This window comes from Pan troglodytes, chromosome 3 (assembly GCF_028858775.2).
Source record: "Pan troglodytes isolate AG18354 chromosome 3, NHGRI_mPanTro3-v2.0_pri, whole genome shotgun sequence".
NCBI lineage: Eukaryota > Metazoa > Chordata > Mammalia > Primates > Hominidae > Pan > Pan troglodytes.
In genome coordinates this window covers 69,281,200-69,353,288 of record NC_072401.2, presented here as the reverse complement: position 1 = coordinate 69,353,288, position 72,089 = coordinate 69,281,200, and positions in this window count along the sequence as shown.

Genomic DNA, 72,089 nt, shown 5'->3' with positions numbered 1-72,089 from the left:
GGATAAAGAATTATGTCCCTCTACCCCCAAGAAATTTGAAGAACTTCATCTATGACCAAATACTTCGGACTAAGGCCTAACTTGAAGGACAATATCTCTGATTACTATGAAAGCACATTCATGTTCTAACAATACATATACCCGGCCCTTCACACACACAGGCACACATACACATATACATACAACATACTAAAACCTTATACAATAGTAAGAGGATGATAATTATGAAAGATAGGTTTCTTTTTTTTTTTTTTTTGAAACAGTCTCTCTCTGTCACCCAGACTGGAGTGCAGTGGCGCGATCTCGGCTCACTGCAACCACCACCTTCCGGGTTCAAGCAATTCTCTGCTTCAGCTTGCCAAGTAGCTGGGATTACAGGCACCCACCACCAGGCCTGGCTAATTTTTGTATTTTTGGTAGAGACGGGGTTTCACTATCTTGGCCAGGCTGGTCTTGAACTCCTGATCTCATGATCCACCCACCTCGGCCTCCCAAATTGCTGGGATTACAGACGTGAGCCACCACTCCAGTCCTCATTTTTTTAATGACCAATTTTTCCACTAGCTGTTACAGATTCTGAAAAACCTGATCTATAAACATATCTGTAAAATGGAGTGCTGCATAAGTCTAACAAAACATTGAATTGCAGTTAAGATCGTCACTTTGGCATACAAATGACAAGTAAGATAATATCACTAAATGGACTTGCTTGAAGCTGAAATGACCAAGGAACAGAAGGCAAAAGTACTTAATACCACACAGCATATGAAAGAATTGTGAACCGTTTGAGTCTATTTCACTTATTAATGTTAAATTTAAAGAAAGATCTAATAATATAGTTGTTCTGTAATATATAAAATGGTTGCTGATTATCACACAAATATAATATTTAGGCATTGTGCTAATCTTTCCCGTGTTATAGATGTGGAAAACAGAATAAAATACATACAATAATTTGGTCATGTTAAAGACATTAAATACCATGAATGGGATTCAGAAAACTGTGTAAAGCGTAAATCCCTACCACAACTCACCTGCCTTCACTATGGATCCTGTTTGAGTATAATACATAAAATAACTTTTCTAGATATTTCACAGATCATTGTTTTTCACATTGAGGTAGTGTTCACACTGACAGTAATTTATTATTTTATTCAAAATATTGTCCCTGTGCTATTTAACACGAGGTGTAAAGCCAAAAATCATGGGACTTGTCCATATAGAACATTTCTTGTTTGATTGGCTTTTGTTTTTTCACGAAACAAATAGTTGTCAATCGAATAATTGAATAGATATACAAATGGTGTAAGCAGCATAAAGGAAAAGAGTAGGTTAACTGGAGAGTGAATAACAGGAAAACTTTAATTCAGATTGAGAACCCAGGGAAAGTCACATTTTAACAAAGTGGCATTTAATAAATTGTCCAATGAAAAGCAGGGAATGAGACAAGGGAACAGTGAATAAAAGGAGGCTAGAGAGAGGAAAAAGTGGCTGTGAAATCTGAGTTTGAAAAAAAAATGGCCTATTCAACAAAATAAACACATTTAAAAGAAGAAGAAACAGAACCAGACATTAGATCATACTGATGGGAAGAGTTTATCAAGTAATGAGGTTGAATGTATTGGGGGAGAGAAACAAGAGTAATTATGACTGCAGGTGAGAAACTTAAATATAGCAACCATTCATAAGGAAGATGGTGGAAGAGAGGACAGGAAGGATGAAATAAGAGACACACAGGTTTTTTGGTATTCGAGCCACATTGACAAGAGAAGACCATCAGATTAATTTTGGTTAGCAGTCACACTCTTTCACAATGGGCATTTAAAAATTCAAAGGCTATTGTCATACTAAGGACCCTTAAATCAAGCATGTGCTGTCAATAAGCACTTTCAGTAGAAATTGATTTTAAGCAAGACAAAGTGCATTGGCTAGAACTATTTTAATGGAGGATATAATCAAAATGTTTAGTGTTTAGTTGCATATGTTGACTTACTCTTTCCTAATGCTCATGAATGTAGTTATACTGAGAGAAAGTGAATCAAATAATATGATTAAAAATATCTCAAAATGCCAGGCAGGGTGTCTGACACCTGTAATGCCAGCACTTTGGGAGGGTGAGACAGGAGGATCACTTGAGTCAGGAGTTCGAGACCAGCCTGGGCAAAATAGGGAAACCCTGTCTCTAAAAAAAATTTTTAAAAATTAGCTGGGCATAGTGGTGTGCTCCTATATTCCCAGCTACTTGGATGGCTGAGGTGGAAGGTTTGCTTGAGTCCGGGAGGTCAAGGCTACAGTGAGCCATGATCACGCTACTGCACTCCAACCTGGATGACCGAGTAAGACCCTGTTTCAAACATATACATATATATATATATATATATATATATATATATATATATATATATATGACAAAGTGTTCATTCAGGAAATAATATGGTCCTAAAATAACATGTGGATAACAAGTGCATTTTGGGTAACAATTATTATTTATATCATTTACAGTCTAACTAAAGGTAGATTCAGATATGTAAAGGCAAACAGAGAAAATACAATATATGATATTTAAAACCTCTACAACGTATTCAAAATGTATTGGCCAAAAGAAAAGACACTACTATTTGGTGTACCTAAAAATAAATACTGCACTCAGTAAAAAAGATATTGTGTTAAGTAGAAATATCAGAAATAACTATGCAGATAACAATTCATGCTTTTGGTAGATAAAGTAAAGTAAGTGTAAAAATTTAACAAAATTAAACAATGAGCATCTTAATCTCTGGAAGATGATGTAATGACTGAGACCTTTATTTTGTGTTTGTATGAATTCAGAAAGCTCTATATCGAGGAAACTATCATCTAACTGAAAAATGCCTATTTTAGCATAGATTAATTACATAGGAATGCCAAGTAAAACTCATGCAAGTTTCTTTGTGAAAACCAAATATATCTCAGCTATAAGTCATCACAAACATTCTGATGTTCCGCAATCAATCTCAGGAGAAGATTTTTGAAATAATGTTTTCCTTTCAAATGCTAAAAAATCTAATTAAATGGATATAAATTTTTATGTTTATTTATTATAATCTCTTACAACATGGCACGTACTTTTTTAGATTTGTATTTGTGAGTCCCAATTTGTCAAAACATGACTTCTTTAGTTTTACGGCCTTTAGCAATTTCACTTATAACACATTCATAGTGTGATTCTCCTTGAGCCCTCATGAATCTTGATTTTACAGCATAAGCACAAATGCAATAGAACATGGTTCTCATTTAAATTATGTGAAATTGATATTGTGCTGCATTCAGATGTCATAAGAAAGAATGTATCTGGTCATGGCAGGGCTGCCAGAGACAATGGAGACTGAAGCCCTTAAGAGAGAATGCTCTGTACTTTACCTTCGCATGAACTTCAGAATCCTTTCCAGAGAGAATTCTGATACTGTCACGGTACTTCTAACACTGGATTTTATTACAAGCCATAATGCAGCCTTCATAATGTAAATTCACATACCCTATTGAAAGTACAGATGTTTTTAAATAATCTATTCTTGCTAGAGATCAAGAGTTTATTTTACATGAGAGTGGCATTAAACTACTTTCTTCTGGGTCTTAGAAAACCATTTGCTTCCTACTTATTCCCTGATGACATTAATATATCTATCATTTCACAAGATAGAGAATCAAACTGTGTAAATGTGAACAGTTTTCCAGAGATTAACAATTTGTATAGTTAATTCAGGGGTGGGGGGAAGCCTGTCAAAATCGTCCTTTGAAGTCATTCAAAATGCTGCAAAAGAGTTGGATTCTATATTGCTGTTTCTCTTCTGTTCTCAGAAAGTGATAATTAGTTAGAAATACTGTTCATTTAGAAGAACAGGATTTGGGATTTCTAAGACTAAGGCCAAAAATTTACTCTGAAGTGTCTTCTAGTAATTTCTTCTTTAAGTCCATCCTCAATCCTATTATATCTAGTTCTTAATATGTTAACCATATTACTTTACTGATGGTTAACCCATCAGTAAAGTAATATGGTTAACATATTAAAAAATTGGATGTATTTTCAGTTCTGGTTATAAGCAGAGTAACCCATCCAAAACTGCTTACAATGTGGTTAAAAAAAAAAAGTAGGAATCACTAGAATCTAAATAAGCTTTACTATCAGGATTAAAATATAACTGAAATATCAACTATATTGTTATACAATAACAATATAAGTGCCGATGTCTGTACAATATATTTATAACTGAAGAGTATTTATTTGTCAGGTACAAAATAGTGCTCTGTGAAATACCAAATAAATTGTTTTATGGACATTATTCCTAGTAAGGACAACTGAGCTATAGGGATTTAAATTTTAAGCAAGTGTCTGAATCCTAGTTATGGTAGTTAATATCTAGATAAGTAACAATGATCAAGTTATTTAATACACTTCATTCCAAATCTCTCATTTATAAAACAGGGAAAATAGAGAATCAATAAAAAGGAACTAAAACAGTTCCCAAAATAAAATGTGTATTTAATATTTGATAGCTACAAATACTGTATTACAACAAAACTATACCATTACAACTTTCTCTGTTTCTAGGAAAGTGAAATAGGCTTATGAGGTTTATCTAATACTGCTCAAGGAAGGCGGACCTGACTATCTTCCACGTTTGAGAATTACTGTACTAGAAGGGCATATTGTCTAGCACGGTAGGGAAATTCTTCCAGCTCCATGGCATGGAAGAACTATCTCTCGAAACATGTAGTTCTCAAAATGCATGTTAGAATCACCTGAGGATTTTTTGTTCAAGCTTCACATGCTTCTTAGTGTATATTATTTAAAAAAACTATATTTAGATTTGGGTGAGAATGAAGCACACGTATTATCTCTCCAGGTGAATCTGAAGTTTGATCCATTCCCAAATCAATTCCATTTGCTACCCTTGGCTCACAGCGTCTGTATCCCTTTACTCTAGTGCTGTGTTTGGACAGATTCTGATTATGAATTCGTTTCTCTGTGATCTTGATAACATAAAGGGTTGTGGGAGACAGAAGAACATGAATATTCTGGGCAAATATATATCCCCCTCAATGAATTAAGTAATTGAAATCTGCTTTATGAGTCATTATCTTGTTCATTAATCAGCATGATTCGGTCTCCTCAGACCAAATCCATTCTGGCTATATCTGTAAACCCGGTTTCAACCCTGAAACACTGTGGACCAGATCTTGGCTAGTGATGATTGCAGTGTTATCCCATATTATTAGGCTTTGTTCAAGTTGAAATCTCACTTGTTTGTTCTCCCTGATTTTTCTGCTATTTCCGCATGTAATAAAGTTAAGAATGGATTAGTTAGATGGGGGTTCCAAGTCATTTTCAAGATATGGTGATTTTCCAGTAAAGACAAAACAACTGAGCTTTAAAATTCATTTGACATAAGTGTTTAGGGTGGGTAACATTTTTTTTGAAGGGTGTATATGCCTATTTTGGCCTTAAGGTATTTAGATCTCAGACATAGTGAAGACCATAGAAGACTATTTATTTATGTATGCATTTACTCATTTAGTAGTTCATTGCAGTTTTACTATCAGTACTGAAATGTAGTTTTAACCCAAATATGAGTATTCTAAAGATTTTACTTTTAATCTAATTTTGCACAGTATTTTTTTAAAATAAGGGCAGTTAAAAGTTACTAAAAGAGAAGAGAGTCCATTGTCAAATTTAGTCAAGATTCCATCAATCCATTTAACCAGCACACTAAAAGTGTTTTTCTACATTTCACATATAATTGGGCACATTAAATTTATGTTCAATATTTATGCCAATTTAGTCACAGTAATACAGAAAATGCTTTTAAAAGCTACAATATTGCATAGTAGGTAGACTTCTCCAACACAGAATTTCTACAGATTGTATATTATGAATAAAGTTTTACAGAATCAGTTTGGTATTGAGTAGTAGTATACAAAAGCTGTCTTAACCTTGCTAACTTTGGAGAACAATGTATTTAAAATCAGTATCAAAGCAGAATTAATATCATTTTTATTTTTTCTTCAGTCTATTAATCCCTTCATATATTTTATGAACATTTATAACATTGAGGATTTTAGTCATTTCCCTTACAGTTTTGAATGTAGTGTCAGGCACGGAAAATATCCAGCTCTCCCCTCATTCTGCAATTCTGAGCTGAGAGCTTATATTAGGTTTCTCATTTCTCTTTCACACCTTTTGTCAGTAGACGGCACTCACGTTAGGATGGCAATATTTAAAAGTGGTACTGAGCATGAAATACTGGCGTCAATGTTCAACTCTGCTTTTATTACTGAGTAAACTTGAATATGTGATTATATCACTCCATGCTTCCATTTCCTCATCTGAAAAGAAAGCAGATTGTAACAAAGGACAATATTTTTGAGTACTTACCGTAGGCTAACATAGTGTTAAGCAATTCATGTAGGAATTGGTTTCCATTTAATTCACCCCAATTAATACAGGGGATGGGTAATATCTTTTTTTAAAGAAAAGGAAACAAGGATTCTGAGACATTAATAAACTTATCAGAAATAGTACCACTAGATAGTAGCAATGTTGATTTCAAATAAATCTTCTTAAATTCTAAATTCATACAGTTCTACTAATAATATCTACCTCAGTGATATTATTAATGATTATAAAAATTATTTTATAAAATATAAAGCAATATAAAAGTGGTAGAAATTATTGCCATTGATAGTACCCTTAACCCCTCAAGACTCATGTATGTGAACCAGATATTTATCAACACTCAAATTTAAAGTAAGATAAAAATTCTCTACCCAAGATGTAGTGCCTTTAGAAGGGCTGGAAATCAATTTGAATTATTTCTAGCAATAAGTAGAAAATTTGGACAACATTTAAGTTAGGTAGAAAGATGTTATAAACGGTTAAGATTATGTATTTTAAATCATATAAAATTAAAGTACCTATGATATATATTTTTACTGTTTCTTATCCAAACATTAAGAGAACAGTTGTATGAATGCTGTATATACACTACATATGTATGTGTTTTAAAAAAGCAAGATACAAATTATAGATACTCTGTATCTACAACACAGACTACAGATACTCTGTATCTACAACACAGACTACAGATACTCTGTATCTGCAACACAGACTACAGATACTCTGTATCTGCAACACAGACTACAGATACTCTGTATCTACAACACAGACTACAGATACTCTGTAACTACGACACAGACTATAGATACTCTGTATCTACGACACAGACTATAGACACTCTGTATCTATAATACAGATTATAGATACTCCATAATACAAATTGGAGTATTATATACAATATATATAATAAAAATTATAGATACAGATATAGATATCTATATCTATAATACAAATTATAGATACTCTGTATCTATAATACAAATTATAGATACTCTGTATCTATAATACAAATTATAGATACTCTGTATCTATAATACAAATTATAGATACTCTGTATCTATAATACAAATTATAGATACTCTGTATCTATAATACAAATTATAGATACTCTGTATCTATAATACAAATTATAGATACTCTGTATCTATAATACAAATTATAGATACTCTGTATCTATAATACAAATTATAGATACTCTGTATCTATAATACAAATTATAGATACTCTGTATCTATAATACAAATTATAGATACTCTGTATCTATAATACAAATTATAGATACTCTGTATCTATAATACAAATTATAGATACTCTGTATCTATAATACAAATTATAGATACTCTGTATCTATAATACAAATTATAGATACTCTATATGATAGGTTTTGTGAGATATATGTTTGTGCCTGTTTCTTATGCATATATATGTTGATATGGTTTGGCTGTGTCCCCATCCAAATCTCATTTTGAATTGTAGTTCCCTTAATCCCCACGTGTCCTGGGAGGGACCCAGTGGGAGGTAACTGAATCATAGGAGCAGTTAACCCCATGCTGCTATTCTCGTGATACTGGTGATAGTGGGTGAGTTTTCAGCACATCTAATGATTTTATAAGGGCCTTTTACCCCTTTGATGGTTCCCATTCTTCTCTCTCCTGCCACCATGTGAAGAAGGATGTGTTTACTTCCCCTTCAGCCATGATTATAAGTTTCCTGAGGCTTCCCCAGCCATGAGGAATTGTGAGGCAATTAAACCTCTTTTCTTTATAATTTACCTAGTCTCGGGTATTTCTTCATAGCAGCATGGGAATGGACTAATATATATGTATATTACATATTTTATATAATTGATCTATCAGTCTATATATGTTATAAGCATGGGCAAGAAACGAGAAGAATCCACTCTAAATAGATGATTCTTCTTGGATATTGATATGTTAGGACACTTTCATTTCCTCTTTATGAGTATATCTCAGTCTCCTGTGCATTTCAAATCCAGCATAATTACTCATTAAATAGGAAAATACTCTAAATATTTTTAGTAAAAAGTTATCTAGTACAAAATTTTTTACCCTTATTATAAGCAGGATAACAGTTGGCATTCACTTAATGAAAATGAGCCTTTTTAATTTAACATAATAATGTAATTTACAGTAGCTTAAATAACAAGAATATACATTTCCTATTTTTGTTCATTTACTATTTAGCTTTTATATTGGTCTTATGTTAGAAATTTTGGTAAATATAGGATTTTGTTTTAATTCTAAAGAAAGGTAAAGAGATTGCTTCATTGATTACTAATCATGGCATTAGTTTAGTTAAATACGAAATGGTCTTTCAAAAACATTTTCTAAAATGATGGATTTAGATAACACATGATGTTATCAGAATACTCAGAAAAGATAAATAATTGCATTGCCAACCTCCAATAAGAGTTTGTAAATATGAAATTATGAGTGTACTAGATGGACAGAGACAGCAAACACTTCAAAAATATTTTACATACTGTAGACTGAAATAGAAGTTTGAGCATTATAGGGAACTTTGTAACTACTGACTACAATAGAATTTGGGGAATCAATCCTTTTGGTGTCAAATTATTTTCATACCAGATTTAAAGAATAGCATTCTGTGAATTCTTTTAAATTAATTTTGCTTATATTTTTTGTGCTTTAATTTTATTTCTACCTGTGTTTTTATTTACATATGGTGTGATAATTGCTCTCACACCAAATTGTTTAACTGAAATTAATATAAACACTGAGAGGTGGGACATGCCATTATATTCCCTCCATTAAAGGAGGGGGCTGAGGAGGCTATTTACATTTTCTTTGTCATCCAGTGCTCTCAAGTAAACATTTCAGATATTCCATGTTTAGCCTGATTAAATCCTTTTAATTTTGACAGTTTGAAACAAATGCTTTTAATAAAATGCACATCTTCCAGGGTATGTGTTAATGATTATGGTTAGCTATTCAGACAAAGAGAAACAGGGAAGGTAACTGAGATTAATTTCCTAAGGAGGGATAAGAAAGTTTTCTTAGGAAATCCTAAATGTGAGCTCATAGTACCTCAACCTGAAAATTTAGTTTAAAATTATTAAAAGCCTGTGCAACATAGAGAAGGCCTGTCTTTACTAAAAAATACAAAAAATTAGCTGGACATGGTGGCATGCACCTGTAGTCCCAGCTACTGAGGAGGCTGAGGTAGGAAGATCACTTGAGCCTGGGAGGTGAAGGTTGCAGTGAGCTGAGATCACACCACTGCACTCCAGCCTGGGCAACAGAGCAAGACTTTGTCTCAAATATAAATAAATAGACAAGTAAGTGCATAAATAAATAAAATGATTAAAATATGGTAATGCTCCCATATGCCTTTTAAAAATAAATACAATTTTCTTTTCTTCTTCTTTTGGAAGGCTCTCATGTTTCATAACAGCTTCCAGAAATTTCCAGAGATAAAGCTCCAAGAAAAATAAGATCTCAGTGACTAAAACAAAGGAAACAAAAACAGCAAGCAAACAAAATACAGGCTCCCATGAATGACAGAAGAAAAAAACAAAAAAGGCTCAGATGCACAAAGGTTTCAGATGCTGAAGGGATCAAACATAATGTTAAAAATGTTTAAAGTAATAAGGAACTGAAATTATTAATAAAGGGCAAGGGACTAAACATTGGCAAATACTATAGACAGAACATAAATGCATATAAAATCTTAGAAATTAGCAATATAGTATTTAGATTCAAATTTAATTGATGTGTTTAATAGTGGAGTAGGCACAGCTGAAGAGAGACCTGAAAACATGATGGAAAGGAGTTATCAAAAATACAACACACAAATATCCAAAGAGGTTGAAAATATGAAAACACTGATTAGAGACCTAAATAGCAGAATTCTAATATCAAATATAGATCCAGTTGGGAATCCAGAAGGGAATGAGAAAGAAAATAAAAGAGACACATATTCAACAAGAAATGGATGAAAATTTTGTGTAAATGAATATGACATTCCACAAATTTAAGAAGTCTGTATGATCACCCCCTCAAAAGGTAAAGATAAATACCTAGACAAAACAAATTTAAATATTTAGAAAACTGAAGACAAAAAGAAAATTCTAAAAGCAATTAGAAAGAAAAAAGATGGTTAATTTCAACAAAATTATAATTAAAGTAACTCCTGAATTTCTTAATATAAATCATAGAAGCCAGAATACAGTGGAATGACATCTTCAATGCACCAAGAGAAAATGAATGTCAACCTCAGATGTTATATGAAGACAAAATACCTTTCAACTATTAAGACAATATAAAGTTGTAAACAAACAACATTTAAAAACTAACAAAAATTAAGGGAATAAAATTCTAAAGGATAGATATGAAGGCATAAGGGAATTTACCCCAAATGAAAAGTCTGAACTACATCAAGGAATACAGTGCTTTGCAATGAAAGTTTTAGATCTGACAATTAATCCAAGCTCCTATGTATCTTCCTTTTTTACAAATACTATTACCCTTTGGTAAGACTTAAAAACAAAGACAGAAAAAAAGTGATGGTTTAGAAATATCATGGATTTGTTTTTAGACCTGTTGTGCATTGGGTATCTTTGGAAGATTCATGTGTAAATGCCAGGTACACATTTGTATCCAGGGATCCAAAACTTATGGGAGATGTCTGGGTTGAAGATGAAATACATAATCAATATGCATATAAATGTTTACTGGAATCATGGGTATGATTGAGATTACCCCAGGACAGCATGTAAAATTAAAAGGAAGTAATCTAGGACTGAGCACGAGAAACTCCAACTCACAGGAATTTTTCCTGTGAGCTGAAAATTTGAATTCAGTTTTGTAAAGTGACTTTTACTTCTAACAGGATAAAATTTCTTTATAAATTCACAATACTTTTTGGGTTCACTTAACTTTTAATTTTCAAAAAGAGAAGTAACATTTTCTAGCAGTACTTGATGGCATTTTTTAAAGTTATCTGCAGGGGAAGCATGAAAGATAGTTTATACATTTTGAAGATTGCAGAGTTAAGTGGTAAAAATTGGATCATAATAGCCACCATGTTATTTGTTGATTTTTAAAATGCATTGAACCTATATTCACTAAAGCCTTTCTAGGTATTTGCTTTGGATCTTCATGAAGCTTACACAGAAGTGGGGGAGCCAGAAAATAAACAAATATGATACAATGTTATAAAGAAAATAGCCATAAGATGAAAGAGTGGAACAGTGTGCCATCTTAGATTCAGGTATTCTAAATCTCCAAAAAGGTAACAGTAAGCGGAGACATAAGTGAAAGCGAATAGGAAGTCTCACAGATATCCAAAAGGAAAGCATTTCATATAATCTTAGCATGTTCAGGAACATGGGGTACAATGATCAAGGTAGAGGGTGTAATTCTACCTTAGTAAAAGGAATTAAACTAAATATGATGAAATAAGGCAATAGTATTATCCGTCTGGAGGGCATTGGTAATCAGGTAGAAAAAGAGATGTCACTGTTTTTTTTAAACCATAGATCAAGTTGAATTGTTGGTTATTAAATTGTCATAGGAGGTCTATTTAGGTGGATGAGCAGATATATGAAGACACAAAAACAAACAAAAAACTCCTATTTATAATAAAGGATAATGGTTTCTGAAATCATAATTATATAGAGGTTTAGATCACATTATTGTATTTCTCTATCAAAATGTAAATCTAAATTTCTTCCCCTCAATGTGATGTTCAGCCAAACAATGCTCTAGATCCCATAAAACTCCTGGAATTAGATGTAAATATAGAGTATTACATTATCGGAAATCATTAGACAAATCAATGAACCTTAATTGTATTAATAAAATATGTTAAAGAATTAATCCATGGTTCATTTATCATTTCTTCCAGGAAATTTGCCATATCTACATTTCATAGTATTTTCCAAAATTAAGCATTGGCACCCCTGGAATTCCCAAACTACCGTATCAGGGAAGGAAGAGTAGTTCTTTGTCATTTATAAGTCACTTTGCAGCCTTGACCACCCAAGTTTAGTAGGTGTCAACTACAGGATGGTCTAGCTGAAAATTCTACAACAGGATATCAGGTCTGTAAATTAGATGGACTTCAGAGAATTTATTTTTTCTTTATAAAAAGTGCCATGTTCTTGCCATTATTTTTAAACTTGAGCTCTTTAGCATCTCTTTCAAGTGTATGCCATCTATTTCTTATTACCCTGCCTTATTTACTCATACTTATCTTTCATTACTGTCTGTGCAGAAGTTCCATTCCTGACCCACTAAATGGTTGTTTTCCTATTAATTTGTTTTGAATATGTGTTCCTGACTTTTGTGTATATCTTTGCTATACATGGGAATCAATCCTTCACCCCTACCCCATTATGCTGTCCTTCCAACTTTAAAATATCTATTTAAAACCTTCTGGTCAGTGCACTGCTTTTTAACAATTACTGAATTTTATCTCTCTTAGCGCTTAAATACATAGTTTCTTTTACAGGCATTTTGCAAATTTTATATCCCATATTTGAATATGTATTGCCTTGTATTTCTCACTGATGTGAAAATTTCAATTACTCTTAATATTCTTCATAAGACATAATACAATGCTATTCACCAATCAAGAAATAGCAAAACATCAATCTTTTTTGGTTGATCACTGGATAGTAGCTTGTTTTTCTAACTAATCTATTCACATTTGGTAACCAGTAGATTTCTAAAATTTGATAGCATTTAGGTATATATTTTTCTAGTCTTCAGATAAGGAAAAGAAAAATGTATACAGTTTAATTTTTATCTGTGATACTGAAATATAGGCACACTAAAAATTTGCCATCATATAGTCTTAAAATGTGTAGCAATGCAGAGGCTAATCTGATTGAAAAACACTGCAGGGTGATAGGCCTGAACATGTGCAAATTGTCTAAGAGGATAAGTCCCTAGTTAGTTGGGATCTCAAAACATTCCTGGAAACAGGCATCATAAATAACGACATGCCTTCTTGATCTATCGATGAATACTTTCATTCTTTCCTTTGAATAGTAAATCATGTTGAAAAAACATCTATGTTTAAACATGTTAGGGTATATTCTGAGATGACAATACATTGTCAGCACATTTACAGATGCCATTATTAGAGTAAGTGGATGATTGATGAAAAGAAGTACTGACCTAGAATTACAATTTTTTTATAAAAGTTATACCAAACCCCAGGCAACTGCATTCAGTATTCATAGAGTCACTGTGCTTAGTCGCTTTATCTGTTTACACAAATATGATAGCATTTGATAGATGGTGTAGATTTTTTTGCACAGTAGTATAGCGAATAAGGGAAATCATAATTATCTTTTTAAATTATTAATGGCTGAATTTATGCTGTCACTACTTCCAACTACCTAACGGTATTGAAGTGATGTACGATCACCTGAAAAGCACTTTGCTATTCAAAAACAATATATTATGCCTTCCTAAAAATCTCACATCAAAGACTTATTAAGTATGGTGTATCATAGAAAGGTAAAAAGAATAAGCTGTACAGAGTTCAAATAAAATAAAACTTGTAAAACAAATGAGTAAATTAACTGTGTCCACTTATTGTAACTGGTTAAATTAGAAAGAATAACATGGAATTGAATGGGTATATAGCATAATTTATGTTCAAGACTGCATGCACAGTAGCATAATATATAAATATTCTAAACACAAATATAATTAAGTCTACAAATAGGAACTATTGATGTGGTGCATAGAGACTTTGTGGTAGATTGATAATATTCCCTTGCAACTACTTAAGAGAGAAAATGAGGAACAGTAATTTTACTTGGGCTAGTAGCTACTGATATTGCCTATTTTAATATTTAATTGTCATTGCTCTTGAATGGATTGAGCTTATGATATTCTACTAAAAATGTATTTTTCCCTTGACAGAAAAATTCTACCAAAATAAATACAGTATTATCTAACTAAAAAGAAAAAAAAAAAACAAACCATGTTCTTTAATGTTGAATGGTGTTTCTGTGTTAATAGTCATCTGTCTCATAATTTGTCTTCTCTTTTTTATATTTTAATTCATTTGTTCTATGCATTAGAGTGTATACATGTGTGCATATGCATGTGCATGCATGAGCAAGAGGAGAGATGGACCCTAAGTGGCAGAGAAGTATCTTTTACTTTCCATCTCACTGTCTTATATCTTACTAGTGAAAAGCTAGTTGCTTCCCATGTATCTCTTAATATTTGCCATAATACATTTGCAGAATCCTTTTAATCTGCCAAATGATTGAATGTATAGAAATTTAGTCTTTGCCCAGTAGGATATTGCAATAACATTCTTAAGGCTGCTGATATTAAATGCATGTTTTAAATAAGTTTGTATCACAGTCATCTTGATCTGTACTTTAATTCATTACATGTTGCTTTGTAATTTGATTGCGCTTGTGAAATAACCTCTGGAATGTTGTGAGAGTGTTTGTAAATGGTTTATTTCCTTCTCTTTTATCTCTGAATACCTATTGCATCTGGGAGATTACCTACTAGCATGAGTAACACAGTATTTAAGCTTCAGGATGAAATCATTTGATGCAAGAAAAAAATTATTTAACAATATATTTAAAAACATTACACTAAATAAGAAAGAAAAAATCCTAAAAAAGGAATTTAAATAATTCTTACTCTCTTTTATCTTTGGAGTTTATATTTACAAACTTCAAATTACCATGTGAAAACCAAAAAAAGGCATATCTAGAACAGTGTTATGTATGCACACCACATATTTAACAAATGTTTATTAATGATAATAAATCCTAAATATATAAAAAGTCTTTAGTGTTGAAAGAAAGATATTTTCTGCACTATGTACAAACCATTTTATTTTCTGTACACTATAGATTTAAAAAAATAATTCTTTAGTATCAGTACCCTGAAATTTATCTTCCCATACAGAGACAAATATTTATCGATTCTGTGATTTAAGCATAGGCCAATGTATTCAATGCTATTTCCCACTGGCTTTATTGAAGTGTACAATGTATTATATCTTTCACATTGTTACTACATATTACTTTTCCTAGAGGAATACATCAGCCTGTAGACTTTCAATTACTCCCCATTATCTATGAAATATCTCCACACGATATTTTTTATTCCTTCGAGAAAAGCCACCTAAAGTATAGCTCAATAATTACCCTCTAACTTTCGTAAACTTCCCTTTGTTACTGAGTTCCCTTTCTCTGTAGGTTGCTTCCCAATGTTCCAGAATGCAGGGGGTCATAATTTTTTAATCAATTTATACACTTTTGCTTTCAACCAAACAGCAAGTTCCATCTAAATCAACAAAATTTCTACTTGTAGAAACAAATGTTCTTGAAAGGAGAATAATATTCAGTGTTTTTGAAAACCCCATGTAATAATTTATCTCAATCCCCATTTTCCTATTTTAATCAATTTTAATACAAATCAAGAAAGAAGGGCCTGGCATGGTGGCTCATGCCTGTAATCCCATCACATTGGGAGGCTGAGGAGGGAATACCACTTGAGTCCGGGAGTTCAAGACCAGTCTGGGCAACACAGGGAACTTTGTCTGTACAAAAAATTCAAAAAATTAGCCTAGCGTGGTGGAGCGTGCCTGTAGTCCCAGCCACTAGGTAACTAACTGAGGTGGGAGGATGGCTTTAGTCCAGAAGGTCAAGGCTACAGTGAGCCATGATAATGCTACTACACTCTAAACTGGGTGAAAGAGCGTGACTCTGTCTCAAAAAAAAAAAAAAATCAGGAAAAAAGAATATTTTATGATATGGTTATCCTTAGTAAATTCAAGAATATTCAGGAAAAAAACACAAGATATTGACATTGATATAATTTTAATAGGAAGTGAGTTTTAGAATTGTTAAAATTAGTAGATGAAAATATTAATGAAACTTATAGAGGCTAAAATTTTTTAAAATCTTACTTGGGTGGTGTAATTATCTGTTCATGCAGGTAACTGACATCATCCAGAAAAAAATTACAAAAGCAATAAAATGATATTTATAATATTAATGCAATTATGTAAAAATATTTAAGAAAAATACCACACACCTTTGAAATACATTTAAATACACAAATCACTAAATAGAATGCATACTGTTGTGCATTTTCCAAATAATTAGTATTGGATGATATTCCAGGGAGTCCTAGAGACTAAAATTAAAAATGATTGCTTGCTTCATGTTTGTAGAAGTTTCCCAATTACACAAATGCCTACATCTTTGAATCAGTAAACATAACAATAGTACCCAGATAATTTTATTTTTACACACTTATCACACCTACAAATATTGCCAAACATGTTTCTTCAGTAAGAAGTAAAATAGATCCAAGGTCTTTTAGTATCAGTGTTGATTCATTTTAGTACTTTACCATTTTTTCATTGAGTAACTATTCACTGAGGCCCCATTATGTGTTGAAAGGAGAGGATGCACTGATTTCAGCATGCTCCTCACATGTGACTCTAATTCTACCACAACCACTACCTTTATTGCTGTTTCCGGGTAGATGCTTCCCCCTTTCCTAAGATAATTCAGCTTCTCTAAAATGCATGACTTCAGACACCTTGTCAACTATCTGTGCTCACTGCAGACATTCACTATTCTTCCTATTATGCTCTCTCTTCATGAAAACATTAGAATCTTGTTTTCTGTTTTTTTATCCATTATGATTCCTGCCTTATGGTGATTTTAATAGTCATTCTGATTCTCTAAGCACTCCGGTCTTTCAGTTCCTTGACTTCCACATCTCTGATGTCCTTATTCTTTGACTTTTTTCACCTGCCTACCCTATATCCATACCTTAGGCATTATCAATAATAGAACTTCATCCAGGGCTCAATTAAGTGCAATCCTCTCTCTGATAACCACTTCCTCTCTTTGTAACTAATTTCATTTAATATCACCCTGTTATAAAACTTGGACCCCAGGAGGGATGATCCCACTTACTCCCCTCACATTATCATTTACATCCTTAATTAGCTGTGATTTCATGGTGTTTGCATGATGATCACCATTTTGCATTCCATCTCACCACTCTTGGCTTTATTCTCCCTCTGCTGTACTGATATTTTAAGATTATTTGTAACATGGCAAGAGCTGACTACTACATTCACCAGGCTCTATTGTTCAGCAGCCATAATTATTCTTCTGAGAAACAATTCAGATCTTATTGCATCATTACCTAAAGCATACAGTGCATTTTAAGTACATTTGAAATAAAATACAAAATGTTGCAAATGAATAATGGAATCTACATAATCTGGCCCCTAGTTTCCCTTTGCCTACACTACCTGTGGCTTTCTGTCTTCCTCACCATGCTCCAGCTATACTCATTGGCCTTTGAAAATATGATGCTGCCTCTTCCTTTCAGGGCTTTTGTTAGGTTGTTCTCTCTTCTTAGACCACTCTATTCTAGGTATTCACATACTCCCCTATGATTTAGATTGCTGCTCAAATGTAACCTTCTTGAGAAGGTCTTCGCTAGACAATCTATTTTAAATTGCACTTGCTTTCCATTCTATTTTCTATCCTGATTTTTTTTGTATTGCACTTATCACTTCATGGCATTCTATTGGAATAACTATATGGTTAATGTATTGTTTCCATTACTCTAAAATGCAAGCTCTAAGAGGGCCTAGAGTTTTTTGTTTGTTTGTTTGTTTGTTTTGTATTCACTGCTGCATTTCTAATGCCTGGTATTTAGTGTGTGTCCATATTATCCTCATGCTATTCATTTGTTGAATGAATAGCTTGGGAATAATATGAATAAAGAATGAAAAGGGAAAAATAGGAATAAAAGATTTCCAAGTACTGCAAACAACACATACTTGCAATGGGAAGCATATTAGTAATTTGAGTAATGGACAGAACACCAGGTAGACAGGATAAGTGGAAAGCAGATGAGTAGTAAACAAAGGAAAAAGGCACAGGGAAAGGAGTCTTGAGAAAGTCCACACTAGTTAAGGACTGGATTATATTAATTATCAAAGCCCATACATGGCATTTTTCTATGAATTTTATCATAAATGCATCAAGAAGCCACTGAATGATTTTAAACATGAAAGTGATATGAACTCTATGGTGTTTTAAAAATAGTTATAAATAAATGAATAAAGTTATTTATATAAAAACATAAATCATTTTACAAAGGAAGCTTAAAAAAATGGAAAAATCTCTGCAGTGATACCTGTGCTAAAACAGTCTAAAGAGACTATCTACACACATGTACCTGGGAAGTCAGTTGAAGGTCGCAAACCAGGATGACAACTCAAGACTATGAACAACAAAATGTCTTACTTCATTAAAAAATATGGAACATTTAATTTATTCTAAAAATCTGTTCCCATAGTACCATGTGTCTCTAGATTAATGACTGTATATATGTGAGTTTATTTAATGATTAAGATGGCGTGTTAATATCTCTTCAGAATGGAAGGGTTAATAATGTTGAAAAAGGGCAGAAAATATTATTTCCTATAAAAATATTAATATATTAGAAAATTACTTCTACCTTAGTATTTGTATCTGGTTGTAGTTCATTACTGTGTACTAACATCCTTGTTTTTCTTGCACAGTCTCAACACTAATTAAAGAACAATTCAACTTCTTTATTTTGTTTGAAATACTTGAAATACATGTCCTCAACAAATTACATGAAAATGTTGACAGATGGCACTGATATTATTACATAAAACTTGCAGCAGCAGTAGCAGAGTTTAAATTCCCGTTCTCTAAAGAAAGTATCATTTGCTTTTCCCCATGTTGGTCTGCTTTAATATTTACATACCATGGGTAGGTGTGCTGTTAGACTTAGACATATAGACATACTTCTATATACCACACACATAAAGACAATCATACATTCAGCTTATAAGTCAACTGCTGACTGAAAAAATTCATTCCCATAATAAATTCCAGCATACTAGCCCTTTACGATATTTGTTGAAGTATTTATCCTTAAAGTACATTTATTGGAATAGAGTGGATGAAATAGGCTTGAAAGGGTCTGGATTGAGACAGCCCCTGAAAGTCAAAGAAACCACTTGACCACAGACTCTGCTGCTTAAACAAATTAACTTCTTCTTATTATTCTTTTTTTTTTTTTTTTTTTTGCACCACTTTGTTTTGGATTCTCAGTCTCTAGAATAGAGATATTCCATTGCCTGAGTATTCCTTAGCAATAAGAACATGCATGTAGGGGGGAAATCTCTAAGGGCTCTAGGATTTTTGTAATAAGAGAGTAGAAAATGTTGTTCAACAATCCAATCAAAAGTGAGCATAATTTGAAGGCTAGGAGCGTTGGCTGATGCCTGTAATCCCAGCACTTTTGGAGGCTGAGGCGGGTGGATCACTTGAGGGCAAGAGTTCAAGACCAGCCTCGTTTTAGTAGAAACCCAGTCTCTACTAAAAATACAAAAATTAGCCAGGCATGGTGGTGTACGCCTGTAATTCCAGCTACTTTGGAGGCTGAGACACTAGAGTTTCTTGAACCCAGGAAGCAGAGGTTGCAGTGAGCCGAGATCACGCCATTGCACTCCAGCCTGGGTGACAGAGTGAGACTCTCTCTCTCAAAAACAAAACAAAAAAACGGCCAAATTTGAATGTCCTAATACCTAAAAGAATACCAGTTTGCTATTAAGAAAGGTAGATTGAGTATTGCATATCCAAAACAATAGATGTTTACAATATACCTAATTTCTACTGTTTTTCATTTTTATTTTGAGAAAAAATAGTTTTCACATTGGTATATTTAAGTTTTTTTTATGCTTAGAAACTATTTGAATATTTGTATCTACTTTTAGTTAAAAACTCTTGGTCTATATACTTATTAAGGCTTAGTTCTAATTCTTAGTAATATGGATAAAAATATTTTTATAAGATTATTGTAGTAATAAAAAGAAATTGTATTTGGATAAAATAATATTAGAATTAGGAAGATCATTTTTATTGGTGAGAGTTTTTTTGACACTTCTCAAATTTTTGGTCAAGATTTCAGCTTTGCCGTCTAGTTGTTTGATTTCTGATGCACATGGAATGGTCACCAATCAATAACGCAGAGTGTGTATGTTCCTGATAATCACTATAAAATATGAGCTCAAACTTTCTGCAAATCACATCATTCATTGAAAACTCTTTAAAAAGAGCAATATTTATGAAGTATTTTAGAAGAACATGCCATTCACTCTTTCTTCAACATTTGGCATTCTCAAGTTTTAACACCTATAATAATCACAATGGGTAAATCTAAATATGTAAACTACCAGGTACCAATCTAAGATAATTCGATTTAACAGGTCTGGAATTGGGTCTGGGAGTCTTCTTTTTTGAAAGCAAGTCATCTGCATTCCATCTTTGAGAAATGTTTGTTTGGATATTATCTAGTGATTGGTTATCAATGGTGAGAATACCAGAGGCGTATATTGGAATCTCTTTTGAAAAATCTTCAAGTGCACTGACTCCAGCTTTGAGAGATCAGAATTAAGAGACTCAGGAAGGGAACATTGACCTGTACATTTGAAAGAAAATCATAATTGATTCTAATATACACATTCATAAAACGTTAAGAACTCCTCCTCCAAATAATCAATATTTTCCTATATGCAATTTATTAAATCAAATTTCTTACAGGAGTTATATCATGAAACAACAGCTACAGCAAGAGCCTCCTAATGGGTCTCCCCACTTCCATTTTTGTCTCTTCTTTTTCCTCCACTAAATCCAGAGCAATATTTTTGAAATGCAAATTTGATCATGATCTGTTAATGAATTGGTGTGGGCTTCCATGCATGGGCTTACTGACACACACTTCATTCCCCTTGTCCTTTCTGTTTTAGGTCACTCTTCAGTTTCTCAATTCCTCCATCTACCTCAGATCCTTAAACATGTATTATCCTCTACTGGGCTGTTTTATTTGCCACTGGCCTCCCTAAACACTCTCCAATCACCCTCCACCCAACACACAAACTCTTAATCTCCATTAAGTTAACACTTCCTTCTGATCTGAGCTCAAACTCACCTACTCAAGGAATCTTTTACTTACCTTCCTAAGAAGGTCAATTCTTATTAAATGTTCTCATGTACCTTCTACCTTTCAGTTGCAGCACTTATCACATTTTAATTTTAATGTATTACTTAATAAATATTATTAAATGAAAGAAAAAAGTATGCAGTATTGCCACTTTTAGTGGTTGCCCAATTATTCTAACATTTTTATATGTTGTCATCACCTTACAAGTTTATAGTTACTCTAGTTTACAGTCGTAAAAATTTATAATCCCTAAAACTCCAATAAATGCATACCATTCCCAGAGTCAGAATGAAATTCAGAGACAAATATCCAGGTTATCTCAGAGCTTGTCAGTGTTGTCCCTAAGTTCCTCAAGTACTAAGATTTCAAGATTTCATTTCTTTCTTCAGGCAAATCACGAATAAATATTTTCTATTTGTGTTACCAAATAATTTTGTATTTAAAGGTTAGAATTATTGTAAGGGTTGTAATATAGTTGACCCTTTAACAACATGGGTTTGAACTGCATAGGTCCAGCCTTCCACAAATCCTTTTCAAGCAAAGGCTGATCAAAAATACAGTATTTACAGGATGTGAAATCAACGTACAAGGAGGACTGAACTTTGGTATATGCAGGTTCCAGAGAGTTGACTGTGGGAATTGAGTATGCATGGATTTGGGTATGCCTGGGTGTCCCAGAACCAATCCTTCCTGTCTTTGTATAAGAGACAAATTTATTAGGATTTGGGTTTTTATTACTATATTTAATTTATGTTACTACAAATTGACAATTGTTTTTAATACAGTTAGCATTTACCAATCAGTTATCACTTGCCAACCTCTCACATTTCAATGCTTACCTTTCTTACTTTTTTCTGAAGTTTTTGGCATCACTGATTTCCTTCAAATGCTCTCTTTCTTTTATTTTCATGAATACCCATCTTGCTACCACTCATCATTAAACCTGCTTTCCAGTTTCCTCTAGTTTTCCACCTTTCACTCATTAGAATTTTCCCCTGGGGAAGGTAAGGATTGACCTCCTTACCTTCATTTTAACTCTAGATGTTTAACCTATGCAATTTCATTCATGGCTGTGATATGTAACATCGGTAATGCTCCAGTATACTTTTCTCCTGAGTACTAGATCAATATATTTAACTTACTCAGTTAACAAATATTTTGAGGATATTTCTATTTTCCTGGCACTGTTTCAGGTGGAGAAATAGTGTCTACAACATCATCCTTACATGCTTAGATAGCATTGATACCTGAAACTCAATTCACCCCAAACTGAATCTATCAGGTTGTCTTTCCTGGACTGCTACCAAGCACTCAAAATATTCTCTTGCTCTGATCACTGCTATGCCAAGTGTAATGCTGCTTCAAATACATATCTATGTATCTTTTCTCTTACATGCAATTTATTATCAAAACCCCATTACTTCTTCTGAAGTGTCTAATTCCATCCTCAATGTCACTGCTTTATTTCAGCCCTTATGTATTGACTGGAATATCCCAATAGAGAGACTCAACATACATATATAGACAACGGACAGACCTTGAATAAATACAGAACTCCCACTTGTAACCTATAGCAACCTGCCCAGCTCACCAACCCCCTGCAATAAATACCACACCAAACTCTTACCTACAATAAATATCTTAGGAAGTCAGCCTACTCTAAGTCAGAGTTATAGAAAGTTAGACTCCTATCTCCAGTAACAAGCCAGGGAGCTAAACAATAGCCCCTGTAACAATTGGCTCGAATGGCCAGGACTTGATTAGTAACTGACAGCTTCCCTAATTTTTTCTTCCCTATTGCAATTTAAGATCCACCAGGGAAAGCCAAAATATGCAGTCGTAACCCATCACACAGGATGCTCCATTTCTAGTTAGCCTATCTGTAGCTTCCCCATGCCAAAACATCCAATCAGGGCATACCTGAGCTTTTCTTTTTTCCACTATAAAGCTTTCCCACTTCTCTACCTGCCTTTGAGTCTCTGCCAAAATAGCAGTGATGGTGTCGACTCCCTTTCTATATATAACAAGCTCTGAATAAACAACTGTTTCTTGTTCTCATTGGTTGGTCTTCATTTATTTCCACACAACAGAATCCTAACTAGTGTCTGCCCAGAATCTGGATTCTTCCAATAGATGTCCCTGCAGAACCATAGTAGTATTCTAAAACTCAGAACCTGTATGTATTGTCACTGATCTTCTTATTTTTCAATGCTTCCAATTGCCTTGGGGATTCAGCTCAAATTCTTAAACTGAGCACATAAGACTCCTCCTTAATTATTGAACTTCAATTCTTACCATTCCCTCTCATGAACTGTTTGCTGACCCATGATATACTTTACACTCTAATTTTTCTAATTGTTTGAGCAATATGATGTCATTTCCTTTCATTAGTTTGCCTGCTTTATCTACCTGCTTATATTCTTTTTTGTTCTTTAACACTAGATTAACTATATTCTCCTTAAAGAGTCTTGTGCTACTTCCAAGACTTTTTTATTGTTTCTCTTCCCTATTCCAATAATATTCTGTGGTTAGTTTTACTTAGTAATCACGAAGATCATATTCTTTTTATAAACTTTTATGTATCTCCCATTATACTGTGAATCTCTTGAGTATAAAGTTTTACTCTTAATGAATTTTGTATCCATAGAAATTATACCAATTTCTAGATGATAGTAGGTTCTAAACAAATAATATTGGCTATTTTATTTCTGGCCTTGACTTATTTGGTACCCATATAAATTATAGAATAATTATAGAATTATTTATTCACTGATGCCTAACGGATATAAAGCAGGAGTCCCCAACCCCTGAGCCATGAACCGGTACTAATCTGTGGCCTGTTAAGAACTGGGCAGCACAGCAGGATATGAGTGGCAGACCAGCAAGCAAGCGAAGCTTCATCTGTATTTATAGCCACTCTCCATGGCTCACATTACCGCCTGAGCTCTGCCTCCTGTCAGATCAGCAGTAGCATTAGATTCTCATAGGAACGCAAGCCCTCATGTGAACTGTGCATGCAAGGGATCTAGTTTGTGTGCTTCTTATGAGAATCTAAGGCCTGATGATCTGAGGTGGAGCTAAAGTGGTGATGCTATAGTGCTGGGGAGCAGCTGCAAATACAGACTAACATTAGCTGAGAGGTGTGTCTTCACAGAGACCATAATAAATCAATTGCCTGCAGACTCATATCAAAACCCTATTGGTGAGTGGCAAGTGATAATTAAGCTGCCTCTGATGTCAGGCTTTATAGTGGCAAGTGAGTTGATGTACTTCAATTGTACAGCTGCATCTGATGGCAGGTTTTAAGTCAGAATCCGACACTTATTTTAGTCTGTGTATGGCCTGCTTATTATTTTATTTACCACTTTTGTCCACACCTCTTTCCTGAACTGTGCACTTGTCTCAGTCACAGTTTTGGTAAGCCCACAAGCTAACCCTAGCCAAAACGAATAAAAAACAAACAACCATAGAGAAATTCTTTGAAAAGGGAGAAAGACCCAATGATGAGAAAGCAGAAGAGACTAAAACTGCCAACAAAAAGACAGCTGCATTTAAAAGAAATACGAAGAGTCCCACTTAAATTAGGAGTTCATTGCAACAGGTGATTCACATTCTCCAAGCTCGCTTTGTATAATATGTGGCAACCGGCTATTCAACGAAGCTATGAAACCATCAAAACTGCTTTGCTACATGGAGAGCAAGCACCCTGCATTAAAAGACAAGGCTTTGGAGTGTTTCAAAAGAAAAAGACAATAAATGTTTTTATCACAGAAAATGTAATGCACTTGAATCATCCCAAAACCATCCCTCCACCCCAGTCTGGTGAAAAATTGTCTTCCATGAAACAAGTCCCTAGTACCCAAAAGGTTAGGGACCGCTGATATAAAGTATTAATTTTATTTTTCAATATAAAAATCTTATATATTTTTATAGTCCTCATCAGTAATCATGTACTTATATCCTAATGGACAACATCAAAAAGATCAAGGAGAAACAATGTAGTAAACATGTCCTATGGTCTTTGTTGAATATTGAACACATTTCATGTGCTTCCTCCCATTCTCTCAGGGCCATCATTTCTCAAACCTTTAGCCACATACCTGCCTGGGCTGCCACTGAGCACGGCTTAGCCTCATGTGATTTTGCTAACCAGGTAGTACTAGATATTTGCCTAGTCAGGCTGGGTTCTCTTCCTTCCTATCTCTACAAATCAGAATAGTACACCACATGATCTTACTTTGTGCTTCTGCCATCACTTCCCAACTGCATAAGGCACCCATCATACACCATGTCATCTGACTTCCTGGGTAACTAAAGAGGGAACAGAGCACAGATAATATAAATGAAATGGATTTTTTTTCCTGGGAAAGAAATCTAGAGACAATTGGACAAATGAATTTGCTGGGTTTTTTTCTCCCTCTAATTGGCTATCCAATGTTGTGAAGATATGCCCAATGTTACAGAGTGGGTAACCAGTTGAACGACTCGCTGTGTCTTTTTGCAACTGCTGGTGAGTCTGGTAAAATAAGTTTGCAGTGCTTTCCATCATTTTCTGCTCTATTTCCATTTTCCCTCATTCTAGTTGCCCTAGGATTGTACCTTCTCAATAGAAGACTACCAATACTCCGTGTCTCAGATTTTGTCTTCTAAGGATTCAGGTTTAAAATAGGATGTATATAAACAAGAATTTGTGCATGTACTCTTATTCTTTTGTGCATAGCTTGCACTGAGATAGTAAGAAATCTCAATAGCTGTCAGCTAAGAAAAGTAAAGCTACTAACGTGTTTATATTAAGTAACCAATTTAGAGAGATATTTCATTCCAAATGTATTTGGAATAGGTTCAAAGGATAGGAAACCCAGTGATCTCTGATCCTGTGAGCCATATGTTGGTGTCCTAGACAGGGTCTGAGAACGTGAGTCACATGCACATCTGACTTTCCTCTTGCCCTTTTCTGTATGAGTCCTTGAGAACCTCTGACTTAAAGGCTTTGAGAAAAAAGCATGAACACAAGGCATAATCAAATACAGAAAAGCAGACATTTGCTGCAATTGATGCCTGACAAAGCCGTAAACTGTACATGAGCATTGGAGACATATGCTTGACACAGTAGGGGTAAATAGGTCTGCTAGTACAGATCCCATGAGGCAAGAGATCCTGTGGAGTCTTTTGAAAGTTCAATATAGAGAGGGAGTGTCGCTGTGTCCAAATATGTGCACTGGTTGCTTTTTATTTTTTAAATAGAAAACCCATCATCTCTGCAAGAGTAGCTTGTTTATCAATATTGGCACCCTGAAGGCGCCTTAATCTCCTTGAAAATGACATTGAATTTGATGCTTCAAAAGAGTATCTCTGTACACAGAGAAGGGTTGCACCCAGCAATCCCAGCTTCATGTAGCAGAAAGAATTTAACTACAGTGGTGGCATGCAGCTGTGCCTAGCTGGCAGATTGCACACTGTCATTTACATGGAGTGTACCAGGAGGAGAGAAGAAACAGAAGTGTATCTCTTGATGTTAATAAAGTCTTCCAAATCAGTGATCAATAGGATTTCAGGATACTCACCATTTTTCAAAGTTAAAAAAAATGAAAATAAACTCTTCTATACAATAACTTCTATACAATAAACTCTTCTATACAAAACTAAAACAAATATTTTGGTATAATGTTTCTATTATAACACTAGTGTGCTGTTAAAATATATTTGAAATGGTAATAAGATTTTTAAAAATCATTTATGTATTTTTACAACTACTGGTATTACTTGAAATCTAAAGCCAGGTAGGTAGGTGAGAGAAAGTGACTAGCTGTATAACAGACATCACAATGACCAATAAATATTTATGTGCTGTTTTTAAAAAAGATCATTTACTTAATCTGCCATAAGATGCAGAAAATGTATATCAAGTCCATGGTTATTACTTCTCTGACACAGATTTTCCTGGAGATCATAATTGTGGAATTTTTTATTTTCACCTCTAAATGAAAACACAAAATATACTGCAAATAACTTTTGTCATCCTGCAAAAAACATACTGTAGGTACCGTAATTGAACAAAAAATCTTTAGAACTCAAATAAAAGTTTATGGTTTAATAGTCCAGGTGTGGCAGCTCATGCCTGTAATCCCAGCACTTTGGGCAGCAGAGCCAGGAGAGTTGCTTGAGCCCAAGAGGTCAAGACTAGCCTGGGCAACACAGTGAGACTCCATCTCTAAAAAAAATTTTTAAAAATAGCCAAACGAGCACTGTGGCATGCACCTGTAGTTACAGCTACTCAGGAGGCTAAGGTGGGATGATTGCTGGAACCCAAGAGGTCAAAGCTGCAGTGATCATGACACTGCATCCCAGCCTGGGCAAGAGAGCAAGACCGTGTCTCAAAAAAAAAAAAAAAAAAAAAAAAAAAAGGGCTGTAGTTAAAAAGAAAAAAGATAAAACCTGTTACACGCTTTCATGGAGATTGTATGAGGCTTAAAGATTTTGAAAAATAAAATAAACACTTCATTAGATTAAATACAATATTTACAAATAAACTTCTACACATTCTTCAAGTTTTATTTTACACTAGGTGTTTCAGAATAAATAAAACAATTAATTAGCACAGCATATAAGGTCCATCAGAACCAGTCTCAAGATTATATTCCTACTTTCAGCTCTCTCAACCGTGTACCCAATTCTTTAGCCAAATCATTGATTCCCAAATTCAAAGCATTTTATTCATTTTTGCATTTCTTGATGGTATTCCTTGCACCTGCTATTCCCTCTTCTATTCTCCTTCCCTCCTCTACCCACTCCCCTTTTTTTCATACAACAAATATCTACTCATTTTTAAAGGTGACATCTTTTTTATAACTTCCTGAGATCATCTTTTCCCAGTTCTCCTACTAGGCAGAATAAATTATTTCTCCACATGTATCTTATTTAAGTTTTAATTATTCCTCTATATTAGCCCTTGTCATGTTGTATAGTTGTTATTTGTTATTGTGTTATTTTTAATGAGCTCCTTGTGGAAAACAATTGAATCTTGATCATCTTGGAATACCCTGCACCTAGTACCAGGCTTAGTACTTGTTTACAAGGCAATAAAAAATGTTAGCTTGATGAAGACAAACTTTAAAATTTTTTATTATTACTTATTTTGGGGTTTTATCGTGGAAAGAACATTTAATATGAGATCTACCCTCTTAGATTTTTAAGTGTACAACACAATATTGTACTCTTATCTATAGTTTATATATCTACATGTTTATTTATATGTTGTACAGCAGATCTCTAGAACTTATTCACTTTTCATAACTGATGGATTAATTGAACATACAATTCTAGGGTTTCAATATTTTTCTTTCAAAATTCTAGTAATAACTTTTACTGAAAACCAGAAGAAATTATAGGCCAAACATTGCTCTTGCCACGTTCAACCAACATCGTTTTCATTTTAAAATTGTTGCTTTTCGCCTCAAATGCTTTATTTAGGTTATTAATTTGGCCATCATTTTCTCTAATATGCTTCTCTGTCCATTGATTGCTTCTGTGAATTTCTCATTAAATTATTCCAGTCACATTCCTCAACCATAGTTTTCTGTAAGCAACTTATAAATTTTTCATTACTATATGTATCTCCACACACAATAAATGCCCTCTAAAAATATGATTTTTGAGGGTTCAGGACTATGTATAAGTTTCCTTTCTGCACAGAGAAATATTCAAGTTAGTACTCTGCATATAATTACCTTTCAAAACAAAATTCTGCAACAAACAATAGACAAACAAACAATGGTTTGACAATCATTTACCTTTAGTATTACTAGTTTTATAAAAACTAAAATAAATTCATTATAAATGCATTTTTCTCATTTATAACATCATGCATCCCTTAATAAAATATAATTGGTTATGCTGAGTAATTATATTTTCTATTGTTGAATTGACGTTGAAACACAATAGTTAATCAAGACACTTTTTAAATTTAATTACTTGATGTACCAATCAAAATCCTTGTCTAATTTCCATGTTGAAATTATGTATTTATTAGAGCTCTGGAAGCCTGAGATGGTACCTTTTCCTATTGCTGGTATCTGGCTTGCATTCTGAACTGAAAAAATACATAAATTTTGTATTGGAAAAATGGATTATTTTATAATGATATGAGAAGCAGGCCTTTGTAATCAAGCACATCTTGATTTCACATTTATTACTTAGTAGTGTGTAACAAAGGATGTCAATCTCATACTTCTTTTCTGTAAAATGGAATATAGCATCCTCATAGGGTTGTTAGAATTCCATGTGAAAATGTAAGTAAGTAAATGGATTGGTATGGTGGTTGGCATAAAACATGTTTTTACCTAGTAACAAAGTGAAAATTTTATAATCAAATTAACTTTTTATTTGTAAAATCACATTTAATTGAAAATTAAATAAGAATAGTCACAGAAAACTAGAAATTCCCTCTATTTGTTAAAAAAAAAAAAGGTCCTATGTGTTTAATCATTGTGTGAGGAAATTTGACATAAAACAAGTAGTTTTATCTGTCTACTTGGTGCAACCCTTCAGGGCAGCTTAAGATATATTACAGGAATGATATTGGGAATCTAAGTTACTTCAGGATAGCTCAAAAAGGAAGGCTGAAGAGCTTCACAAATTTGGTTAAATCTAATTATATTTCTCTGTTTTACTAAATAAATATTGCTTCCCTGATCCTTTGCCTTCCTCCCCCATACTTAGGGGTGTTTCCAATGATTTGGCAATTTGATAGTAATAGTGAGAACAATATATAATCAAAACTTGATTTCATGCCTGATTTGATTACAAGGTACTGATTAAACTAATGCTAGCAAATTCCATTTAATTCAGTGATTAGGAGAGGGGCGTTTTCCCATACACCTTTTGAAAGACCAATCAATATAGGTAAGATTCCCTGTCCTTTATGATGGGAAGCCTGAATCAGGCTTTAAATAATGTATTCAGTTCATTTCTATGTAAATTTAGCAACAGGATTTTAGGTTTTTCAGAGAAAACTGAGACTGTATGTCCCCGGGTAAATGAAAGCAAAGCCATCTCCTTTCTCCTGGGTTTAATGACATTTATTACTTCAGAGTCTTGACAAGTCCCATTATTACATTTCACTTTTTGAGTAGTGGCAGTATGCTAAGCCTGGCACCTGACATAGCATTAGATATCTTGCCCAGTAGGTTTACAAGTTAATTCATTAAACCAAATCATTTTCATTGGAACACTGGCCTCATGTGTTACTACTAGCACTAAAATAAATCATTTTATTCTATCCATTATGGTAAGTGATACATCTGATACGCTTATTAAGTTAAAATGTTCTCTCAAATTCTCATGTTAAATTATTTTTGTCACCACTCACTATGCTGGTAACTCTCTCAGGAATCATTGCCTATAAGGATAAATTCCTGACTTTGTTTCCTTGTTCTTAGTTTCCTTCACAGTTTGGCCAAAGCCTGCTTTTCCAACCTCATCACCTACTACTTTTGTACACAAATCATCCATGGCAACTAGGCTGCCCTACTCATAGTTCAAAGGTCTGCTAGGGACAGCGTCACCTGCACAATATGTCTCCCTCCAACCAGAAGGCTTCGACTCCTCTTTGTTTCATCAAACTCTACCCTTTTTTCCATGAAAAGATTCAACTCATTCTCTTTCATGAAGTTACCCTTCTACTTCTTATATATACCCTTCCTTTCCATGATATGTTCTACTGATGATAACCCTTTTGTTCTCGTCTTTACTGTGCTGTTACTTAACAGTTATCATTACGCAAATTTCTCAGGTGGGTGTTCCTTGGAATTCTAATTTGTTTTTAATTCTGTCTGAGGACATAAACCACTTTCTTATAGTTTTTTATGTTCATCCAAAATTTAGCATCGAATGCAGAGAGAACAGTGTTCACGTTCTGAAAATGTCTTAATACTTGCATATCATATTTTGACTGGTAGCAGAGGAGTGGTAATACATCTTTACCAAAAACACCCTTAATGAATCAGCTCTATGTTCTTGACTCACATATTTGTGGTCACCCTTCTTATTTATTTGAATCCCCTGAAGTAATAACATGACTTAGACAATAATTGCTTCCAGCTACCTTTTCTGTAATTGTTGAAGAACATTCCCAGGCAAAGTGATATTTCTTAAATGCCTAACATATACAGAGACATATAAATCTTTAATTTCTAATTTAATTTTCGTTCTATGTGTGCTAATATCCCTTGAATTTTCCTGAACCACTGTAAAGTTCATTTTTTGTATGTATCAAACATGCTATTATGCTATCACTTGCACACTTTTTTTCAGCATTACGGTGCAGATGTTTTAAATGAAGTAGAAGCTATTGATTAAAGTAAAGGCACAGTTGAATAAATCATGGAGACTACATAGCCTCCTCAATTTTTGACAACTCAATTTAGTGCTTATTGTCTGACAGATAGTGGTATGGTGCAAGAAAATTCTTGACCATGAATATACAGAACAGCTTCATTTACTAGCTTTCATTGGCTGAAAGCATAAGACAGAATAAAATGTATATTAATAGCACAAACTAATAAGTTGGCACATATGGAATATGTGTATATATGTACATGTATATATTTTACAAATGTGTGTTTGTACTACACATACATATTAAGTATTTAAGAGAAAAAAGCATGAAAATAGGTTTCCCAGGATACTGCAAAAATATGAGATGCTTATACTCAAAATTAAAGCAACAACATATACAGGTGAATGTGTTTGGATAATTGCCTGGCTTATATAAAACAGATGATTCGCCACTTCAATCATTCTCATGAGTATTCAGCATAATTCTGATAATATTTTTTAAAAATTTGCAATAGTTTAGTAACCAAGTATTCAAAATTTCACTCCTGGGCATTAGACATCCATAATACTGGGGAAGAGAGGTATGGCATGTTATAAACATAAAATAATATTGACACCTAAACCCACATCTCAAATATACCACTTTGATGGCTTATTGATGTGTGAACTTTGCAAGGCTACAGCCCTCAGTTACTCAATCAAATACAAGTCTAGGTGTTGCTCTGAAGGGAATCCACAGATGTAATTAAAGTACACAACCAGTTGACTTTGAGTAAAAGAGATATTCCAGGTAATCTGGACAGGCCTAATTTAATCAGGTTCTGAAATGCCTTAAGAGCAGAGCTGAAATTTTTCTAATGAAGAAGAAATTTTACCTGTTGACAGTAGCTTCAGTCATGACCAGAAAGGTTTTAGCCTGCCTTTCTTCTTGACCTTCCCTGTGAATTTTGTACTTGATCAGCCAAGCCCTCATAATCATACAAGCCAATTATTTGCAATAAATATCTTAATATATAACTCCTGTAGTTGAACATTGCTTGACTGGTAACAACTATGCACACTGACTGCATGTGTACAAATATTTATAACACATACACAGATACACACTAAAATGTATTAATAGAATGTAAATATAATCTATCTCTCCTAATAGGGTGATACTTTAAAGAGCAAAAATGAGGACAATTCTTGGTTACACCGGAATACAAGAGTAAACTAGGACTACTCAAGATAGGCTGGATAAATATTATTTTTTTAAAAAACAGACAAAACACTAATGAGATCAAAGGAGGGCTTCAGATAGTTCTTTATTCTTCTAAGTTGAAAGCAAAAAGGTGTGTGTGGAGGGTGGGGGATTTTGTGTTTCGGCATATATGTTCATTATTTTTGAGTTTCCCAAAATGTTTATGGCTCTAAAAGGTTAAGAATCACTAAGTTTTCTTCTCTCATCTTCTGCAAATGCCTGTACTACATTATCTTGCAGTGGGCTCAGTTTTTATCATTTTCTCTATTTTGTGACATGACTATTATATATACCCTAAAGATTTCATGTCTTTTTTTTGTACTCTAATTCCAAAAGGGTCATTCATTCACTGCCAAACATTTAATTAGCACCTATATTGTAACACATACTCTTCTATACCTTGGCATATGAAGGTAAATAAGGTTAATTCAGTAATCACAGAACTCACTAGCTAGTAAAAATGTAGACAAAGAAACAAAAAGAAAAAAAAAGCATGTTGCGTTTCTCCTAATCCTCTGATGTTCCACACACTTATTATAGTATGAATAAAACCATTAGCAATAGTGAAAACGTTCATCAATTTTGACCTTCAAAGTGGACTATATTATTTGTTACATGATATTAAGGTCCATTCTGTCAACAACAACTTTTCTTTCTGATCTTTATAACTGTACTGCTCATTTGCTACATATCAATCTCTATCTGTCCTGGCTTAAACTACTCATGATATTTGTCATATACAAGGAATTCCACATTCGATTATGACAACATATTTTCATAAATCCATTTTTCTATTGGTCTGCTCTCTCAGCATGTTGAGTGAAGGAAGTGGGTATTTATCTTACCTCTAAATTTTCCTAGAGAAAACTATCAGGTATATCACAACTCTCCACACACTGCCCTCACCTATTGCCATTTCCAGAATTACACATACATTTCTCTGTGGTAGCTTCAGTTCTCCAATTGCAGTCACCTCTGCATTTGTAGGAGGTGGTATCCAAAGTGATCTGTAAGCATGTTTTAATCCTTTAGCTCACCTCAACTTTGACTTTCACCAAATTACATTGGTTATAATTTTCAATTCTTTTTCTGATCTAAGAACAGATACAAGTCTTCTGTCCTGTCCTTGACTCTTGAATACATATCTGATTCACACACTAGTGATATAAGAAAGAGGGGTAGTTCTACTAAATAAAGACACAGAGCTCCACTAATCACTGCTTGCATTTTGTATATTATACTACGTTGCTATACCAAGGTGTCTTCATTTTAAGCCAATTACATACTAATTTTAGACTGCATGGTAATTCAGCATTGCCATGTTTCTGCGACTTTACCATTACTGTGGGATGCCTACACCCTAAGTCCATTTGATTCTGTTCCTGAAGAGTAGGGATATAAATTTTTGGTTTGACCTCTCAGGTATTTAAACAATTCTAAAAAGAGATCCTTGAAACCAAAGATCAAACTGTTATTAAATGAAATTTGAAATCTAAAGGATATGTGAAGCCTAAAAATATGAAATTTTGTAAGGAACAACCATCAATAGAATGGGACCATTTTGTGATTTCTACTGCTAAGATTAAAATAGCATTCTTCATAATTTTAAGAGAATTGGAGTCAAATACAGTGAAAGTATGTAAAGCAATGTGCATGCAAATTTCCAGGGAGACAATTTGATCTTAGAAATATTTTGATGGACTTCAAATTTAAAAATTCAATGCACACCTGTGATATTATGAAGATCAGTTCATATTTTAGAACCACAGTCTTTAAATTTCTTAAGAAAAGATGAGGTTCAAATCAACTTTGTGATTATCATCCACTACTTTGTAAACCTTGGATCTATCCTCAGCATAATGTAAGCCATTGTATATGAAAATTATAGCAGCTTAAAATTAGAAGCCATGTTTAGGTAAGAGTGCTTTAAATGTTTTAAACAAGTTTGTTCTACTAGCCAACATGAATTATCAAAATTAATGAGAGCTATGCAGTTTATCCAAGTTATCATAATCTTTTACTGTGTCATTCCTGAGAGTAGACATTGCATACATTTTTTGCAATCTCCTGTATTAAACAAAATAGAACAGATTGAATTTTCATAGCAAACTCTTTCAGAAAATTTAGTTTTTTTGGTAAAGAAACTTTTTTTTGCTTTTTCATCATTTTTTTTTTCTTAAACATCAAAGCATTCATTTTTTAAAAATAAGAACACAATAGAAAATTTCTGGAAGAAATCCTAAACAGGAATCTGAGCTTTCTTTAGAAGACTACAGTTTATAGAAGGAAAATATATACTTGAGAACCAAACAAAAACCACAACAAAATCTATTCAAACCAAAAGAAAAATTTAAAAATGCACATATTATACAAATCTTTCACTTTCCAAAATCCTTAAAAATTATTTTTCAATATTATATTTCCATAGTTCATAAACTATCTTTCCTGTATGAAAATACAACATTCTTATTTTTGCTTTACTCTTCGTTGTTTTTCTTTCTCACTGGTTTCTCCATCTTGCTCTGAAAGGATGCCCTCTGCAAAGTGCAAGACATGGCCATCAATTCTTTAAACTCTATATTTTGACCCTGAATAAAACTATTCTCAAAATTCTCAAGTATTGACTTCTATCTCCTACTTTAGACAAACCTTCAAAATAAATAATTCCTAATAATTCTTTACAGCCTAATATCAATTTCTTCTCCTGTCTAAAATGTACTTTCTCCTTTTCACCTATCTTATGGACAGAATTAAAATAATACTTAATATGATGCCTCACAGTTAGTATTTAGAAAATGTAGAATTAAATGGATCACATTTTTTTGCTGCTGCATATACTGAAAATTCTGTTATTTTTCATGCTGTATTCTTTCCCTGCAGTAAGTGTCTTTAGCTTCTTCCAGTTTTTTTTTTCTTGAGGCCTTCCTTTCATATTTATGGCATGAACTAATTATTTTAAATAACAATGAAGAAAACACTTTATTCATATTATGTTTCTTCCCATCAATAGAGATTATAAACATCATATTAATCTTCTTAACCACAAATTTTGTCAAAATATTTTTAGTCTGAAAATTTTTCAATGGTCACATAATACATCCTATTGGTTTTTCGCCTAGTAATCTAAATATTATACTCTTTGAATAGCATGTTGGTTTTTCCATCTGCACCTGCTTTTGTTTGTAAGTGTCATAATCCCAACAAAGTTGATATTTCCACTACACTTTAAATATTTTATAGAGATTTCTATTTTGGGAAGGTATTTTATGCTACCTATTGCTCCAAATCTTAATAACCTCTTTCCCATCTCTTCACATATTCAAATCTTACTAATGTTTAAAAACTCAACACACGTATTACCTATTTCAGGAAGATTTTCCTGAACATGCTAGCCCATGGTATTGCCTCCACTTAACTGAGGCATTAAAACATAGCAGACTTTGGAAACAAACAAAACTGCTTTTCAAATTTGCATTCTGTTACTAATTTGCAATCTTAGACATATTTCTTAATTTTTCTATTTTTAAACTACTTAGCCATTAAAATGGGATAAGTAACTCATGATTTTACAAAGACTGGTTTAAAAATATACATATGTTTGTGTGTGTGCATGTGTATGTATACACACAGTCCCCTGTTTAAACATAGGAAGTGTTAAATAAATTCTGCCTACAATTGTTATCACAAAAGCACTTTTAATGTTTTCCATTCATTTAACCATCAATCACATATTGGGCGGGTATACTCCACATTTATGGATGCTGTCCCCATTCTCTCTACTTTTGACCTTTATGTATGAGTTCAGTATTTTACTTATATTCAGCACCTCACAACACCAAATAGAGAAGTCACTTAATAGATGGGATAAAATTCCATCAATCTCTGGCTTGTATAATAAAATTTTATACACGGTAACACATTCTGAGAATGCACATAACTAAAATCGCAGACTCAGGAGAATTCAAAAATAGTGTTTCTAAATATTGATAACAAGAACATCCCAAGAATAATTCCTGGTCATAATATTGGCCTTATGTAGGATAAAGGCTTTGGATTGGAGTTAGTATAAAGCTCTTATTCACTGAATATTAGTTCAGTGATTTTTGGTCAAGTGACATAAATTCTGTAAGAATTCATTTACTCCTCTACAAAATAAAAATAACACCATTATCACACATAACTGAAAATCAATGAAAATAATATACCAGAAAGTACTTTATTAAGCTACTCTCTACATAAAGATGTTGTCATAAGCACTTGAACATAAACCTAGAAAAAATAAGTTTTGTTTTCATTTGCAGCACTTTTTAACAAAATGTTGATGACTGTGGTCTAAAATTAATGAGAATGTAACATTTCCTTTGGAAAAAGGAATAGACTGTTAAACGTATTGGGAGAACTCAACAGAAAATAGACAAAGAAGGGGAAAAGATGGATGTGAATGGTCTTGTTGAGATGAACAAACCAAAATTAAAGAATGTTGGAAAATAACCCATTGAGCTCATTTACTAAATAGTAGGCATTTAGGTTCCAGACAATCAATAAAGTCTTCTTTTTTAAGTATACCCAGAAGGATAACTACGTGGCCAGAACCTCAGTGTATCTTCCAGATAGACAGCTATACATATATAGTGACAATTTTCCCAAGTCTAGGAACCATGGAAGCTTAATATATCAACAAGAGAAGTAGTGTAGCATTTTGTGTTTCCACCATATAAGCTGAATATGTATTTATTTATGGGTAATACTTATTAAACATTACCTAAATATAATAGGATTCTCCAAAGTAACATTTATGAAACCAGAGACAAATCTTAAGTTCTAATCATGTGGCCTCTGGACCCAAAATGGACTGTGGAGATTCAGGGTGGGTGCTTAACCAATGTCTCATCAAACTTAAAGCAATGGCTATTATGACAACATATTTATTTTAAGAAAGCAAATGAAAAATTATGAAAAGGCTTTGTCTGTTTTTAAACAGAACATTTATGTTCACTCCCATTGTTCTATGTTATCTACTTTTAACTGTATAGAAAACTATTTTATGATTCACTAAAAATAATTTCTAACAGTTCCACCAGTACTTTTCGTCTTTTTCCCTTAACAGGGATCCTATAATAAAATGAACTGGATGGCCTGACTTTCATTATGATGACTCTGAGTGAAATATCTCAAACAAGCTAACAGAGGACCCCAAAATAACAGACTGTTGTGAAAATATGATATAAAATAAACAGCCTGATGGATCAAAGTTTTGTTTGGGGTTAGAGAATTTCCACAGTTTTATAAGAAGTCTAGAAGAACTGTTTCAATAATGAAACAAGGAAATACTAGCCAGACTTCCAAATAACTTAGAAGATAGCAAAGAAGAATAAAACTAATTCAACATGTGACAAAGAAAAATGTAGCCCTGTAGGCAAGGCTCTGGCAAATCCTGATGTCAATAGTTTTAAGTGAAATTTTAAACCGAAGTTGATTGAAAGCCATTTTTGAACACGTATTGATACCTATTTAAGCATTCAAACAACTATAACAAATAACTTTAAAGAGATCTCTCAAAAAATAAAAGACAACAAAATGGGAGACAGAGGGAGATGGATTGCAATTTATTCTACAAAATTTCAGAGCATAAAATTGCAGGCAATAAAATATTAAGATTATATTTTATCAACAATATCAAATATCAAAACAGTAGATGCAAACATTTAATGTAAATGGTATTACTGGAAAATGATATTTATTACCAAAACATATAACTAGTTCTACCCAAGATATGTGCCAAATATTTTAAAACAGTGTGTATCTTTTTTCTATATAGGGGAATCTGGAAATAATATTCCTCTGTGATGCTGCCCCACACTGATGGACACTTTCTGTTTTCCTGGACAGTGTCTCCAAATTACATCATTATTAGTACAAATATAGGTGGCTTTTTTGCAGAATATAGTCTAGTTATCTTTGATAATGTAGCAATAATAGACTGAGTAGAAATTAACATAATGATTTTCCCTCTTTATCAATAAGACACAGAAATATAATAACCAAAGTGTTGAGAACTGTGTGAACAGATTCAAGTATTTCAATTTCAAATGGTCCTGGTTAGAATTCTTAAATTCATACCTCAAAATCAAAGCATGCTTTAAAAATAACTCAATCAGTAAAGTATGGGCAAAATTGTAACCAGCTTTACCAATCAGTTAAATTAAAAACACAAACTAATTACAGATACTGATAGGTAAAATTTAAAAATATAAACTGAATTTTTTCATTGCCTACTAATGAGAGAAACCCAATAGCTTGCTAGTTGGCAATGCTAACTCTATACCTCAATCCATTTATTTTGCACATTTTGGTCTTGATTGACTATTCTTTCAGTTATTGCTATAGAGTCCACTTCAAGAGCAGACAGATTCCCATGGCAAGTATCACCATTTCCTTGTTACTTTCACAAATAGATCATACTTCTCTAGATCCAACAACTCTGGTTTGTCCTCTGGTTTCAGCTGTTCTTTCTCCTCTCTCCCCTTTTGTCCTGTGACATTTTCTTTTACTTGATTTTCTTTAAACTCATCTGTTAGCACTTTATCTCTAATCCTTCTCTCTTTCATATATTACGTCTCTCCTGCCCAGTTTTCCTTTCCCCAGCCCCCTTTCAAGTTTCAAGAACGCTACATGGTCTGCTCAAGTTCTTTCAGATGCTCCCCTTCTTCTCAGCTTGGTCAGAAGGTCCATTTATCTTCCCTTCAGGAAACCTCCATCACAGAACTGTGAGAAGAAAAAGAGACTGGCCATTGCCACCTGGAGGGAGATTCTTGCTAAGAATCCAAACAAATCTATACTGGTTTCTGTTTCTTCAGTTTAAAGCAACATCCAATAGAATAAAAGCCACATATCAAATGTGTCAGCCCCAAGGAACAGCAGATATTGAGTTCAGCGTTATTTGAAGCATAGCAATTATTCTCTTATATTTCTCCTCTTTAATCTATTTTTACCTTAAATTCTCCTTGACATTGTCTCTGACAACAAGCTTCAAATGCATTGGCACAGGATCACACACCCTGTTTTATCTGTAGGAAGAGGCAGGAAAGAAGATGGTGGTGAGAAGAAAGGAAGTGCCACTATAGTTAACGTCTGGACAGTGCTGGTAAAACTCTCAGTGGTACTCATGTGGTTGGTGGTTGCTGAAATCTATGTGTCAGAAACACTTTCCTGGCTCATAGTATACTCCAGGATACAATGAAGAAGAAACATATGTTAGAATCTTTATTAGAAAGATTTCATGTAAGAAACTGATAATTAATAGGGGAATAAATGAGAGGGGGTGAGGGTAGGAGAAAGGGGAAACATGAAACAATGAAAGAGATGAAAATGAAATGCCAAGTGTTCTAGCTGTTTTCCTAAGACTTTACTGTTTGCTGATTACTAACACTATATCCTGTGAGTTAATTTAACATTGGCAATGGGATCACTTGAGAAGAGGTACAGGCATACCTTAGAAGTATTGCAAGTTCACTTTCAGACCAATGCAATAAAATGAATATCGCAATAAAGCAAGTCACACAAATTTTTGGTTTTTTAATGTCTCAATGCATATAACAGTTATGTTTACACTTTATTGTATTCTATTAAGTGTACAATAGAATTATGTCTTAAAAACAGTGTACCTACCGTAATTTTAAAATATCTTATTGCTAAAAAAATGCTAATGATCATCTAAGCTTTCATCAAGTCATAATTTTTTGCTTGTAGAAGGTTCACTGGAGTAGTACTTTTAATATTTGTAAAGAGTGTTTACTTTGCATTCCCCACTTGGCTAACTCTTCGGCACAAGAGTCCTAGCTTCTAGCCTATTTGGGCTTTTCAGAAGCCTTCCTCACTAAGCTTAATCATTTCTAGCTTTTGATTTACAGTGACAGATGTGCAACTCTTCCCTTTACTTGAACCCCCTACAGGTCATTGCAGGATTATTAACTGGCCTAATTTCAATATTGTTATGTCTCAGATAATAGAGAGGCCCAAGGAGATAGAAATAAGGGGACCCGCTGGTCAGTGGAGCAGTCAGAACACACATATCATTTATTGATTAAGTTAATCATCTTACATTGGGTGCCGTTCCTGGAGCCCCAAAATCATTATAACAGTAGTATCAAAGATCAGTGATCACAAGTCACCATCACAGATATAACAATCATTTAAAATTTGAAATCTTGTGAGAATTACCAAAATATGACACAGAGACAGGAAGTGAACATATGCTGTTGAAAAAATGCTTGATGGAGCATTACCACAAACCATTCATTTGTAAGAAATGCAGTATTTACTAAGCACGATAGAGCAAAGTGCAATAAAACAATGTATGCCTGCAATTCTACTTGCCTATTTGTAAATAAGATTCTTTTTTATGTCTCATACATAAAGGATAGGTAAAGAGACAAACAGGTCAGGACTTGAAAGAACACTTATTGGCTGTTGTAGTGGAAAGAAAAAAATGAGGGAATGGGTCTAGATCTGGCTTACCAACTGGCTAGTGTATGAGCTTAGAATAGAAAGTGAGTTCCAGACATCTTCAGGCCTTCAAAAACAAAATAAAAATTCTCTATGATTGCAATTTCTGTATTATGAAAGAATCTCATTGAACACGTTTAATGATAATACTATTATTCGAATTAACATTTTGTGCCAGGTGAATACTATGAATTATTCTGTTTAGATATAAATAAATAGAGGAGCTAAATAACTTAGCCAATATCATATACATAATATTTAAAATCTTAGCCCAGAATCCAGAACCTTAAACACCGGAGTATATATATTTTATTATGTTTCCTGCTCAAATTTCCCTTCAAAAAGCAATACCTTGGCTATCAAATTTTTCATCACATTGTAGCCATGTAATCTGGATTGTTTTAATCATATTTTGAAGATACATTTGATTTTCATAAAAGCTTTTAAACAGTGTCACTGCTGGAATCATATGTATGTTATTTATATATATTACTTACTTTATATATATTTGTATATTATCTGTTAGAATTATGTTTATAAAGATGTGAGGCTGAAGTGACTGCAGCGATTTTACTACCATAAAGGTGGACTCTGAGTGACACAGGAAAAAGAGCTAAGAAGATGGAAAAAAAATTGTGATAGTTTTATGCTAATATTCAGTTCTCAAAGCTCATCAAATTATACTAAAGATCTATGCACTTAATGTGTATTAATTTAACTTCAATTTCAAAAGAAGGTGATATTCCATTCTGTTCCTGTTTATATCAGTAATATCTAGATCTACTATCCAATACTATGACTATTAGCCATATGTGACTATATAATTTTAAATTAAATAAAATTTAAAATTTAGTTCCTTCATTGCACTAGCCGTATTTTAATCGCTCAGTAAGTGCATATAGCAAATGACTGCTGTATTCATCAGTGGAGACATAGAACATTTACATTATTGCAGAATGCTCTCTATCAGGTAGGACTAATGTAAAAAACATGCCATACACTCAATGATTTAGCAATAACCATTATTTGTTGCTAATTTATTTAGTTTATTTTGTTGATTGAGCAATAACCATTATTGCTAATTTATCTAGTTGATTTTGTTGACCCATATGACTACCTCCTTATTCCTTTCCTTTTTTTATTGACAAAATTTCCCATCATGTTTGCAAGTTTATCTTCCATTTTGTTCATTTTAATCTTAATGTACTCCAGTAGGACACAGGGGATCACCCTAAATACCCACACCAACCATAGCCTTGACTTTAAACCTACATATATCTTCTACTCTCCAAACACAATTAGCATAGGCTCATAGTGACCGATTACTCTCTTATTCAAATTACAACTTGAGTTTTTAGTCCAACTTCTTCAACTGAACATTTCTTTCTACCATGGTGCCTTTGAAACAGACCATATCCTAAAGCAATATTATAATCCTTTAGAAAAATGATTTCTATCTTGTTTCCTATTATCATCTCCTCTTTATTTTATTTCTATCAAAATAATCTTATGTATCCTTTTCTTTACTGTCATTCATGACTACTTTGATCAACATTATACTTTCCATTCACTCAACAATAGCCACACCTGCTTTGGAACAATGCATTGCCATTGAATCATATTATGTCTTGAACTGAAATTAAATGTTATTGTGTAATTTTTAAAAAAGTCTCTAAATGAGCAGGTACTTGAATTATAATGCATACCAAAAATGTTAGCTGTCATCATTATTATGTATATATACAGCCTTGGAACCTGAATGATAAAGCCCTTAATAACAGAAAAAATATATCCAATAATTTTAGTTCATCTACAACATCAGTGCCTAATAACATTTTTATGCATATTACTTATCTGTACAGCTTATATAGATTAAAAATGATACCTTGTTCTACACATATAGGTGATCAGCAAAATTGAAAGATTTTAATTACAACATATGCAAACAATTTGAATGCAAATAAGAACAATAGAGTATAATCCTCTACTAGATGAAAGAGCAATGTAAAAGAAATCAGCTCCAAATTTCTTAACATCAATGCATGTTGTTTATTTGATGTTTAACTCCCATGTAAACACTATTTAAAAGAAAACATAAGAGCTCATTGTCAAATCAAACATACTTTCTTGAAACAAAGAGCCAGAACACAATGACACAATGAGCTGCTCATCCTACAAACCAACTGCTCTGAGCAGCCTTCTCTCTCCCCTTTGGCAGATGGTACTTGTAATGATTGCTCTCAAATGAGGGAGTGGGTTGAAGCAGGCTTGTATTTACAATTATGGCTCTCACATAAGAAGGCTGACTAGGGTTCTAAAGCTAATTAGTTCTGTCCACATCTCAATATTTTATGTTCCTCTAGCCCACAACCATTTTGCAATTATGAAGAGGGGAGAACCTAGGGAAAGGGCAGAGAAAAACTAAAGATATAGGTAAGAACCTTATAATGTTATTCTCTTTAAAATTTTAGGTAAAAGAATAGTCTTAAAAGCATTGCTATTGTTACAAAAAGTCATGGGCATATGACAATTCAAGATACAAGGAGACAAATATTTCTACACAAGAAATGAATATGTAAAATATCAGTTTCAAACCTATGCTTGTTCATATCATTCTGAAAACATATTAGAAAGGAGGTTTGAGATTATGCATTGCATTGAAGGTCCCTTAAGCACAGACAGCTGGAGCTCAGTTGGGGAGAATTTGACTGCTGCTATATCTGAGTGAAGAATTTTTTTTTCAGTTTTTTAAAAAAGAACACTAACATAACAAGACATATGGCTATTGTAAAAGGCTGAGAGTGTGAGGACAGGGAAAATAAGTGGAAACTGACTTAAGTTTTATAAATGGGAGCCGCATTCCTGAGAAAAGTTAAGCTGGTAAGCCAATCACCATCAATCTCCATACAGAATATAATTCAATCAAAAGCAAAAGTACATTAAAAAGTAAGTTTCTACATGTCATTGATTTTTAATAGTTGTCATATAAATAAAATCTCCATAATAAAGATGCAGTACACATATACTCTGCCAGGCTCACAAAAACAAAATAAAAGTCTCAAACAAGACATTTATATCCATGAAAGTATGGAACTTGACCTTCTAAAACTCAGTATTCCTCTTTCTCTCTCTCCCTGTATTGACTAGACTGCATTAGTAAACCTTCACTGTTAGCCCTGAGAGTGTCTTTATACTTAATTTTTAATTTTTGTAGTGACATAGTAGATGTATATATTTATGGGGTACCTGAGATGTTTTGATACAGGCATGCAATGTAAAATAAGCACATCATAGAGAACGGGATATCCATCCCTCAAATATTTATCCCTTGACTTGCAAACAATTCAGTTACACTCAAGTTATTTTAAAATGTACAATTAAGTTATTAATGACTATAGCCATCTCATTGTGCTATCAAATAGTAGCTCTTATTCATTCTTTTTTTCTTTTTTTTTTTTAACCAGTTAGTGATCCCCACCTCCTGTCAGCCCCCTACCACTCTTCCCAGCCTCTGGTAATCATCCTTCTGCTCTCTGTGTCCATGAGTTCAGTTGTTTTTAATTTTTAGCTCCCACATATAAGTGAGAACATGCGATAATTTTCTTTCTGTGCCTGGCTTATTTCACTTAACAAAATGGTCTGCAGTTCCATCCATGTTGTACAAATGACTAGATCTCATTATTTTTTATGACTAAATAGTACTCCATTGTGTATGTGGACCACAGTTTCCTTATTCATTCATCTGTTCATGGTTACTTAGGTTGCTTCCAAATTTTAGCTATTGTAAACGTGCTGCAAAAATCATGAGTGTGGATGTCTCTTCAATATACTGATTTCCCTTCTTTGTGATATATAACCAGCAGTGAGATTGCTACATCATACGGTAGCTCAATTTTTAGTTCTTTGAGGAATCTCCAAACTGTTCTCCACAGTGGTTTCACTAATTTACATTCCCACCAACAGTATACAATTGTTTCCTTTACTCCACATCCTTGCCAGCATTTGTTATTGCTTCTCCTTTGGATATAAACCATTTTAACTGGGCAAGATGATATCTCATTGCAATTTTGATTTGCATCTCTCTAATGGTCACTGATACTGAACATCTTTTCATATGCTTGTTTGCCATTTACATGTCTTCCTTTGAGAAATGTCAAATTTTGTTCATTTTTATCAGATTATTATTTTCCTATACAGTTGTTTGCATTCCTTATATATTTTGGTTATTAATCTCTTGTCAGATGGGTAGTTTGCAAATATTTTCTCCTGAAAACTCTCATACTGCAAAATCCAAAGGATCCAAATGTGCCTCTTCCCTTCCTTGATTGTATCCATTGCTGCACAGAAACTTTTAAACTTGGTGTAATTCCACGTGTCTATTATTACTTTGGTTGCCTGTGCTTGTGGGATATTACTCGAGACATTTTTGCCCAAACCAATGTCCTGGAGATTGTCCCCAATGTTTTCTCATAGTAGTTTCATAGTTTGAGATATTAGATTTAAGTATTTAATCCATTTTGATTTTGTATATTGCAAGAGATAGGGGTCTAGCTTATTATCCTGCTCATAGATATCCAGCTTTCCCAGCACCATTTATGGAAGAGTCTGTCTTTTCCCAAGTATATGTTCTTGGCACCTTTGTTGAAAGTGAGTTCACTGTAGGTGTGTGGACTTCTTCCTGGGTTCTTTATTCTGTTCCATTGGTCTATGTGTCTGGTTTTATGCCAGTATATGCTGTTTTGGTTACTATAGCTCATTAGTATAATTTGAAGTAGGTGGTGTGATTACCCCAGTTTTGTTTCCTTTTCTAAGGATAGCTTTCGCTATTCTGGGTCTTTCATGGTTCCATATAAATTTTAAGATTTTCTTTTTCTACTTCCATGAAGAATGTCATTGGTATTTTAATAGGGATTGCATTGAATCTATAGATTGCTTTGAGGAATATGGACATTTTTACGGTATCAATTCTTCCAATTCATGAACATGAAATATTTTTCCCTTTTTTTGGTGTCTTTTTCAACTTATTTTCTTTTAGTCTTTTATAGTATTCATTGTAGAGATCTTTCACTTCTTTAGTAAAATTAAATTTACTTAATTTTATATGTGACTAGTGCAAATGGGATTACTTTTTAAATTTCTTTTTCACGTTGTTCATTGATGGCATATAGACATGCTACTGATTTTTGTATGTAGATTTCCTTTATAGCAACATTACCGAATTTGTTTATTAGTTCTATTCGTTTTCTTGTTGAGTCTTTAGGCTTTTCCAAACGTAAGATTATATTATCTGCAAACAAGTCTATTTTGACTTCCTCGTTTCCAATTTGCATGCCCTTTATATCTTTCTCTTGTCTGATTTCTCTAGCTAGGACTTCCAGCACTATGTTGAATAACAGTGGCAACAGTTATTCGTCAGTGGACGAAAAACAGTGGACATCCTTGCCATGTTTCAGATCTTACAGAAAAAGCATTCAGGTTTTCCTTATTCAGTATGGTAGTAGCTGTGGGTCTGTCATATATGGCTTTTATTATGTTGAGGTATGTTCCTTCTATCCCCAGTTTTTTTGAGGGCTTTTTATCATGATGTTGAGTTTTATCAAATGCTTTTTCAGCATTAATTGAAATAATCATTTGGTTTTTATCCTTCATTCTGTTGATATGAGGTATCACATTGATTGATTTGCATATGTTGAAGCATCATTGCCTCTCAGAGATAAATCTCAATTGGTAATAAAGAATGATCCTTCTAATGTATTGCTGAATTTGATTTGCTAGAATTTTGCTGAGGATTTTTGGATTATTGCTCATCAGATATATTGGCCTGTAGTTTTCTATCAGGGTAATTCTGGCCTCACAGAATGAGTTTGGAAGTATTCCTCCCTCCTCTATTTTTTGTAAGAGTTTGGGTAGAATTAGTATTTATTCTTAGATGTTTGGTATAATTCAGTGGTAAAGCCATCAAGTCCTGGGTTTTCTTTACTGGGAGACTATTTATTATGGCTTCAGTCTTGTTACTTTTTATTTGTCTTTTCAGGTTTCACATTTCTTTATGTTTCAATCTTGTTAGGTTGTGTGTGTCTAGGAATTTGTCCATTTCTTATAAATTTTCCAATTTATTGCTATATAGTTGCTCATGATAGCCACTAATGATCCTTTGGATTTTGCAGTATCAGTTGTAATGTCTTCTTTTCCATATCTGATTTTATTTACTTGGATCTTCTCCCTTTTTTATAGTGAGTCTTGCTAAAGGATTGTCAATTTATTTTAACTTTTTAAAAACCATTTTTTGTTTCATTGATCTGTTATATTTTTGTTTATTTCAATTTCATTTATCTCTGCTCTGATCTTTATTATTCCTTTTCTTCTACTAATTTTGGGTTTGGTTTGCTTTATTTTCTAGTTCATTAAAATGCACTGTTAGATTGTTTATTTAAAGCTTTTCACCTTTTTTGATGCAGGCACATTTAGATATAAACTACCCTCTTAGTACTACTTTTGTATCCCATAGATTTTGGTATGTTGTATTTCTATTATCTTTTGTTTCAAGAAATTTTTCAATTTCCTTCTTAATTTCTTCATTGGCCCACTGGTCATTTAGGAGCATATTGTTTAATTTCCATGTGTTTGCATAGTTTCCAAAATTATTCCTGTTATTCATTTCTAGTTTTATTTCATTGTGGTCATAGAAGATGTTTGATATTATTTCAACTTTATTGAATGTTTTAAGACTTTTTTTCTGACCGAGTATATAGTCTATCCTTAAGAATAATCCATGTACTGAGGAAAAGAATGTCTATTCTGCAGCCACTGGATGAAATACTTTGTAAATATCTGTTATATCCATTTGGTCTACAGTACAGACTAAGTGAGATGTTTCTTTGTTAATTTTCTGTCTGGAAGATCTGTCTAATGTGAAGGTAAGTCGTTTAAGTCACCAGCTATTATTGTATAGGGATCTATCTCTCTCTTTAGCTCTAATAATATTTCCTTTATATATCTGAATGCTCCAGTGTTGGGTGTATATATATTTATAATTGTTATATCCTCTTTTTAATTGATCTTTTTATCATTATATAGTGACCTTCTTCATCTCTTCTTATAATTTTTGTCTTGATATATATTTTGTCTAAGTATAGCAACTTCTGCTCTTTTTTTTTGGATTCCATTGGCATGGAATATCTTTTCTATCTCTTTATTTTCAGTCTATGTGTGTCTTTATAGTTGAAGTTTGTTTTTCTAGGAAATAGATCTATATTTCTTGTTTATTCAGCCATTCAGCCAGTCTATGTCATTTGAGTGTAGAGTTCAGTCTGTTTGCATTCAATATTATTAATGATAAGTAAGGACTTACTACTCCTGCCATTTTGTTATCAGTTTTCTGGTTGTTTTGTAATATTCTCTTCTTTCTTTCTTTCCTTTCTGCGTTCCTTTAGTGAAGGTGATTTTCTCTGATGATATGATTAAATTTGACGCTTTTTATTTTTTGTGTATTTGTTGCATGCTTTTGATTTGAAGTGACCAATGGGCTTGCAAATACTATCTTATAAACCATTATCTGAAGCAGATAACAACTTAAGGCTGTTTATATAAATAAACATGTAAAACTAATAAAAACTCTGTGCTTTAACTTCATTGCCTTGCTTTTTCATTTTTTGTTGGTTTTATTTATTTCTTATTGTACTGTCTACGTCTTGAAAAGTTGTAGTTATTTTTTACTGGTTCATCTTTTACTCTTTCAATTTAAGAGTACTTTACACACCACAGTTAGTGTTATAATAGTCTGTGTTTTCTTGTGTACCTACTATTGCCAGTAAGTTTTGTACCATCAGATGATATCTTATTGCACATTATTATCCTTTGCTTTCTGATTAAACTACACCCTTTAGCATTTTTTTAGAGAAGTCTGGTGTTGATAAAATCCTTCAGCTTTTGACTCTCTGGGAAAGTCTTTATTTCTCCTTCATGTTAGAAGAATATTCTTGCCAGATATACTATTCTAGGCTAAAAGTTATTTTTCCCTCCAGTGCTTTAAATATGTCATGGCACTTTTCTTGGCCTGTAAGATTTCCACTGAAATATCTGCTGATAGATGTATTGGAGCTCCATTGTATGTTATTTGTTTCTTTTCTCTTGCTGCTTTTAGAATCCCTTCTTTGTCCTTAACCTATGTGAGTTTGAATATTGAATGCCTTAAGGTAGTCTTCTTTGGGTGAAATCTGCTTGGTGTTCTAGAACCTTCTTGTTTGTACTTGGATATTGATATGTTTCTCTAGGTTTGGAAGTTCTCTGCTATTACCTCTTTGAGTAAACTTTCTACCTCTATTTCTTTCTCTACCTCCTCTCTTAGGTCAATAACTTTTAGATTTGACTCTTTGGGGTGCTTTTCTAGATCCTGTAGCCATGCTTCATTATGTATTATTCTTTCTCCTTTTGTCTTTTCTGTGTATTTTCAAGGCTTTTCTTTAAGCTAATTCTTTCTTCTGCTTGATCAATTCTGCTATTAAAGGATTCAATACATTCTTCAGTATGCCAATTGTGTTTTTCAGTTTGAGAATTTCTGCTTGTTTCTTTTCAGTTATTTCAATTTATCTTATAGATTTCTGAATTTCTTCTCAGTGTTATCTCGTTTGAATTTCCTCAATGCAGCTATTTTGAATTCTCTGTCTAAAAGGCCACATATCTGTTTCTCCAGGATTGTGTCTGGGTGACTTGATTGGTTCATTTGGTGAGGTTATGTTTTCCTGGATGGTGTTTTGATGCTAGCAGATTTTCTTCAATGTCTGGGCATTGAAGAGTAACATATTTATTGTAGTCTTCACTGTCTAGGTTTAGCCATCCTTCTTGGGAAAGCTTTCAAGATATCTGAAAGGACTTAAGTGTTGTGATCTAAGCTGTATCTAATTTAAGGGACACCCCAAGCCCAGTAACACTGTGGTTCTTGCAGACTCGGGGACATACCACCTTTATGGTCTTGGACAAGATCTGGGAGAATTCTCTGGATTAACAGGCAGAGACATTTGTTCTCTTCCCTTACTTTCTCCCCAACAGAATCTTTCTCTCTCTTTCTTTCTTTCTCTCTCTCTCTCTCTCTCTCTCTCTCCCTCCCTCTCTCCTGGGCCATCTAACATTGAGGGTGGATTGACACAATCACCCCTGTGGCCACCACCATTATTACTGTGCTGGGTCAGACCTGAAGCCAGCACAGTATTGGGTCTCACTCAGGGCCTGCTGTAACTACTGCCTGGCTACTGTCTGTGTTCGCATCAAGGCCCTGGGATACTACAATGAGCCAGTGGCAATGTCAATCAAGCCTGTGTCCCTCCTTTCAGGTCAATGAGGTTGCTTAAGCCCTGGGTGGATGCAAGGGTGCCATAGAATCAGGGACTAGAGTACAAAATCTTAGACGTCTATCTAGTATTTGATTTTATTGTGGATGAACCGGCACTCAAACCACAAGATGTAGTCCTTCCCACTCTTCCCTCCCCTTTCCAAAAGAGGAGAACCCTCACTCCATAGCACTCGCCACCAGGCCATGAGGAGTACTATCAAACTATGATTTAGCCAATGTTCCCTTAAGGTTCAAGGCTACCTGGCCTGAGACTCACTCTTCAGGACAGTGGGCTTTCTCCTGTTCTAGGGCAGCGCCAGAAATGCCATCCAAGGGTCAAGTCCTGGAATCGGGGATCCCAAGGCATCGCGTGTTGCTCTACCGCTCTGTGCCCGTGCTGGTGTGTACAGTACAGGACGAACTCTCTTTTACTTTTCCTTCTGCTTTTCTCAAGCAGGAGTTTTACCCCATAGCCAACACAGCTGGGAATGTGCTGTGTCTCGCCAGAAGCCAGCAAGTCTCAGAGGCTCACCCAAAGCCCTCAACATAGTACCTGTGGATCGCTGCTGGTTATTCAGGGTCCAAAGCCTCTTCAGTTAACAAGTGATGAATTCTGCCACAACTGCATCCTTTCCTTCAAGGCAGCAAGTTTCCTTCTGGTCCAGGGTGTGTCCAGAAATGTCATCTAGGAGCTAGGGCCTGGAACAGGAGCCTCACAGCACTGATGGTGCCCTATCATTCTGTAGCTGAGCTAGTATCCAAGATGCGAACAAAGTCCTTCCCATTTTTCCCTCTCCTATCCTAAAGCGGAAGGAAGAGAGTCTCTTTTGGAGTGTGAGCTGTGCAGCCTAGGGTTTGGGGAGGGGTGATGCCTTGGCTGCACCAGCTGATGTCTCAGTATGTCACATGCCTTCCAATCCAGTGTCTCTGGACTTAGTTCAGCACTAGGACTCATCTAAGAGTTGTAGTCCTTATGGCCTAGATCACCTACAAGAAAGAAATGACAGTAAGTAGAAGAAAGTGTATCCTCTCCTAATATTCATCAATATTTTACTTTTCATAAAGCATAAACTTATCTCCTGAATATGTTACAGTTGTCTTAAGAAAGTAACCCACCAGTCTTCAACTTAGTCTGCAGATACTCTAGTATTGTCATTATTTCTTAGTTGTAAAGAAATGTTTCAGTTAAGGACAGGGAGAAGATTTAGAAAGTAAGGAGCTACAAAGGAAGTACAAACATTTTAATGCAATATATATTTAGAAAAAATAGATTACAAAACAATTATAGTTTCAGTCAAGACAATGACATAATTGGTTCATTGGTCAAACTGGCAGACTAAAGCTTTGGGAATTGATAGTAAGTATTGTTGACAAAATTATTTCTAAAGTATATGAAACACTGAACTAATTGTCAACATTAATTGAAAAGCTCTGACATAAATAATAGGTAAAATCTAGACTAGTGAAATAGGAATCAAACTAGGATTCTGCTAAGACTCAATCTCGAGTCTGCATTCCAAACTAAGAAATTTCAGAAGCTATATTCTGATTAAATTGGATACTTGTCATAAACCACCATATTTTAAATTGTCTTTTCACATAGAGAGTGTTGTTATTGTTTTTAAAATTAAAGATATCATGTACAAACATTTGGATTCAGCAATTCTTTGTCAATTGGGTCTCAGAATTTGACATATTTTAAATTATATTCTATAATTGTAAATGCTACATGCAATAGTCCAAAATACACAATTATAAGTTAAACAAATGCACCAAAGTGTAATTATATAATTTAATCCAGTTTCAAAGTATCTGCAACCTCATAGTACTTTATTTAAAGCACTTACCACAGTTGCCAGGGCAATGTTTTCTCCTTTGTAAACTGTTAATTTTATTCATTTTTCACATGTGCATAAATGCAATGGGAAAATTGATACTGATTGAATGGCAATTATGATTTCAGAATATACCACCAACTTGATATAAAAATCATACTGTATCATTATTATAAGATTTATTGAGGCAAAGAAAGAAATTACGGATATCTTGTATATTTTAACTAATAAGCATGGGCTACAAAACTTTATTGAATTAAGTAATCTACTTAAACCATTGGAAGATATTTTTCTGAAGTAGTTTCTGAAAGCTTTTCTTTCTGTAAAGGAAGAATCATAGACTATAGGTGCCATGATTTGAATGTTTGTGTCCTTCTAAAATTCATATTGAAACTAAATCTCAGTGCAATAATATTAAGAGGTGGAGCCTTTCAAAAGTGTCAACAAGTCTCATCAGGTCTCAGCTCTCAGGAATAGATCAGTGCCTTATAAAAGAACTGGAGGGAACTAGCCTGACCTTTTCCTTTCCATCCTCCCTGTCATATGTGGACACCTAAATGGTGCTGTCTATGAGGAACAGGCTTTCACCAGACACAGAACCTGCCAGCATCTTGATCTTGGACTTCGGGGCCTCCAGAACTGCAAGAAATAAATTTCTGTTGTTCACAAATTATCCAAAAAAGTATTCCGTTATGGCAGTACAAATGGACTAAGACAAGAGGTTTCCTAAGGTGCTTCCTATCTAAAAACCTTTGATTGTATGACTGTGTCTGTATGCGTCTACACATCATACAGAAACTCAAGCTAGGAGAAGGGTATGCCAATTCTGTGTAAACGATGCCTTCTAGTTAGCCAGGTGAAGCACTTTGGGTCTACTCATGATTTATTATCAGAGTAGTGTGTATATATACATATATATGTATGTACACACATATATATGTGTATATATGTGTGTGTACACATATATATGTGTATATGTGTGTACACATATATATGTGTATATATGTGTGTGTACACATATATATGTGTGTGTATGTGTGTACACATATGTGTGTGTATGTGTGTACACATATGTGTGTGTATGTGTGTGTGCACATATATGTGTGTGTGTGTACACATATATGTGTGTGTACACGTATATGTGTGTGCACACGTATATGTGTGTGCATACACGTATATGTGTGTGCACACATATATATGTGTGCGTATATGTGTGTGCACACATATATATGTGTGCATATATGTGTGTGCATGTGTGTGTGCACACATATGTGTGTGTGCACACATATATATGTGTGTATATGTGTGTGTGCACACATATGTGTGTATGTGTGTATGTGTGTGCGCGTACACGTATATATGTGTATGTGTGTGCGCGTACACGTATATATGTGTGTATGTGTGTGCGTACACGTATATATGTGTATGTGTGCGCGTACACGTATATGTGTGTGTGTGCGCGTACACACATATATGTGTGTATGTGTGTGTGCGTACACACATATATGTGTGTATGTGTGTGCATACACATATATGTGTGTGTGCGTACACATATATGTGTGTATATAGGTGTGTGTACACATATATATGTGTATATATGTGTATATATGTGTGTGTATATGTGTACACACACATATGTATATACATGTGTACACACACACATATATATGTATATATGTGTATATATGTATATATGTGTATATATGTATATATATGTATATATATGTGTATATATATGTTTATATATATATGTATATATATGTATATATATATATGTGTGTATATATATATGTATGTATTAGGGTTTAGAGCCCAAGAGTTTAATTTTGGTCCTGTGTTGAAAACTCTTTAAAGTACTAAACTGGATTCAGGGTGATTATAGCACACTTAATTCTATGAAGAGACTGAAAGGAAAAATAAAGCCTTGAGCTTCTGGGAAGATAATCTATATAACTTTCACAGAGCAAAAGCTGAGGATTTTATGATAAATAAAAACACTTTACCAAGTGGTACAGCTAAACACTCTCAATATAAGAAGGAAGGACAAAATGTTGAGCAGATTTTCTGATTTCTCTGAGCATACTTTAGGTTTTCTCAACTTATTAGTAGGAATAGAGTTGGGAAACTGCCAAGACAGCATCTATAACACTTGCTTGTTTAGACTTCCCTACTCATACCTTTTAGAAAAATCCTGCAAAGTCTTCGATACCATCTTTGGAGGCTTCTGAAGAGTGGGCATTTTGTATCCTCTTGCCTAAGACTGTTGGAAGAATAGAGTTAAAACAGGTTGGTAGAATCTGGTGGCCTCCTTGCTTCAGGAATGTAATTGGCTAGTAGTAGCGGTGAGATTTGGGGTGTAGAAGCAGGAGTAGATGCAACTTGTTGGGAACCTACACTAAGCCTTTTATCCATTCTAATTCAGTCTTCTGCACAATGCTGAGTTAAGCTGTTTTTCACATTTTTAAAGGTGAGAAAATTTGAAGGTCAGAGACAATGAGCAACTTGCTAAAGATTATAGAGCTAAGAAATGTTGATCTTATACTTTATCCTAGATAGGTCTGCCCCTCAAGCTTCTTCACTTTCTATCATACTTTGGTAAATGATAAGACAGCCCAGGAATTTTGGAGTTTTAGCATAAAAGTCTGTGGGAAATACCGCTGTAAACTTTCCATGCTGGCCAGCGTGAGAAACAGTTATATAATTTTTACTAGCTACAGGCCAGTTAACATTGAAATGGTATGGCTTTCCTAATGACAAAGATGTCAGTCAAAATTAATTAATTCAATGTCTACATCTGTACATTTCAATCTACCAGCAGATGTTGAGAATGCCTGAAGTTAAGCATATACAGAAAGAAATATTCAATCAGGTAATTGCATTACATATATATTTCTAAATAAACAGGTGTTGTGCAATTTTAATTATCAATGAGATAAATTACCTTTGTTATTTTCCATTATAAAATTATGAAATTCTTAGTAGAGGAAAATATAAAATATAGACTATTTAAAGCAAACAGTGCAAGCTTTAGGCTGTATTTTTTCAGTGATTATATTCTATGCATTTATAAAATCCAGGTCATATCAGAGCGGTTAAGGTCATCGTCTCTTGAGTTAGACTCCTGGACTCTGCTGGTATGAGTTCTATATCCTTTGGCAATGTACTTCTTCTTTCTGTGCCTTTGTTTCCTCATTATTGAAATGATACATACAACATAGGTAGGTTATGTTAGTTACATTCATTTATATTAAATAAATGAATGCATGTAATATGCCTTGTGCATATTAAGTTTTCAATAAATGCTAGCTAGATATTATTGATATTATTGCTATCCTCACACAATATGTAGCATAATGTGTATTTTTAAAACTTTTTACATATTATTACACATTTGGACTTTTCTGTTACTCTATACTATCTTCATTCAACCATTGTTAATGATGGCATAAATTTAAAAAATACATTATTGAAGCCCACAATTTTCATATCATTATTATCATAGGTAAAGTCAAACATGTATTAATTATTTTACCTCACTTTTAAAGTCTCTTTTGAGGTTATCCATATTTGTGGTGGCAAAAATCAGATATAAACTGTGCAAGAAAGGAATACGGTCACTTTGATGAAAACCAAACAGAAGGTCAAGGAAATTGAGATAGATGACCTACTGCTAAGCAGGCATTATGTAAGCATTATTAAAAGGACAGGACATAAATCACCACAGACATATAGAGCTTTTTTTTCTAATCCTGCCTCTTAAAATGACCATAGTTTTAGTTTATAAGGACAGTGCAAAGAATATATTAGAATGAAAGACAAGAGAGTTTTGGGGGTGGGGGGATGGTAACAAAAAGAAAAGGTCCATGTGACTTCATCCTGATGCATGCACAATAGTCTAATCTTTCTAATGATATAAGAGAAAACAGAAAGGAGCCCACAATGCCACAGGAAAGAGCAATTAACCATGTGTGGACTTAGAAAGTATTTAGATATCTGCTGTAGACCAGGATTTTCAAACCCAACTGCACTTTGGAATTACTTGGAGAATTCATAAAAACAATGCTGTTAGGCTCCATTCTCTAGAGATTCTGATTCAATTTGTTTGTGCAGTGCAAGGTGTCAGTATTTTTTCAAAGTTTTTCAAGTGCTGTAATATGCATAACAGAGCTGAGAACTACTGTGGTAGATTCATTTTCCTATCTATGAAAAAACCTGTATGCATATTTTTAGTAACTTCTTGCCTTAAAATGTTTATCTCAGCATAAATTTTAGTCAAAATACTTATGATATTTTAAACAAACACAACAGTTTGTTTAAACAGTTGTTTCCATCTTTTGTATGAAATATTTCCATTGGTTACTATATCCTTTAGCATCTCATTTGTTCCTTATATACAAATCCCTGCAATCCTTAACAATTTTAAGCTCCATCTACAGGCAAAGTTTTAAACTCCCTCTAGAAAAGGATTTGTCATCTTCAGTACTATTGAAACTTTGGGCTAAATTATACTCTTTTTTGGTCGGGGGAGGGAGGATGTCGAGTGCTTTGTAGGATGTTTAGCAGAATCTCTGGTCTCTGATCTCTAGATGTGTAACATTCTTTAGTACTGACAATTGAAAATAGTTCCAAACATTGTCAGGTGTCCCTAGTTGAAGTCACTTCTCAAGAGTCATTCATGTCCTTAATCAGTGTCTGGGTAAAGAATCCTGGTTAACTGTGATGGACCGAACATTCATGATTTCCTGTACTCTCTGAAAAAAAAAAAAAAAACACTCAATAAAATAGCATATAAAGATTAACAAGGCACAAAGTAACAGGAAAAAGAGACAAGTAGGATAGGTTGAAAATATTTATATGCAGCAACTAGCCTCCCAGGTCAAGTTTTATAAACCTCCATAAGAATACAGGATCCAAAAGGTAGAAGAGGGAGATGAAGTGATCACCTAGGTATTATAGAGTATCTAGTCACCTATTTCACAAATTCCTGAGAATTCTGGCATACACGCTTATTTCCCCTAGGAAAGAAATTAAAGGATTCATCTCTGGAGAAAATGAAAAGAAACAATTTGCAAATACAGTTGACCCTCGAACAACATGGGTTTGAACTGCATGGGTCCACTTATACACAGATATTTTTCAGCCAAACACAGATCAAAGATACAGCATTCCCAGGATGGGAAACCTGCATATAGGAGAGACCGACTTTTTCTGTAAGTGGCTTCTTGGGGTCTACTGAGGGACTTGGAATGCTCAGATGTTGAGTACATGTAGGGGTCCAGGGAACACTCCAATGTGTACAAAGGGACAACTGCAGTTTAGGTTTTTCAAAAAAAAGAAAAAGAGCATCCCACAATGAAATCAACCAGTTGAAACCAACCACACTTCCAGTTACCTTTGTGGTGCCTCACTCTTAAATATGAATGTACATCCAAAGATTACCATCCATCCGAGCAAAACCTTTTAAGATATAAGATGAAAGAGGAAAAGACAGAAAATGTAAAAAGCAGAAGAAAATTTAAAAAGAAAAAAAAACTATACCAATGAAACTTCAGAGATAAAGGAAGTGACTAAGTGATTAAGCTAAATGAAACAAAAGAGATAATACAAAACATCTGTTAAAAAGTAAAACTATAATATGAAAATAAAATGAATATTAAAAAATAAAGCCAATACATCCTACTAGAAAGGCAAATAAAAATACAAAGAGAAAAAATTGGAAATAAAATATTAGGAAATTACCAATGATTAAGAAATACATCTGAGAGGAAAAGAACAGAGGAACTGGATGGAAAGCAGACTATCAAGAAAATCAAGGAAATATCTCAGAACTAAAGGGCTTAGAATTGTCTCCCACTGCAAATTTATGTTGAAACCTAACCTTTACTACCTCAAAATGTGATAGTATTTGAAGATAGGGCCTTTAAAGAGGTGATAAGTGATGAACTATAGTAAAATTTGACTGGTATCTTGAAAATAAGGAGAAATTTGGACACACAACAGAGAAATGAGGATGTGAGGACACAGCAAGAAGAGGACAATCTGCAAGCCAAGAGGAGAGGCCTCGGAAGAAACCAAACCTGACAACCACAGAATTTTGAACTTTTGGCTTTATAGCAGTGAAAAAATGAACTTCTATTGTTTAAGCCACCCAGTCTATGGTATCTGGTTATGTCAGCTTCAGCAAACAAATACACCAAAGGGTGAAAAATACACTTCTCATCAAAGAACATCATAGTGAAATTTCAAAATACAAAGGTCAAATATTCTCAAAAGCTTCCAGAGAAAAAGCCCTTACAAAACATTAGCAATCTCAAGTATTATGCTTTATAAACGCAGCCCTGGAAACCAGAAGGCAGTGAAATAATGCCTTGACAATTCTAAGGGGAATTAATTTCCCAGCTAGACTTCTATATCCAGCCATCTTATCAGTCAAAGATGGAAGAAAGCAATTTTTAGTAATGCACAGTTTCAAAATATTTATCTCCCATATGTTTCTTCTCAGGAATATGTGGAAAGATATGTTCTAACAAAATTGGCAAGGTACTCAGGAAATAATACAACGTGGGATCAAGAAAAATAGAGATTCAACTCAAGAGAGAAGAGAGGAGAATCCTTGGGGTGATAGTGAAGGGATCAGAGAATAACCACGACTTTTTGGTTCTGACAATAACCATTGAAAGGATAAATATTTTAGAAAAATATTTCCAGATACCAATAAAAAATGATGCCAAGAAATGAAACTAAAATCAAACAAAATCTTTTACTAAAAAAAATTCACTTGCACTGTTGAGAGTGAATTCATGATAGAAGTAGAGAGACTAAAGAAATGAAAAATTAGGCAATCTTTAATTTTAGCAAAAAGAAAAGTTGCATAAGAAAGAAAATGTAATTTTTATACACTGAAAGGCTCAATTATGAATGCTCGCACAGATAAAACAAAGTATGCCTGGGATAATAATTTTAAAGCACTAACTCTTGGGAGGATAGATAAAAGGGAAATGGGTGTAGAGGTAAGTGCTGGCCAAGTGTAGGAAGCTATATTCTCTTCTCCTCTAATACAAAGTCAATAGTCTAAAACTAAAACAGAAAGCTCACATAATATTATGTAAGCATTCTACTTAGAAATATGGAAGTGATGATTAGGAGAAATGTTTAAAATAGCTGCCTCCATGAAGCAAGAATCAGAAGTGGAGAGGGATAGGGCAGGTGTTGCTTGTCATTGCTGTTATAAACTGGTAAAAATTTTTTAATTTTAAAACTCTGTGCATTGCACAATTTGAAAAAAATAATAATTTAAAAAATAATAAGTCAGGCTAGGTACAGTGGCTCACGCCTGTAATCCCAGCACTTTGGGAGGCTGAGGCGGGTGGATCATACTGTCAGGAGATTGAGATCATCCTGGCCAACATGGCAAAACCCCGTCTCTACTAAAAATACAAAAAAATTAGCTGGGTGTGGTGACGCGTGCCTGTAATCTCACCTACTCAGGAGGCTGAGGCAAGAGAATCACTTGAACCAGGAAGTTGGAGGTTGCAGTGAGCTGATATCGCACCACTGCACTCCAGCCTGGTGACAGAGCAAGACTCTGTCTCAAAATAATAATAATAATAAAATAATAATAATAGGTCAGGTAATTTTGAGTCAAGTTAAACTTTGATTTGAGGTAATTCTGTTTTCTCAGCATTTCTACTGGTTGTTATGGCCGAGACCCAACCTCGGGCTGAGTCATCATTGATTTAGGCCTCACCAGCCGCAGAATCAATTAATATTGGGTTTCCAATAGTATTTCACCCTATGTCCCCTTCTAATATCCTTGGATCCTCTTTTCAGACAAAATGGATCTTGCAGATACTTGTGTTGGAAATTTGACCAGTTTCTTATTTTCTTCTTCCCAGCATAGAAGTCCAGGAACAAGACAGAAATCCATTTATTTGAATGGATGCCCTGGATCAGAAATGAAGACATGTCTTTGTGTCACTCTTCCAAATAGAAGTCTTAGAACAAATGAATAGTCTGAATAATAAAGTCTTTCTCTGATTCCTGATTGCCTGCACCCCAGCTATTAAATACATAAACTCTGATCAACGACTTGCCCTTTACCTTTGGAATGGAAATCTCTTGAACTTTGTTGCTGGTTGGAGTCCCCTTATGTTCATTCATTCATTCATTGAGTCAGTCAGTCAGTCTTGCATTCAATTATTCATGCAACACACAGTGCCAGTTTATCTGTCTACAGACCTCGCTGATGACTGACTGCCTGCTCACATCCTTTCTTAAAGGGGAACTATAAAGTATCTGCCTCTATAACTTCTGCCTGGAAACCCAGCAATCAGCTTTGCTTATTTGACTTCCTAAACTTAGTAGTATCCCTTCCTTTCAGCACTAGTTTGAGTTTTTCTCCCATAAACCACTTATTAAAGTCACTTTAGATTTAAGATACCTTCCTTGAAATCAGCATAGTGTTACCTTGCCTGCCTAAAGACAGAAAAGCTTGAAAAAATGCTCTTGACATTTATTCTATCTTCAAGAATCTTTGTTTTTAAATTGTATTGGCCTTCTCAGGTATAGTTTACTCTAAAAGCCTCCTATTTTAAAAAGTAACACAGAAGCAAAGAGGTTTTTAAAGCCTCTGACAATAACCATTGACAGGATAAATATTTTAGAAAAATATTTCCAACTGTTATTCTTTGATTATTATTGAGAAACAAACATTCAGAAACAGACAGAAAAGGTTTTTGGCAATTGAGCTCTTGAACAAAGAAAGCTGATGGATTTCTCAGTGGGGAAATAAGAGATACATGGTTGGCTCCATTTTAGGTCTTGTAAGTACATTAATGAGGCTTGTTCTAGGGTTTCTATGAATATAAAACTCTCATTGACTTGAATGTACTTCGGTGTTCCTAGACTACTATTGGAGTTTTGCCTGAAAAAGGACACAGAATGAGACTCCTGCACCATAGGTCCTTAGGGACAGGTAGCCCCAGATTTTACACAGATCCTCTATAAATGTCCCACTGTGATAAACATTGACATTACAGAATCATTTCTTAGTTTTTGTCTCAATTTTTTTTTTATTTTCATAAATGCAATTATCATCTGTGTGTTATTTTTCAGTATATTTCTTTAACTTTTCCAGGACATGTCTACAGACTGGCAACTGCCTGCTTTTCAGATGAGTGGGTGCCTATAAGACAGCAAAGAGAACAGGGCATTTTGACTTGCAAAAGATAAAAGTTAGCACACATGTACTATTAGAGATTGGAACAGCTAAAATCCCATTTCACCACTTCTCTGATGGCCATGTGTTCAAGTCCTGGCCAATGAAACAGAGCTCTGCTGCTTTTACCTCTTTGAACTTTCCATGGGATACCTGGAGGAGTGGCAGCCATTACTAAAGATGATAGAATGGAGAGTAAGAGACAGATTCCCTGACAGTCTAAATTTTGGCTAGAAACTTGTGTTTTTACTAGCTGCAGAACATGGTTTATACATGCAAATGTGGCCTAGTATAGAAATGAATGGAAATTCATGGTTTGCAGCAAGGCCACTTTCTACCATCTGAGTGTTCTATCCTCAAAGCCTTTAGAAAAGAGACGTAGTCTTTACAGACATGTAAGGTCAGTTTACCAAACTATACAACACACCTTTGACAGTATATATTTGAGAGAAAATTATCTCATACATTCTTCCCTATTTACTCCACCCTCTAACACAATATGCAGTCTTAACACTTCAGGGTGATTTTAAAGATATAGTTTTATAGAACTATTCCAGAAAGATCAATGATGTAGGTGTGATTTCTCCAAGTTAGCACAAAATTTAGATAAAAATAGATTATATTAATGCATTAATACATATACCTGGTGTATAACTGTTATATAGGTTAAACATAACTTTTTCCATAGAAATTTAGTTTATGGTCGCTGCTCATTACATAAGCTGATGTTAATTCTACTGCCCACCAGGAAGCGGAAATTCTTTGAGCTGTTATTTAAGCATATGTCAAAGGGAGAAGATCACAGAGCAGGATTTCTCCCCACCTGCCTGTGTTATTTCCTGCTGGGGAATCACCTCTCATTAGTAGCTGCTTAAAGAGCAGAGATTTGCAGTAAAATAAATTGATAAGCAGGGACTAAGGGACTGAGTGGAAAATTTTCAACCACTAATACACTACTAGCTGATTTTGTACTTCTAAAAATGTCAATATACATACTGAAATACTAAGTGACGACTTCTGAGAACACACAGGAACACACACACAAACACACATACACACCAATACCAAGTAAAATGAGGGTGAGTAGGGAGAGGATTCAGTGTTGCTACCCTTTTGTAAGACAAGGCATGAATATGTGAATTAGTATTGACATAGAGAACAGGCACTTGTACTCTTGTGGGTTAAAGTTCCAATGAGTACTAATGAGCATGCCTTCAGCACTTTCTCATTAGACTCCAATTCTTTTCTTTCAGTTTCTGAACTCTTTGCTTTATAAACTCCAAATTCAATTAATATTAAAATATTCAGGAATCACTATTTTCAGAAAAAGTCAGCAAACTGCATCATCTTTAGTGTTTTCAATAATACATTGCACAGTGACTTTCCTTCACAAATAATTCATTTAACAGCTAAGATGTCACATTTTGAAACTAGGGATGTAACCTTAAGAAATCTTCCACAAAGATACTGCAAACAAGAGGAAGCTTTCCAGAAAGCTGTGGCAGTTAATGTGTATGAGATATATTTTCTGAGCCCATACAAAGGAAGCATGAGTTAAATAAAGACTTTCTCACCCAGCACTGAAAACAATAAGTGATGACAACTTCAATTATGGGTAATGAAAACAGCTAACATGTATAGAGCACTACAGAATTCAAAAAGAGTTTATAATACATTGCCTCATACAAACTATCGTTATTCTAATCATTGTTTTGCCAGATTCCTACAAAACAGGTTTCCTTAGGGTGTTTCACTATGTCAGGCTAAAAACACAATGATTTGTGACAGTTGGTCAGGTTACAAGCTGCAGGAGATAACAGAAGAGTTTCTAGGTTTTCAGTTTCATTGTCAAAAGAAGATAGGATCTCTAACTCTACATCTAGGCAGCCCCTTTAAACCTGGTCTGCAGTGTCAGTGGAAGTTACCTTCAAAAGTAGTAAACATCAATTAAGCTGCAGAACTTTTTTTTCTGCACCCCAATTACTGACATTCTAAGTCATCTTAGCTAAATTAGGAGCTGTTTAAAAATTTTCCCAAGGATTTTTAGACTTGTCAAAGTGGAGGAATTTCTGACATTTAGACAGATTTAAATCATAAGAACACATTTACAGTTTAAAAATTAAAAGGTAGTTCTCAAAGAGTCCCATATTACGTGATGGCTATATCCATTTTGGTGGGTGCGAGAGTGGTAGGAGGTTGTTTAAGAGATGGATAAAATGCACAAATCAAGAAGACAAGTAGAATGATGATGGCCTAAGGAGATTTTCCAGGCTTGCCTTTAAGGTTGGCTTCCCAAACTCTACTCTCAATTCTATTACAGAAGAGTAATTGAATATTTACTCCAATTATTTTTCCAATTTCATTATTTCTTTTTGTAGGAAACATAAGGAGATAGAACAGCAATCTTAAACCCCAGATCCAACAAAATCAGCCTACTTTATCTTGTACAGATGTTATCACCTTTATTGTTTTATTCCAAGAAAAGCAATCCTTTTCAAATGTCTCTTTATTCTTTCTCTTCCTTGGATTAAAATGAAGGAATTTCTATCTCTTGAGGGAACTAAGTAGTTAATAAAGAGCAAAAGGGATCATGTTGAAATATGGGATTGATATTCCAATCTCTTTTGTCTATTGACCTGCGAGCCAAGAAGTGATATTATATTTATTCTTTCAACAAATATTTCTTAGTGTATACCATATATCAAGCATTATTTTTAGACCTTATAGATTTACAGCAGTGAATAAAGCAGACAGAAGTCTCTGCCCATGTGGAAATTACATTTTAAGGCCACAGTATAATCAAAAGGAACATGTGGCATGTTCAAGGGTTTCTCTGTAAAACAAAAGAAAAAAAATAGTACCTGATTTTCACATCAAATTTTGAATTGAAATTTGTCTATGATAGCATTTATTTTTAACTATAGAAGGTTATTTTTTGAAATTTCAGTAAGTTCATAGTTCATGTTTGTGAATTGAACATTATTTATCTTTAGTCAATATATACAGAATACGTTATTAAAAATACATTTCTGTGCAGTACTAAATAATTAAAATAATAGCATTCATTAACTAAAATCCTCGAAGACAAAATATATAAGGAAACTGTTGGGAACTCTTAGAGGCAATAGTTTCTCATCAAGCCTTCTAAAAGATTCTTTATTTTTCTGAATAGTGTTTGTGAAGTTTCTTTTCTATTATTACTTTAAATTTCTGCTAGTCATTTCAGTCAATATGCTTAGAATATTCTAAGTTATATTCCAACAATGATGATAAAATAATCAAATGCCTTATAGTTCAACTACAGTATTTGGAAATATAAATTATTGTATCTTACTGTTAGTATAGATGTTGCTATAGCAGAAACATGCATGGGTAGAAGGTTTCAAATCCGTTAGCTGGGGACTGTAATAGAAAGATCCAGAGAGTTCCCTAGAGTGTTCTTAATACCTGTCACTACTGAAAGAATTTTGTTTAAGTAGCATGTTTGGGAAGACTGAGTTAAAAATGCTCTGAATAAAGAATACTGGAAATGCAATGGATTAAAATGCAATTCTTGAGTGTCAAGGGCCCAGGTTTTTTATTTGCTCTGCTACTGCCATGAAATGTCTATCCTGGGGCAGAATGTGGAAAGAACCACCTGAAATTATTATCACTAAATTTCTCTTTAAAAAAATATGACAATGAAATTTTTATTGTTGGTACCTTGAAAAATATTTAACAAAAATTTTTCACCCTTAAGTAGAGGCAACTAAGGAGATTAACAAGAGAAAACTAATTAATTGTTAGATCCGTGTCTTGTTTTTGTTTGTTTTTGTGTAGCAATCATTGGCTTCTAGCCTAGAATAAATATTTTGGTTTCCAAATTCTATCACTTTTGTGATGACCTCATGATCTCTTATACATTGAGTGAAATCTCTGCATTACTGCATTAGTGTCTATGAAGCCAGAAGCCCAGGAGCAATGGGGTGGGGGCTGGGGGGAGGGGGAAGTGTAGCTATCTGAAACCCAGTCTGTTACTATGATACGGATCCTAGCTTTCGCTCAATGTCTGCTCTTTTCTGTTACTACCAAGACAGATGGGGAAAGAAAGAGAGGAAATGATTATATGTACATCAATAATTCAAATAAATAAAAAAAAGTTTTGGAAATTTTAGCATAAACATCATTATCAAATGAACATACATAGGGAAAAATAACAGCTTTGCTTAATAGCGCATAAACAAAAATATGGTTAATGAATTTTCCAAGGCCACAAGCCAAAAATGGTTATTTTATTTATTTAATAAAGTGTATTTCAAGTGTCTATGTTTTAAGTCAAGGTTACAATTATGAATAGATCCCTATCCTTAGTGAGTTCAAAACCTAGGAGGATAGAGACACTTATAAATACCATGTAAAACATGTTATAATATAAGAATATATTGGAAGGCTCTCTACTTAGGTAGCAGTTCCAGGGCTGAGGAAGAGGATAAAGGATTAAAGTATGAACAGCAGTTTCTCAGTTGATAAGGAAGAGAGATGCATTTCAAACAAAGAACAAAAGATGTGCAAAGGTAAAATCAGGCTTTTTCAGAAAAAAAATGTAAACAATTGAGTATGATTCAATGAGAGGTTACGTATTGAGGAATGGCTGTGTCTCCTGTCATAGAGCCACTTGTATCCAAGAACAGAAACTCAAACTTTCTTCTACAAGACATGGAGAGCTCATTATGCCTTTTAAGTAGAACTAATATTAATTTTCTTTTTAAAATCACAAGGTAAGTTGGGAAGTGGAAAAGAACATAGTGTTTAACCCACAGGTTCAAACTTAGGCCTTGCCATTTTGTTACAGAACCACTGTAGGTCTCAGTTTTACCATCTGTAAAACAGGGATAAAATGGTTACTCAACAGGCTGAATGTAAGGATTAAATGAAATGTATATATAAAGTATCTGGCAGATAGATATATGGGTTAGATTTCTCTAAGGTGAAGTTGTAGGAGACAGGAAATAAGACAAAAGGAAAGAAGGCATAATGCGAAGAGAAAAGAGTTTATAGATGTCCTGAGCAACAAAGTGGAAAGGTTGGACAGGATAAGATGACTCAACAAAAGAAGCAGGGATAGTGTAGTCTGCACAGCAAGACGGAAACTTGAGAAGCACATATTAATAAACAGCCAATGAAGACTACTCATTCCAGGAACTCAGCCTACGAAATAAAGTGAGAGACATATTTTATACCATATTTTCTAATTGGACGACTCCCATGGCAAATATACTATGATTTGAGTGTACATAATCAATCAGTTAGTTATCTTTGTGGGGATCTCTGTTGGAACTAAAGGTAGGCAGCATTGTTTCAGAGGTATTTCTGTAGAGCACTGTCTGAGCTACTGGTAGTGTTCACTTTAACACTTAAAGTCCCTGCCTTTACGGTGAAAGCTACTGTAGTCTTAGGGCCAAACAAGCTAATATTTGGATTATACACAAGGTGTACAGTCCTAAATGCATACATAGATCCCTGGAAATAAAATAGTACAATTTCTGAGCCCTCGCCTCCCACATCCCAATATGGGGCTATACCAGTTGGATGACTCAGGTTGTCTTCACCATGTCCTCTCAGGTGGCTGGTAAGCCTTAAAGTGTCCAATTCTGTTTGGATAATTGAGTCTAGTCCTTTTCTTTGGAAGGACTGCTTGAGAGCAGTCAGTGTAACTTATCCCACTTTCCACACTACTAACAGAATATTGGGTGAAGTGTTCAGTTTTGATCTGAGCCCTGTAGCAGGCTGTTATTGACTGAATGCTTGTGTCCCTCTGAAATGTATATGTTGAACCCCTAATCCCCAGTTTGATGGAGTTTGGCCATGTGGTCTTTGGGAAATAATTAGGGTTAGATGAGGTCATGCATGTGGCACTCTTTCTGATGGAGTGGGGGCTCTTATAAGAAGAGATAGCAGAGAGCTTGCTCAGTCTCTCTTCTGTCTACCATGTGAGGACACCGCAAGAAGCTGGCTGTCTACAATCTGAAGGAAGAGCATTCTCCAGAAATCAACCTTGTGACACCTTGATCTTGGACTTCCAGTTTCCAGATCTGTGATTAAATACATTTCTGTTGTTCAAGTCACTAAGTCTACATTATTTTGTTATGGAAGCCTGAGCTGACTAATGTATAGGCCAATAATCGCATTTCCAAATAAATGTATCTGATAAAAAATGGTATCTGTAGGAGATATAATGAATCCAAACCCTAAGGCTACCATCTCCAGTTTGAAGCTGCCTACTTTTGACAAAGGCTACAATTGGAAAAATTACCAGTTGAGGACCTGTATTTTCTTTCTTTCTTTCTTTCTTTCTTTTTTCTTTTTTTTTTTTTCCGAGACGGAGTATCGCTCTGTCGCCCAGGCTGGAGTGCAGTGGCGCGATCTCGGCTCACTGCAAGCTCTGCCTTCCGGGTTCACGGCATTCTCCTGCCTCAGCCTCCTGAGTAGCTGGGACTACAGGCGCCCGCCACCATGCCCGGCTAATTTTTTGTATTTTTAGTAGAGACGGGGTTTCACCATGTTAGCCAGGATTGTCTCAATCTCCTGACCTTGTGATCCACCCGCCTCGGCCTCCCAAAGTGCTGGGATTTCAGGCGTGAGCCACCGCACCCGGCCAGACCTCTATTTTCAAAAGGCAATTTGGGTTTTGTGTCCCCAGTGAATGATTAAATTTTGCCATGGGTTAATGGAACACTTATCCTGCAACCTAATGGTCTGGGCTCCATTCAAAAGATTCTATTTGTGAGTTAGTCCACATATATTTGATACTCAAGAATACTGTGCTTCCTTTTTGGTAGGTTGAAGATAAAAAGATGTAGTTTTACTTTGATTGCTGGATTTAGTGTTGCAAATCAGCTCACCTAGAACTTGACTTTGTGGGAAGTTCTCTGAAATTTACTGAGGATATTTCTGTTTTTAAATTACCAAAATTAACAATCCAAACCTTAGACGATAGAAAATCCCTAATCATATTTGTAGTCATGGTACATATTAAGAACTAGTTTGAAAAAATTAACATAATCATAATTATAAGAAAAGTCAGTATATTTACTTCTAGTTTAAAAAGTGGAATAAAAGAGTACTATTTTAAGAAAACACTGTTAATCTAATTGTATAAGTACATTTAAGGAGAGAAAAGTGTTGTAATTGATTATTGGCAGTCAAAAACACTGTCCAAAAATATAAAGGTAATCAGACATAACATTTTCTATATAGAGCACAAGTATGTATTAGTGATTATTTATGAAAAGATGTCTAAATGTAACCTTTGGATTAACTTCTCTGTACAAACTCCCCCAAAACATGTCAAATTAAAATGGAAGCATGCCCAGCTTCTCAGCTTCAAGGGTCTACACTGGAAGGAAAAATAAAGCAACAAAACTATTAATGTCTGCGCTAGTGAATACAGTAATCCTACTGGGACAGTAATAAGGAGAAAAATGACAAGAAGGACTTCTTAATGTGGAGTGCCAATTCCAAAACAGGTACTTTACCTTCATTGTCTCTAATCCTGGCAGCAATCTCTCAAGGTGATTATTAGGATCTCAATTTCACTGAAGGAAACTGAGACTCAGAACGGGCCAATTACTCACCCAAGGCTATGCAGGGAGCAAGAAGCAAGCCAAATTTAAACCTAGTTCTCTCTGGATTCCTGTCTCAGAATCTTTCTATGTGACTGCCTCACTTTCACAAATTAAGAAAGGAACAAAATGGGATTTGAGGGAGAACCTATGTTCTCCCTCAAGGAAAGCTCAAATAGCAGGAGGATTTCAAAAAGCGTTTGGGTAAAAGGCAGTGGACAACAGGCTGGCAAGGAATAAGCACAAGATAAGAAAAAAAAAAACAGAAGGAAAGAGTTTAAACAAGGAGAAAAGTGGCATATGTCTCCATATAAATGCATTTTTCTGACTTCTCAATGAGAGAAGAGAAACCTGTCAGGTAAAACACATATAAAGGAAAAAATGGAGAAAAATTCAAAGGGAAAGAAGGTAAACAGTCCATCAAAAATAGAAATAAAATCAAATGTGGTGTTGGGGGGCATGCAGAAAGAAAAAGAGAGAGCAATTTAAATCAGAAAATTTCATTATAAATACAATTTAAAGGAAATGAGTTCATGGAAGCTAACTTAAAAAAAATAAAAAGGAGTTCTGTATTTCAAACCAAGTCAGAACCGAATGTAACCAAATTACATACCACACATACACACAGGCATGCAAGCACATGTCCACAGTCTCACTCTATGATTAGCCAAAAACATAATTTCAGCAGCTGTTGTAAAAAGATTTGAAATTTTGTTATGAATTCCAGGCAGTCAGAGGCCTATATGTTATGTTTGAATGGTAGAGAAAAGTCCCATGTGTTCTAGTTTGAACCAACTTCTTTGATAGGTGTAGCAAATCTAGTAAGTAATGGGATATCTATTTTTATATCTTTAAAACCATCAATTTGAGGTTGTAAAGTGATCATACCTGAACAAAATGGGTTATGCTCCTGTACATTTTTTAAAGAGAAGGCATTGCCCCCCTTAATTAATTTCAATTAATTTCCGTTGGATCTATAATTACTAATTATTTTGACTGAGGCCAATGAGGGCTTTCGTGCTCTCTATAAGACCCCTCAACTATGTGCAGTTTACTATATATTTATCTATGCACCAAACCACTTGCATGGACTGAAAATATTTCTTAAGTGAACATGGGACTGAAGAAGTCTTTGGACATTGTTTTTAATTTTAAACCACATTTTTAAAATGTTGATCAAAGTTCTTTGCTTCAGATATTCAATGCCACATGGGCTATGGTACTCTGCCTATTAAGTATTACAACTGGAAATACACAGTGTCTTACTATGGACTTACTGACATTTAACACTGTACTTTCAAGGCTAACTATTCTTATCTGTTTGTTTACCTTTTGATGTGGTTTGGATCTGTGCCTGTACCCAAATCTCACATTCGATTATAATCCCCAATGTTGGAAGTGGGGCCTGGTGAAAGGTGATTGGATCACGGGGGTGAACCCTTTATGTATGGTTTAGCACCATCCCTTTGGTGCTTTCCTCATTAGAGTTCTCGCAAGATCTGGTTGTTTAAAAGTGTGTAACGCCACCTTCCTTTCTCTCATTTGCTCCTGCTCTGGCCATGTAAGATGTGCCTGTTTCCTCTTTACCTTGCGCCACTATTGTAAGTTTCCTGAGGCTTCCCCAGAAGCAGAAGATACTGCTTCTGCTTCTCAGGCCCTGTACAGCCTGAGAACCATGAGCCAATTAAACTTCCTTTATTTAGACATTACCTAGTCTCAGGTATTTCTTTACAGCAATGCAAGAATGAACTAATACACCATTTTATCTTCTACATTTAGGTTTTTCTGTTGAAAAGATGTAGAATAATTTCTTACCAATAAAATTCAGAAGCTCTGACTTCCGAAAAGGTGTCTTGTATTCAACAACCAATAGTAAATATTTGAGCAGTTTCTAGGTTTTATATTCCGTGTTAGGTGCTAAAAATATGAAGAGCAACAGAGACATGCTCCATTAACAAAGATTACATTATAATCAGACATAGGATACATAATAATGACATATTTTGTAAGTGCATAAATTAAAGTATATAGTTTAGTGGAAGTTCATATCAGAGGTATCTAAGCTGTGCTTGCAAAGTTGGGGAAGTCTCCTAGAAAGAAAATACCTAAAAGTTGAAACATTCAGGCTGAATAGGCATTAGCTAGATGAAGAATATAAGGTAAAGTTTGTTAGATAGGCATATCTCAGGGATATAAAGAAATTGATAATAGCTCAGTATGATTGCATCATAGATGCAAGTGGTAAGATAGAAATCCAGAAAGGCAAGCAAATGAAAAATTACTAAGGGCCTACTAAAACATGCTTAGAATTTTGATATTTACCAAAGAGCAATAGAAGCAATAGAAGCTGAAGAAAGAATAAATCACAATAAAGATGAGTTCAGCTCCATCACTGCACACAGAGGAAAGGATATGCCATGCAGTTTGCTCTGTCTGGAAGGCTGCTGCTTCAACCCTTTAATAACTTCTATTCTCCTCCATTTACTAAAAAACAATTATATATGGCAGACAATATGCAAAGCACTCAGGATACAGTAGAGAGTAA